Below are 60,948 nucleotides of genomic sequence, written 5' to 3'. Positions count from 1 at the left end.
CTGCAGACTGAACTCTACCATATTATGATCGCTGCTTCCTAAGGGTTCCCTTACTCTAAGATCTTTTATAAAGTCTGGTTCATTGCAAAGCACTAGGTCCAGAATAGCCTGCTCCCTTGTGGGCTCCCTGACAAGCTGTTCCAAAAAGCCATCCTGTAAGCATTCCATGAATTCCCTCTCTTTGGATCCACTGGCAACATTATTTACCCAGTCCACCTGCATATTGAAGTCTCCCATTATCACCGTGACTTTGCTTTTCTGACATGCCTTCTCTATTTCCCGGTACATGTTGCCTACCTACACCCCAGACAATACAGACCCTGAGCACTACCACTCCCCAATACGTTGACACTCCCTGCTGTACAACAGAGGCAAGAGCCAGTTGCCAGTGATTTAGCTGCTGCAGTTGCTTGCCCCTGAGAGGCTGTCCCACTCCCAACACTATCTGAAATGGTAAATTGCTTTGAGAGGGGGTTGGTCCAAGGGGGCTCCTGAACTGCCTGTTACTCATCTTCCTGCTCGTCATCCAATACTTTTCTGCCTGTGTAGCCACGGCCTGTGGTGCACTAAATGTGTTATCCATAAGGTCCTCAGCATCGCCGATGCTCTAAAGTGAGTCCATCCGTAACTCCAGCTGCAGCAGTTAACTATAAGTGCTCCAGATGTCCGACGTATTGCAGAAGAAGCCCTCCACAGGGCCGGGTTCCCCTGCCACCGTGAACCTTAGCAACTACAAATAATCAACGAGGAACTACTTTCACAACCTTACCCACTACTCACCAAATCAGATTTCTCAAGCTCACTCTCTATCCCTCCAAACCACAAAAGAAGGATTTTACACTCCATCTCCCTTGTGGTACTGCTCCCTTCCTCTCTGAATCTGGTTCCCAAGCAGCCAACACCACACCACGCCTTGTTTCACAGTGTCAGACTGGAGCTCCTCCCACTCCTGCATTCAGCCCCACCACTGCTTTTCGCCCCTGATTCACTCTGCTCTCCTCCTGCTGCCATGGCCGCTCCATCTGAGCTCACTTCGAGTCCTACTTTTCTGGTTTTTGTCGGTGGAACTGTAAGTGAGATTGAGGGTTGAACAGCTGAGTATTTTGAAGTGAAGAAAAGAAAATGTTCAGCTGTTTGCTATTGAGAACCTGCCTGGAAGACAATGCAACTTAATTCCTGATGTTACGACATGGAGTAAACCCCTCTGCTAACTTAAACCTGACACACAGAGAAGTTCACCTTGCAAGTAATCTGTTAAATTTCGAGAGGCAAAGAACTATCCCAGAATTCACTATTTAAAGTAAAAATTGACAATTTTATTCTTTAAGTCAAACAGAGAGCATTAGAACCACTATTTTCATTCCTTTCTTTTAAACTGATCTTTTACCTCCCACTCCACAATACTGGCCTGATTAAAAGAAACTCAACCAATATTTACAAAAAAAAACCCATGTTTCAAAGCCAGCCAAGCTTTGTCGATTCTCCTTTGTAGATTTTCCTCTGTACATTTTTCTCCAGGTTGGCTTCGATGTTCTGCTGCACAAATTTCTTATGGACAGGTACCTTCCAGAGAGCTATTTGGCTAGAAGCCTATACTTATTGGTTTGCTTGGCAGATCTCCACACAGCTGTCCGGTTTTATACCTCAAACATCAGATCATTTCATTGGTTTGAAGGCATCAAATGTCATCAAAACATTAAGTGCAAATTTGGTTGGATTTTGGTCTCTGGGGCATAATTTAAGCTGATTGGCTGAATTTGAATTTGTTTTTGTTCCATGGCAACACAGCTCTACTTATTTGTTTCAACCAAATGCTACATTTTTAAATTGTTCAGTACACACTGTGCTTCCAATCAGTCCTTCCTAGCTCCCTCTCTCTCTCTTAAAGGTATGGTACACCTCTACAACTTCATAACACTGATCTAAGAAACACCGTGGATGACCAGGCACCGAGTGTTGCTATACTAAGAGCTGACAGATGTTTGGATGTTGAGTTGCTCAATCAAAAGTGGACTGATACATAGAACATAGGATATTACAGTGTGGAACCAACCTGAAGCCCATCTAACCCACACTATTCCATTTTCATTCATATGTTTATTCAACGATCATTTAAATGCCCTTAAAGTTGGCGAGTCCACTACTGTTGCAGGCAGTGCATTCCAAGCCCCTACTACTCTGAGTAAAGAAACTACCTCTGACATCTGTTCTATATCTGTCACCCCTCAATTTAAAGCTATGTCCCCTCATGCTAGCCATCACCATCCAAGGAAAAAGGCTCTCACTGTCCACCCATCTAACCCTCTGATTATCTTACGTGTCTCAATTAAGTCACCTCTCAACCATCTTCTCTCTAACGAAAACAGCCTCAAGTTCCTCAGCCTTTCCTCATAACACCTTCCTTCCATACCAAGCAACATTCTAAAATCTCCTCTGAACCCTTTCTAAAGCTTCCACATCCTACCGATGATGCGGTGACCAGAATTGTACGCAATACTCCAAGTGTGGCCGCACCAGAATTTTGTACATCTGCAACATGACCTCATGGCTCCAAAACTCATTTCCTCTACCAATAAAAGCTAACACACAGTGTACCTTTATAACCCTATCAACCTGAGTGACAACTTTCAGGCATCTATGTGCATGGTCACCGAGATCTCTCTCTTAACCTACATTACCAAGAATCTTACCATTATCCAGTGCTCTGCATTCCTGTTACTCCTTCCAAAGTGAATCACCTCACATATTTCCACATTAAACATCATTTGCCACCTCTCAGCCCAGCTCTGCAGCTTATCTATGTCCTTCTGTAACCTACAACATCCTTTGGCACTATCCACAACTCTTCGTGTCATCCACAAATTTACTAACCCATCCTTCTATGCCCTCATCAGGTCATTTATAAAAATGACAAACAGCAGTGGCCCCAAAACAGATCCTTGCGGTACCCCACTAGTAACTGAACTCCAGAATAAATATTTTCCATCAACCACCACCCCCTGTCTTCTTTCAGCTAGCCAATTTCTTATCCAAAATGCTAAATCATCCTCAATCCCATGCTTCTGTATTGTGTGCAATAGCCTACTGTGGAGAGCCTTATCAAATGCCTTAGTAAATATATACCACATCAATAACTTTACCCTCATCCACCTGTTTGGTCACCTTATCAAAGAACTCAATAAGCTTTGTGAGGCACAACCTACCCTTCACAATAATGTGAACCATGTGATGTGAACCAGCCAACCACAGAGAACATTAGTTGAAAGGAAATAAGATAAAACCGGTTCTGACTGGATGTGGCAAATGCCTGAGTAATTTTGGAAGTTTTAGGACTGGCTTTTTAAAAGAACTCTGTCTGGGTTTCTAGCTGATCATCGAATTGTTGAATATTCTATGAAAAGAAGTAAATAAATATTTCTGGAAGTCCACCAAAACTGTTTGCCTTCACTGGTGACTGCAATGTTTGATATATTGTAATGTGCCTGTCAATAATTCATTCTCCAAGGATTGCAAGAAATCTTGGCATCCATCTTTTGAAAAAGTTTAATTGTACCAGCAAATTAAAATTCATTTATTTTCTTTTTAATTCATCCCTTAACTGTGTCTGTCTGTGTGTGAGAGTGGGGGATATGATTAAAGAAGATTGGGTTGAAATCTCAGATATTAATTAATTAAACCTTGTTTAACCCTGTCCTGCTAAAGTTACAGTATGAGTAAATCATTAATTTTTGTTTAAGTTACAAACTTGGTCTCCAAGATATGTTATTTGCACCAACTAGCTAGGAACAAGTGGATAATTTTCAGGGTCATTGATTATTTTATTTTCACTGCACTGCAAATCCAGTGTCAGTGAAGCTGATTTGGTTTGGCTTTCTATCCCTCTGTGGTATGACAATGAAGATTGGAGAGGAAATGGGAGGGGAGGCTGGTGATCCTCCATGTTGTAATGAAGTAGGGCAATAGACTCTGGATGTCTTTCCAGTATTAGCACAAACAGTTAGGATCAAATGGCTTTCTGCTGGATAAATCACTGATTCGACAGGAACAACATTGATTTCAGCAGTGGGAGGTATCAGTGTTATTATTGTTGGATTGTTAATCCACAGATCCAGCTAACATTCTGGGGACCTGGGTTCGAATCCCACCATGGCACATGGAGGAATTTGAATTCAATAAGTATCTGGAATTAAGAATCTAATGAGGACGATAAATCCATTATCGATAGTTGGAAAAACCCGTCTGATTCGCCAATGTCCTTTACAGAAGGAAACCGCTGTCCTTACCTGGCCTGACCTACCTGTGACTCCAGACCCACAGCAATGTGGTTGACTCCTAACCGCCATCTGGGCCATTAGGGATAGGCAATAAATGCTGCCTAGTCAGTGATGCACTCATCCTGTGAAAGAATGAAAAAAACGTGATGGGCTTGTTGATGTTGCTGAGTGCTGAAGTCAGCAAACTTAAATTTGGATTTCCCACTGCAAGTGAGATCGTCATCGACAACACTTGTTGCAGTCTCTGATTTGAACCTTTTCTGACAGAGCTAATGACCGATACCCAAAATACAACCCTGCCTCATTTTCTAAGCCCCATTCGCTGTCAGCGTCAGGAAATTTGTAGTCAGAGATGGAACAAAATGTGATGTTGGTGACATTGTTGCTCTGTGGCGGTCTTGTATCTCCTCAGCCTCTCTCACCCTTGACAAATATGTCTATACGCTCTGTGGTGATCAATGCAGTTATGCTCCCTATTGGTACCAGACCAAATTTTCTTCTCAACATTGGTGTTGGCTCGCATTAAAATTGTACGGAGAAACAAATTGGAGTTCTGAAAGGCAGAAGGGCATGTTCAGCTGCTAAGTGCCTGGTTGCTAAAGAAAAGCAGAGAATGATTTAAATTTTCATGCAGCGACGTTTAAGCAGACACCCAGTCGCTGCGGATTTGGCCCGATGATATTCTCACAACCAGTAAGCTTCACAGGGTCAGAAAGGACAGATCACATCTGGAGTGAGACAGAATGTGAGTGAACATACTCAAGTTCAAGGAATTTGAAGATGGTGTGGGAATTTGGTACAGAGGGAAGAGCTGACTTTTCCTTCCATTTTATGGATCATAGTTTGTAAGGTCTTTCACGGGATAAATTGAAGCCCAGAACTGGGGGGACCAATTACGAAATAAAGAATGACACCGCAAGAAAATCATTAGAATGTAACAGCTATCAGTTACTTTCAGATTGAAGGTAAAGAGGGAAAATATTTACAGGTTATGAACAAAAATACCAGTAGGAAATAAAAAAAGAACTAAGTAAATAAAGTGAAGGTGCAGGACCAGGCCATGTGTGTGATGTGGGAGCTGGTGGACCTTATTGTGGTTCATGGTGGCCATTCGAGACCAAGTGGTGGTTGCTTGAGGATCTTTCGCGCAGAGCCAGTGAATTGGAGCCTGATCTTTGAATACTGTGACACATCAGGAAGGGGACAGTTAGCTGGATACTGTGTTTCTAAAGGCAGTCTCACCCCTTAGAGTAATTACCTCGAATTTAGTCAGTGGTCAGGGACAGGAGGGAGTGACTATGAATGAGGCAGGTAGGAGGATGCAAGAGGTGGTGGTGAAAGAGCCTCAGTCCTTGAGCTTGCTAACAGGTTTGAGATTCTTGCTGCCTGTGTGGATGAGCATGTGGGCTGTGGGGCAGACGAACCATTGCACTATGGTACACGGAGTCATTCATGGATAGTATAGTCAGTGGACTATACACTGTACTCTGTAGCCAGAGTGGAGAGTCTCAAGGGCTGTTGTTGCATGCCAGGTTTAGGATATCTCATCTACGCTGCAGAGCAACTTGGAGTTGGTGGGGAAAGATCCGGTGGTTATGGTCTGCATAAAGTACCAATGATATAGGTATGAAGGGGCAAGAGGTTCTGCTGAGGGAATATGAGCAGCTAGGGTTAGAAAGCATAAACAACAAGGGTAATAACCTCTGGATTACGACATAAGCCACAAGCTCATTGGAACAGGGTTAATAATATTAAAGAGATTGATGTAGGAGAAACAGGTTCAAATTCATGGGACTTTGACATCAGTACTGGGGAAGGAAAGAGCTCTTTGAATGGGATCTGCTCCATCTGAATCAAGCTGAGACCAGAGACCTTGTGAATCATGAAAGTAAGGCTGTGGATAGGGCTTTCATAGAATCATCATAGAAACCCTACTGTGTGGAAACAGGCCATTTGGCCCAACAAGTCCACATTGACCCTCTGAAGAGTCACCCACCTAGACCTATTCCCCTGCCCTATACTCCACATTTACCCCTGACCTATCCTACGCATTTCTGAACACTATGAGCAATTTAGCATGGCCAATTCACCCTAACCTTGGATTATGGGAGGAAACCAAGGAAGACAAAACATACTGAGGGGGTAAGGCAAGGGAAGGCAGGGACAGCATAAGAGCAACAGAAAAAGCATATAAAGTGGTAAAGATTAGTGGGAAGCCTTTAAAAAAAACAGCAGAAGACAAAGTAAATGCAATAAGAGGAAGAAGATGAAATACGAGCCAAAGTAATATCAAGGAAAATGACAAGTATTTCTTTTAATTATATAAAAGGTTAGAGTGAGAGGCAGGAGGGGACATTGGACTGCCAGACGATGAGGCTGGAGAAAAAGGAACAAGGAACAAAGAGACGGCAGGGGAACAGAATAGGTGTTTTGCATCCAGAACTTCAAGACAGTCAAGGAGGCAGTGGTACATGTAGTTGTTATCTCTATGGGCAAAGTGATAGGGAATCTGAAAGGTCAGAAGGTGGATAAATCACCTAGACCAGAAGTACTACAGTCCTCGCTCTTGATACAGATTAGATTAGATTAGATTACTTACAGTGTGGAAACAGGCCCTTCGGCCCAACAAGTCCACACCGCCCCGCCGAAGCGCAACCCACCCATACCCCTACCTTTACCCCTTACCTAACACTACGGACAATTTAGGATGGCCAATTCACCTGGCCTGCACGTCTTTGGACTGTGGGAGGAAACTGGAGCACCCGGAGGAAACCCACGCAGACACGGGGAGAACGTGCAAACTCCACACAGTTAGTCGCCTGAGGCGGGGATTGAACCCGAATCTCTGGCGCTGTGAGGCAGCAGTGCTAACCACTGTGCCACCATGCCGCCCACAGAGAGGAGATTGTGGAGGCATTGGTTGTACTGGAAAATGACTGGTGTAATACCCCTGTTTAAGAAGGGAGGGAGGCAAAAGACATCAAATTATCAGCTATTTAGCCTGACATCAGTCTTTGGTAATATTTTAGAGTCCATTGTGAAGGATGAGATTGCAAACTACTTGTAGGTGCACATTAAAATAGGGGTCAGTCAGCACGGCTTCATCAAGTGCATTATCCTCCACACTAACCCAGTCCCAAGCCTCCTATTTGGCACTGCCCTCTTGACCTGTCCATCACCTTTCCCATTTATCTGCTCCACCCTCCTGCCTGACCTATCACCTTCCCCCTCACCTTCAAACCGCCCATAGCTGAACACTTCAACGCCCCCAACCCACTCCGCCAAGGACATGCAGGTTCTGGGCCTCCTCCACCGCCAAACCCTTACCACTAGAGGAAGAACGCCTCCCTTTCCGCCTTGGGACCCTGCAACCACACGGGATCAATGTGGATTTCACCAGTTCCCTCATTTCCCCTTCCAACTTGGCACTGCCTTTCTGACCTTTACATCACCTTTCCCATCTATCCGTTCCACCTCCTGCGACCTATCACCTTCTCCCTCACTTTCACCTACCTATCCCATTCTCAGCTACCTTACCCCCAAACCCCACCCCCCACCGTCCCATTTTTATCTCAGAACCTCAAGCCTCATTCCTGATGAAGGGCTGATGCTCGAAACGTCAATTCTCCTGCTCCTTGGATGCTGCCCGACCAGCACCATACTCTCGACTCTTTATCAAGTGCATACATGACAAAACCTGTTCAAATTCTTTCTGGAGGTAATGAGCAAGCAAAACAAAGGACAGCCAGGTTTATATGAATGATTTGGATTTCCAGAAAGACTTTGGCAAGGTATTGCACAGCAGTGAGCTAAATAAGATAAGAGCCTATGGTGTTAGGGATGAGGAAGTAGCGCAGATAGAGATTGGCTGATTAGCAGAAAGCAGAGCATTGGAATAAAGGGATCTTTTTCAGGATGGCAGCTGGTGACTCATGGAGTTCCACGATGGTCAGTTTTGGGACCACATGATTCACCTTCTATATTAACAATGTGAGCGAAGGAACTGCAGTCATTATTGATAATTTAACAAACGACACAAATATAGGTGGAGGGGCAGGCTGAGGAAGTGGAGAGGCTGAAAAAGGTATTAAGTAGGCTAGGACAATGGGCAAAGGAGTGGCAGTGGAATACAATGTAGGAAAATGTGAGGTTATGCACTTTGATAGAATGAATAGAGATTTAAACTGTTTTCGAAAAGGCGAAAGGCTTCAGATGTCTGAAACACAAAGGGACGTGGGAGTCCTGGTTCATGATTCTCTTAAGATTAAAATAATGACTTCATTGCTCAGACCTTTGAGTATAGGAGTTGAGAGACATCATATTGAGGTTGTATAGGACATTTGTAAGGCCTCTCTGGGGTATTGTTTGCAGTTCAGGTCACTGTTATAAGAAAGATATTATTAAACCAGAGAGAGTTCTGAAAAGATCTATCAGAAAGTTGTCAGGAGCAGAAGGTTTGAGTTGTAAAAATGAGACTTTTTTCACTGGAGTGTAGGATATTGAGGGGGACCTTATTGAAGCTGTAATTATAATGAGGGGCATAGATAAAGTGAAAAGCAAAGTATTTTCCCGAAAGTAGGAGAGGTCAAAACTAGGTTTAGGATATCTAGTCGGCGTGGACAAGTTGGACTGAAGGGTCTGTTTCCGTGCAGTATAACTCAATGACTCTGATTATCCTATGTTGTATTCTATCTGCCAATGATATGCCCTCTATCTTAGAGTATCTAAGTCCTTCTGCTGCCTTTCCGGAGGTAATGAGCAAGCAAAGGTCAGCCAGGTGGACATGATCGATTTGGATTTCCAGAAAGACTTTCTTAAAATGACCTGTCCCTCCACCTCTCTTTGTCTCACCTGCAAACCTAGCAACAATGCCCTTATTTTCTTTGTCTAGATCATCAATGTAGAATGGGAATGACTGTCACCCAACACTGACCCCTGAAGAGCTCTACGAATCACTGGCTGCCATTCTGAAAAGATCCCTTTATCTTTATGCTCTGCCTTCTGCCAGTCAACCATTCTTGTATCCACACCAATACTTTGCCCCTAACAACACTGGACTCTTACCTTACTTAGCAGCCTCCTGTGTGGTACCTTGTCAAAAGCCTTCTGGGAATGCAAATGGATCACGTCCACTGGCTACCCTCTATCTAATTTGTACCTTAAGGAATTCTAACAGATTTGTGAGATTTAGACCTCACCTTGATGAAGCTGTGCTGATCTGCCCTATTTTTCCATACACTTCCAAGCACTCTGTAATCCCATTAACAGTGGATTCTAAAATTTTACCAACAATCAAAGTCAAGCTAATTGCTCTATGAGTTTCCATCTTCTGCTTCCCTCCCTTCTTAAACAGGAGGCAGTTTCAAGTCCTCTGGGACCCTCCCTGATTGCAATGATTCCTGAAAGAATTACCATCAATGCCGCAACAATCTGCTCAGCTATCTCCTTCAGAACCGAGGGACGTAATTTATCCTGGTTGATGTGATTTATCCACCTTCTAACCTTTCAACATCCTCAGCACCTTCTCTTTAGTGATGGCCACTGCTCGCACTTCTGCCCCCATGATCCTCTGGTATGCTGCTGGTGTCATCCATTGTGAAGACTAATGTCAAGTACCTATTCAGTTCTTGTGCCATTTCTTTGATCCCCATTATGACTGCTCCAGCCTAATTTTCTAGCAATCCAATGTCCACTCTTCCCTTTCTCTTTTATATATCTAAAAAAGTTCTTGCAATTTTATTTTAATTTACCAGTTGGCTGACTCGTATTTTCATTTCATTCCCCCAACCCCCTGTTTTTTAGTTATCCTCAGTTGGTTTCTAAAGGCTCCCTAATATCTTCACCACATTGTACGCTTTGTCGATTGGTTTTATACTGTCCCTGTCTTCCTTTGTCAGCCTTGGATGCCTCATCCTCCCCTTACTATGTTTCTTCTTCCTTGGGATAACTTGCTACTGTGTCTCCTGATTTATCCCCAGAAACCTCTACCATTGGTGTTCCACAATTTCCCCGCTAGGCTCCCCTTCCAATTAATTCTGGCCAGCTTCTCCCTCATGTCTTTGTAATTATTGTTGCTATAGGGAGAGGTTGAACAGGTTAGGGCTGTTTTCCTGGGAGCATCGGAGGCTGAGGGGTGACCTTATAAGAGGTCTATAAAATCACGAGGGGCATGGATAGAGTAAATAGACAAAGTCTTTTCCTTGGACTGGGGGAGTCCAGAACTAGAGGACATAGGCTTAAGGTGAGAGTGGAAAGATACAAAAGCGACCTAACAGACAACTTTTTCACTCAAAGGGTGGTACGTGCATGGAATGAGCTGCCAGAGGACGTGGTGGAAGCTGGTACAATTGCAACATTTAAAAGGCATCTGGATGGGTATATGAATAGGAAGGGTTTGGAGGGATATGGGCGAGGTGCTGGCAGGTGGGACTAGGTTGGCTTGGAATATCTGGTCGGCATGGATGAGTTGGGCCGAAGGGTCTGTTTCCGTGCTGTACATCTCTATGACTCTATGATTCTATAATTGTAATACACACACATCTGGTTCCTGCTTTTCCATTCCAAACCACAGGATGAATTCTATTATGTTGTAGTCACCACCTCCTTTGCATCCCTTCACCTTGTACTCCCTAATCAATTCTGTCTCATTAAACATCACCAGCAACAGAATTGCCTGTTCCCTTGTAGGGTCTATCACAAGCTGCTCCAAAAAGCCATCTTGAAGACAATCCACAAATTCTTTTTGTTGCGATTCTCTGCCAATGTGATTTTCCCAGTCCATCTGCATATTAAATACCCCCGTGACTATTGTAATAGTGCCTTTCTTACACACCTTTTCTATCTTCTGATTTACATTCTGTCCTGCATCCTGACTCCTGACTCCTGCTTGTAGGCCTGTACATAACTCTCATTGAGGGATTTGTAGTTCCTCAACCGACTCACACATATTCTATGCTTCCCAACCTTTATTGTTTCTTGTGGTTGATTTATTTTCATGTATTACCAACAAGGCAACCCTGCCTCCTCTGTCCATCCTTTGGATAGGATAGGATGGGTACCCTTGGATATTTAGTTCCTAGCCTATATTCCCCTTCCAACCATTTTTGTGTTATTGATTCACAGGATGTGGACATCACTGGGTAGGCCTGCAGTCATTACCCTTTCCTCATTGACTATAGTTGAGAATCAGCCACATTCCATTGGTCATGTAGGCCAGGCCAGGTAAGGACAGCAGATTTCCTTCCCTAAAGACCATTAGTGAATCACGTGGGGTTTTCCTGCCAATTGACAATGGTTTCATGGTCATCATTAGATTTTTAATTCCAGATGTTTATTGAATTCAAATTTCACCATCTGCCATGATGGGAATCCAACCCGGGTCCCCTGACAAAACACAATAGGTACAGGAGTAGGCCATTCTGCCGTTCGAGCCTGCACCACCATTCAATATGATCATGGCTGATCATCCTTAATCAGTGTCCTGTTCCTGCCTTATTACCCTTGATTCCACTATCCTTGAGAGCTCTATCCAACTCTTTCTTCAATGAGTCCAGAGACTGGGCCTCCACTGCCCTCTGGGGCAGAGTATTCCACACAGCCACCACTCTCCAGGTGAAGAAGTTTCTCCTCATCTCTGTCCTAAATGGTCTACCCCGTATTTTTAAACTGTGTCCTCTGGTTCGACACTCACCCATCAGCGGAAACATGTTTCCTGCCTCCAGAGTGTCCAATCCTTTAATAATCTTATATGTCTCAATCAGATCCCCTCTCAGTCTCCTAAACTCAAGGGTATACAAGCCCAGTCGCTCCAGTCTTTCAATGTAAGGTAATCCCGCCATTCCAGGAATTGACTTCGTGAACATACACTGCACTCTCTCAATAGCCAGAGTGTCTTTCCTCAAATTTCGAGACCAGAACTGCACACAGTACTCCAGGTGTGGTCTCACCAGGGCCCTGTACAGCTGCAGAAGAACCTCTTTGTTTCTATACTCAATCCCTCTTGTTATGAAGGCCAGCATGCTATTAGCCTTCTTCACTACCTGCTGTACCTTCATGCTTACCTTCATTGACTGGTATACAAGAAGACCCAGATCTCTCTGTACTGCCCCTTTACCTAAATTGATTCCATTTAGGTAGTAATCTGCCTTCCTGTTCTTGCCACCAAAATGGTTAACCATACATTTATCCACATTAAACTACATCTGCCATGCATCTGACCACTCATCCAACTTGTCCAGGTTACCCTGTAATCTCCTAACATCCTCATCACATTTCACCCTGCCACCCAGCTTAGTATCATCTGCAAATTTGCTAATGTTATTGCTAATACCATCTTCTATATCATTAACACATCATTCATAGTCACGCAATAACACCACTAGGCTATTGTCTCCCCAGATCTCTGTGATATCTACAATGTTGTATCCACCAATTTCAATCTGCACTCCAAGACCTTTGTTGTGTATATTATGTACACTAAAGTAGAGCAGCCTCATCTTGCATCGACTATCCCCCGCTCCTCATAGTTGTCCCCTTATCTGCTATGCCTAAGGTTAGGTTTCTGTCCCTTTCCATCGTCACTGTTGTTGTGGAAACTTTAATAACCTCTCCTGAGCCCTCCTCTCTTTAATATTTCATTTGAGTTTCCATGCTGAAGGACCCCATTGCTTCGTTTAAAGCCCTATCCAACTTCTCAAGCTCATAAAAGAAAGCTTCTGTTTCAATAAGGTCTCCTCTCATTCCTCTCCAAATAACATGCCAAACCTCCTCAGCTTCTCCTGATTAGAAACAAAATCTCCATACCTGGGATTGTTAGCATGTGAAACCTTCAACGTGTCGCATGTTTACCAGTTTTCACGCTGTTCGAACTGGAAAGAGATTTCGACCATCAGAACTAGTTAGATCTCTTCAAATTACTTCAGCCATCCACGGAAGAAGATAGGAAAGAATCTGTTGGGCAAGAAATTAAAGAGTGTGGTAATGTTGTTAAGTTCTTTTACTCCTGAGGTTCTTACACACTTGATGCAACTGCAAAACACCAACTTCTTTGAACAAGCAAGCAAATCTATTAAAGAGAGTATAGGACAGACTTTCTGGAGGAGCCTTTAACACACACCTCTCAGAGATTATGGGGTTGTGGCAAAAGCTCTCCCTGAACAAAGGAAACAGTCTTTCCTTTATACAAAACTCTCAGCTTCACAGTTAGTACTGCCCACAAGACAACCCTCAGCCAACCCCTCATAGTCACATGCCACTCAAGATACAATGCAATGATCATCCCACCTCCAGAAACAATGTAATGTAAATCATCCCTTAATGGTCAAATCTGTTGCAAATGGCTTTAGTAACTATAGGGGAGTAGTCAAATTCCAACTGTAATGTTCTTATTACTAGTCTGTGCAGTAATTACTAGTCCGTGCAGTAAATAGAATTTCTAGGATCCTCCCACGTGGAAAAAAAGTACACCAGTAAATTTCTTAAATCCATCATCCTGAGTGACCACTCCATCCGCTCCAAGTCGAGTGGAAATGAGCCAGTTATCCAAAATCTCCTTGAAAAAAGTGCAACCTGAAAACAAAATTCAGTCTGTCGTTGCACACCACTCCACAGAGAAATCTGAATTCTTGGATAAGGGCAGTTAAATACATAACAAAACTGACGAGACTTCCATCCTCGCGGAGATGCTTCAGATGGAGGATCCCTGCGCAACTGAGTGCAGCAGTTGTAACTGCCGGCTAGGTGAACACAACATGCTTTGCTGCTTCTGCTCCCACTCCGCAGTCAAATGTAACAAAGGCTGTTGTGATGTTAGCTTGATCAGTGAACCTTAAATGATTGAAAGACAAGGTAAAGCTCATGTGGTTTAATGGCCGTAGGAATGCCACTGATGAAAAGCGTCCTGAGCTCCTCTTCATCGTTGTTAATTTCTTCACTTTTTGTACCCATGACTGGGGAAGCTGATTGAATTCGTTGGATCAGATTGTGTGGAGGTAGGCAGTGGTCTGAAGGCACGCTTTACCTGTGAAAGGAGAAAGTGAAGAGAAGATGTTAGCTGCTGAAAGTATCTCTGCATTTCCTCTCTCATTCCTTCCTTGCCAAGGTGGTAATCAGTATGAAGACAGTCACATATTTAACTACTAAACTGTGTCTGCCTATTTCAACATTCTCAGTCACCTTGAAGTCTGTTACTCTGTTCACTATTTTAAGACATTATCATGTTTTATATAATCCATAAACTTCTAAATTGAATTGTTCAGGCCTTACAGTCATTCATAAACAACTATCAATGGTCCTAAAGTCAAACCCTCGTGTACCTCATTCGGGTTATTCAAAAATTAGTTTCCTTTAACAAATTGATACTTGGCTAATGTGAAAGCTGTCAGGAAAAGTATTTCCAAAATCTGGAACAGCAAGAAAACAATAAAATGTTTCCTGTGCTCTTGCCATTTAAGATGCAGTTCCAGTTCAGATTTAAATCTCAAATATTCATGGGAAACAAATGCTGAATATTTTAAAATATGTTCTCCAAATGAAACTTCCCAAATGAAACAGTCGGAATTACAGTGGCAACTTTGGTAGAGATCAACATTTTTGAATTTGCAATATGAAGGGGGCCAATGAAGTCTTAACAATAATTAAGAGAATTTAAACAGCTCAGCCTCAAGTTCTAATATTCTCTAAAATCTTACAACACATTAAATTCAAAATGCACTCTTCTTTTTGCTAACATTCTGCATTAAAAACACAACAGCAAAGATATTATAATCCAATACTCTCGCCTGGCTAAAGCATGGCCACTGACCCAACTGTTCCATTTAAAACAGGCATTGTAGGAGTTCAAACAAATCAGGGCCTCAAGGCACTCCAACAATTTGTTTTAAGGTTGCAAGTATGCTTATTTTAAAAAGGACGTACTGTTGTACAATTTCAGTGTAAAAGCAAAACCTGCCCCATTACATAGTCCACAAAACACATTGAATTGAGGTCCTGATTCAAACAAGGCAGAACAGTTATTTAAAAGAATTTTCTAAACCACTATTTTAACAAACCAAAATATTTAAATATAAAACACTTGCAGCAGAGCACAATTTACATTGAAACCTACCCGCCCCCCCACCATCGACCCTTAGTTTCAGCATTTCTCGTTGTTTTGTTTTCATCCTCTCAATGAAATTACACTTATAAAAAGAGAAAGCCCTCACAGCAGACCATGTGGTGTGACAGTCCATGCCACTCCCTACCCCCAGAAGAAAGTCAGAACAGAGTCGAGTCCACAGCCCAGAAACTGAGATTCCCACAACAAAAACCCGAACCAAGCTTCCCTGGCAGTCAATGTACTTTACTGTCAGGATCCGAGCAGACTGGCTCCATGTTCTCCCCCTTTTTCCAGTGATGCCATGTTGTCCTAAAAGTACTTCTCAGGGAAGGTATGGCAGACAAAGGCAACAATTTTAAGAAGTACCAAATTCTAAACTTTTTCTTTACTCTGGAACCTCAAATCCCACCACTAGAGGACTCTAACCCCTTTTTAACTCTGGGACTCGAACCCAGATTTTAACCGTGGAACTATAACACTGATTCACCCCTGTGACTCTAACCCAGGTTCAACCCTGAGACTCTAACCCAGGTTTAACGGTGAGGACTCGAACCCAGATTCACCCCTTTTTATAACCCAGCTTCGTTGGTGTGCAGGTGTGTGAGATACCTCCCAGATTCCGTCACCACCAAGTCCCAGGAGACGAGGGGTTGTCTGAGTGGTAGGTTTAGAGAGAGGTCATGGTGAAGCTTACCTTGTGGGGCCCATCTGTCTCATGCAACCAAGACTCAGATGATCGCTTATTCAGTCCACCTGCAAGCTCCGTGTATGTTGGAACCCCTCTGCTGCCACCATCTATTAGCTTCTTTTACTCCTGAGGTTCTTGCACACTTGATGTAAGTGCAACACACCAACTTCTGTGATCAAGCAACCAAATCTATGAAACAGAATACAATACAGGCTTTCTCAATGAACCTTTAACATACACCTCGCAGACCTTACGGGGTTGTGGCAAAAGCTCCCCCTGAACAAAGGAAACAGTCTTTCTTTGATACAAAACTCTCAACATCACAGTTAGTACTGCCCACAAGACAACCCTCAGCCATCCCCTCATAGTCACATGTCCTTAAGGTGCAATGCAGTGACCACCCCATCTCCAGAAACCATGTTATGCAAATCAGCCCTTAACAGTCACATCTGTTACAAATAGTGTTTTTGTGGGAGTAGTCAAATTCCAACTGTAATGTTCTTATTGATTTCCGGATGAAAATGGCCATGTGAACCTCCCACATTCCACCTATAAGACAAAGACACACCACCTTACCCCCCCCCCCCCCCCACCCCACCCCACCAGGGCATTCAATTTCTTGCAGGTCAGCAGAGCAAATTAACTTTTTAATATCTCAATGTTTAAGGATTTGAAAGGGATATTATTGGGAAGAATAGTGGATCTATGTTTTTGCTGTTTGTTACGAGTTTTGAAACTTGTGTTCTTGTATTTAAAGACCATTGGCAGTGAACATGTTCGCTGGCTGACCACCATGGTAAGCAACTGAGAGAAAAAACTGAATTATGCTCGATTATGTCATGTTTCATTCTGGGATCTGACTTGTCCAGTATTGTTCTCAGCTGGGATCATAACAACATCAAGATCGGACAGAGTCACTCGAATCACCAGGACCCTGGTTGGATTCTCACTGAGAAACGGTGGGCGGCACGGTGCGGCATGGGCGGCACGGTGGCACAGTGGTTAGCACTGCTGCCTCACAGCGCCAGAGACCTGGGTTCAATTCCCACCTCTGGTGACTGACTGTGTGGAGTTTGTACATTCTCCTCGTGTCTGCGTGGGTTTCCTCCGGGTGCTCCAGTTTCCTCCCACACTCCAAAGATGTGCAGGTCAGGTGAATTGGCCATGCTAAATTGCCCGTAGTGTTAGGTAAGGGGTGATGTAGGGGTATGGGTGGGTTGCGCTTCGGCGGGTGCGGTGTGGACTTGTTGCGCCGAAGGGCCTGTTTCCACACTGTAAGTAATCTAATCTAATCTAAAAAAAACCAAAAAGGTTTGTCCATTCTGTTTTGGGGAAACAATTTTAGGTATTGGTGTGTCTGGAAAAGCACATGAAGAACTGTGTTCAGGTGTGGGTGCCCCAACTCGGAAAGGATGGACTCTCACATCTCTCCTTCCCTCCAATCCCTCCACTACCAACACCACCAAAACCCACTCCCAGGTCCATGCCAACTCTGCAGAGCACTCAGCATTTACCTCTTCTATCCCCAAAGCCCTACAAGTTTATTTCCCTTGAGTGTTGCTTTAAATAATGTTTTTAATCTCTGATCGTCTGTGCTGTCACCAGCCTCTAGCCAAGAAAATTCTTGTGATTACCACTCTCTGTTCAAACAAAAAAAGATTTCCATTCCATTTCCCTTGTATCACTTGCCGATAATCTTGACTGTGTCCCTTTATCTTTGTGCCATCACAAAATGGAAATAGGTTTCTCTTTGCCTAAGTTAGGGCTGGAACCAGAATTTTGAGTTTGTGAGCACTGAGACAGTAATGGGCGCAGTGGAGATCCACATGAGGATGAACATCTGTGAGGCCCCTTACAATCCCCGTCTTTGGAATAGTGGCCTAACTATCTGCCCTTCAGGATCTGATTGCTGTCCTGTAAACCCAGTGGAAAATGAAATCTCTGCACTGTCAACAACTCTCTCCTCTACTCATAGCTCTCCTTCTCCTTATAGAGTCATACAGCATGGAAACAGACCCACCCATGCTGACCAGGTTTCCCAAACTCAGCTAGGCCTGTGTTTGCTCCATCTCTCTCGAAACCTTTTCTATTCATGTATCTGTCCAAATGTCTTTTAAATGGAAGTGCATCTACCACGTCTCCTTCCTTTCCCTTGTTATTTTTGTGTTTTTGTTCTTTTCACGAAGTCCAAGGTCCCTGAGGGGCCAATTGGCCTCCTCCTGCTCCCAATTAAATTCTTAAATTTTCTGATGGAAAATTGAGTTGCCCTTCTCCATCTCCCAATGAGGTTCATTGGAAGGAGGACAGGATGGAGTGGTCAGAGTGACAGTGGAGCAGAGAATTCAATTGATAAGTGACTGGCCGTTCTTTCCATATATGCACCACCCTCTTATCCCTTTTCAATCTTTCCCCTCTCACCTTAAACCTATGCCCTCTAGTTTTGTACTTCCCTACCCAAGGGAAAAGCCCCTTGCTATTCACTCTACCTGTGCCTCTCATTTTAATATGCCCTATAAAGTCACCCCTCAATCTATTGTGCTTCAGGGAAAAAAGGCCCAGCCTATCCAGCCTCTCCCCTTAACTCCAACCCTCCAGTCCAGGCAACATCCTTGTAAATCTTCTGTAACCTTTTCAATTTAATAATATGATTCCTATAGCAAGGTGACCCCACCCTACCCAAATAAACAGCTCTCCTCCTCACCTCATCCCTATCTGAACTGTCCCTATCTGAGCCCCACAACTGAATTCTCACAGCTCTTGTCCTCCTCCACCCCATCCTAACTCTCACAGCTCTCCTTAAACCTTATCATTACCCTGACTCTCATAGCACTCCTCCCCCGAATCCCACCCAATCTTTCGCCCTACTCCAACCTCTTCCAGTTCTCTCCTTTCTGTCATACCCTCCCACTGCTCTCCTTCCTTTCCCTTGTTATTTTTGTGTTTTTGTTCTTTTCACGAAGTCCAAGGTCCCTGAGGGGCCAATTGGCCTCCTCCTGCTCCCAATGAAATGCTTAAATTTTCTGATGGAAAATTGAGTTGCCCTTCCCCATCTCCCAATGAGGTTCATTGGAAGGAGGACAGGACGGAGTGGTCAGAGTGACAGTGGAGCAGAGAATTCAATTGATAAGTGACTGGAAGCTCGGGGTCCAGCCCCCAAACAGAACGGGCAGATCCGTAATCTGTCTTTGGACCTACAAATCTCAAGCCGACCACATAGTGGGCAGTGCATCTTGAATAACCAAATAGCCAGGACAGCAATGAAATCACTGCTTCTGACCATCTCACAATGCCCTGGGCAAAACCTAAAGGATGATTCATTATTTGGAGAGTAAAGGTTACAAACAAATTAAACTAACTGTCAGAATATTAATTAGAAGTCAGTGAAGGGGCTTTTTAACATCACAAAGAGACAAAGTAGGAGTGGGGTGGCCGCTCGGCCCTTTCAGCCTCTTCTACCATTCAATCCAATTATACTGGTCATCCAGATTTCACTGCGATGGAGCTAATCTCCTTCCTCAGTGTTGTACTAATGTCCTCTACCTCACTGGCTTTTTATTTATGTCTTCCTTCTGCAAATTGCATACCCCTGGATATTCAGTTCCCATTTCCTGACCACGCTGCAGCTGTATTCTTAACTAAATAATTTCTGTTTATATTGACTTGTATCACTAGTTCATTCATTTATTGTGAACACTTCATGCATAAAGACACAAGTCTTTAAGGCTCATCTTTTTAACATTCTTTAACACCACTGGTAATAAGCCCCAAATGTCAGAGTGAACAAAATTCAGTCCTCAATGTGGTGAACAGAAAAATCCAACACTCTCAGTTGCTTGCAAACTTGCTGGTATCCCAGCAGCTTGGATGGGGTGGCTTATATCTGCTCTCAAGTGGAGAAGGTGAGAATTCTCTCCACAGTGGTGAACTCAGTGGTGGGAGTCTTGGAGGTGATAGTTTTCTCATATATAAGCTGAGAGGTTGTCTTTCTCAGTGTTGAGGATTGTAGAATTGAGAAATTCTGTCAATATTCACATTGAATTGCAGATCTTAAAGGCATTTTTCTTTGCTCCTCAGTACACGCTGCTTCTTTCTCTCCTCCTTGGTCTATGGGCCAAATACTTGATTTTTAAAATATTTCAAGTGCCCATCCATGTCTACTTTAAAGGTTGCCCTCCCAACGCAGTGCATTCCAATTCTCACCACCCTATGGGTGAAAACCAGTTGATTTCTCAAATCTACTTGAGGCCTCCTGCCCATCACCTTAAAATTATGTCCCCTTATTATTGACAATGCAGCTAAAGGGACAGCTCCTTTTTATCCAACCTGCCTATTGTCCTCATAATCATGTAGAATTGTATCAGGTGCCCCCTCAGCCTTCTTTCCTCCAAAGAAACGAAGATGCATGCCCAGCGTCTCTCCTTAGCTAATATGCGCCATTCCAGGCAACATCTTGGTGAATCTCCACTGCAACCTCTCCATTGTAATCACATCCTTCCCGGAGTGAGACAACCAGAACTGCAGACAATGCTCCAGTTGTGGCCAAATCAAAGGTTTGTTCAACTACCGGCTCTTATAACCGTTATGCTATGATTCAAACAGGGCAGTATCTCCTATGCCTTTACTATCTACTCCACTGACCTGTTCTGCCACACTCCAGGTCCTTTGGACAAGCACCCCAAGATACCTCTGTATCTCTGAGCATTTACTGAATACTCTATTCCCTTGTTACTTCTTCCCAAATGTATCACCTTTCAAGGTTAATTTGCATCTGCCACTGATGTGCCCTTCTAACCGACCCATCTATAGACTCCTGTAACCCAAGTCCTGCTTCCCACACTAATAACTATCAGCCAAACTTTGTGTCATCTACCAACTTGCTTCTCACGCTTTCCACATTCTCATCTGTTTCATTTATATATAAATATATATCCTGAAGAATAAGGGACCAAACCTTTTGGCACGGCACTGGACTGTGCCTCCAGTCACACAATCGGCCTCCTATTACCACCCTCTGATTCCTACCACTCAACTGACTTTGGATCCAACTTATTCTTATTACCCTAGACCCCATGTACTTTCACCTTCTTTATCAGTATCCCATGTGGGACCTTGTCAGAGGCTTTGTTGACATCTGCATAAAATACATCAGCTTCACTGCTCTCATCTGTACACCACAGAGTCGTGTGTGTTCTCAGTGTAGTTTCCAGGGATCCCCTCCAAGAGGATGTTAGTGAACCCACAAATGTCCAGATTCATTCTGCTCCATTTCACAAACTCCCTTTGTGTTTTTTCTGGTTCTCTATCAGTTGCTTTGTCTTGTTTTAAATTAACTTTACAAGGTTTTGGAAATGGTGGATTTGCAGGCGGGAAGTTCAAATGATACATAGTGTCAAGACCTGATAGAGGCACCATATCCTTCAGGAGCAGAATATCATGGGCCTTTGAACATGGAAGGACAAAGCACTGTACACAACGGCGAGAAACCATTCACATGTTCTGTGTGTGCACGAGGGTTCAGCCAGTCATCTGGCTTGTCGAAACATAAATGCAGCCATACTGGGGAGAAACCGTGGAAATGCGGTGACTGCGGGAAAGGATTCATTTCCCCATCGAAACTGGAAACTCATCGGCGCAGACACACCGGCGAGAGGCCATTCACCTGCTCCATTTGTGGGAGGGGATTCACGCAGTCAGCGAACTTACTGACCCACCGGCAAGTTCACACTGGGGAGAGGCCATTCACTTGTTCCGAGTGTGGGAAGGGATTCGCTGATTCATCCAGCTTCCTGAGGCATCGGCAGGTTCACAGTGGGGAGAGGCCATTCAACTGTTCAGAGTGTGGCAAGAGATTCATTCAGTCATCCGACCTGCTGAGACACCAGCGAGTTCACACTGGGGAGAGACCTTTCAAATGCCCAGACTGCACAAAGTGCTTTAAAAGTTCCAGGGAACTGACATGTCATCTACGTGTTCACACTGAGGAGAGACCTTTTAAATGTCCCGACTGTGAGAAGTGCTTTAAAGGCTCCAGGGAACTGATGCTCCATCAACGCATTCATACCGATGAGAGACCATTCAGGTGCTCTCACTGTGGGACTGGGTTCAAGCGGTCATCGCACCTCACTGAACATCAGCGAGTTCATACTGGAGAGAGGCCATTCACCTGCCTTGCACGTGGGAAGGGATTCACTCAGTCATCCAACCTGCTGACACACCAGCGAGTTCACAGGTGCTGACAGTGATCGAATGTTTCTGTTTGTCACATCCAGGTCTGAAACATCTTCATTTGAGTGTCTTTTTTTCAAAAAAACAACTTCAGCACAGTGATAGATTTTAATATTCTGGATAAGACTAAATCAATCACCTTGGTGTTAAATCCAGTGTGGAAACTTCTGAATATCTCTAGCACACAAGTTAGTTGCATTTGAAGGCTCTCTCGCTGTCGTCTGCTCCATCTTCACACCTAACACCAAGTGGGAGGAGTTCATGGAGCTTCCTTATCACTGAGACTAAGACATCTGATTACCCGCCACTCCTGCTTCCCTCCATTCCCCCAGCTCACTGGGCTAAGCTGTCTCCTTATCTAAATCATAGAATTAAATCTTCCTCCACTTGTGCCTGCTCAATGTGTTCGTGAGACCCACCCCCTACTCCATTCACCTTATTCCAACTAAATGGGGAGGGGGTGGTGGGTGGTCTCAGTAATTTTCCAGTCACAATGATGATTTCAATCTTTACCCACAGACATTCCTTTCTCCATCCTCATCAGAATTTGGCTTTGATTCGATGAGATCTCAGTGGGATTATTGATTTGTGTATCCTGTTTGCAAATCCTTTCCCAATCCCCTGTAGAAAGGGGTTAACAAGATTCATCACTGTCAGTACAGGATGGAAATTCAGAAAGGACTATTCTTGTTTTTAAGGTGCATCCTTTTTCCTTTTATTCTCTGAAATTTATAAATCCCTGACCCACACACAGCCCCTCTCTCTCTCTCCTTGTTACAGATTCAGTGCCTTCTCTTGCATATTCATTTCTCCTCTCAAGATGCTCTCTTTTCCTCTCATTATTTTTTAAAATTCATTATTTATTTGTGGGACTCGGGCGTCACTGGCTGGCCAGCATTGATAGCCCATCGCTATTTGCCCTTGAGAAGGTGGTGCTGAGTTACCTTCTTGAATCGCTGCAGTCCACTTGCTGTGGGTCGACCCACAATGCCGGTAGGGAGGGAATTCCAGGATTTCGATCCAAAGACAGTGAAGGAACCGAAGTATATTTCCAAGTCAGGGTGGCGAATGGCTTGGAGGGGAACTTGCAGGTGGTGGTGTTCCCAAGTACCTGCTGCCCTTGTCCTTCTAGGTGGAAGTGGTCGTGGGTTTGGAAGGTGTTGTCTAAGGATCTTTGGTGAATTTCTGAATTTAATGTACAATCCCACTCCTTTGCTGTAATTCATCAAATAATGCAGTTCACTGTAACACATCGCCTTTAATACTCTTTTGCAGTAATTTTTAATGTTTGGAAAGAACCAAGTTTCTCTGATTGTGGAGAATAGCAAGTCCAGTGGCCAGTTCAGAGCTCTCTTTCTAAGTCTGTTCGAACAAGCTGTCTCTCTGGGTTACATTCATACGGGCTCACTTGCTCAGTGAGTGATCAGAACTGACTGAACTATAAAAATAACAGGTGAGCAAAGGCACACCTATAAAAATAATTTATAATTACGCCGAGTTTCTAACACTGTATAATATCCCAAGGAGTTTGACAGGCTCATAAGGACATAGTCGTTCAGGTGAAGGAAAGCTGGACATGAGAGGTTATAAGGATCTTTCAAAGGGTGGAAAGTGAAGTTGAAAGGTTTCGAGAGAAAACTTAGGGACCAGAAAGCTCAAGGCATAGCCACCAATAGTGGATTATTTCAAATCGGGAATAAAGGGTCATGGTGCTGTTTATAGGTGGGCCTGATAGCTCATTCTCAAGGCTCACATCTGAACACTGGGACATAGTTTGACCATCTCTGCTCTCAGAAAACAATATTGTTTTGTAATATCGTCTCATATTTTAGTGAGAGGCCGTTTGAGTCCTCCAGTCTAGGTGATGGGAGTCGTCTTTAGCAAAGTTAATATCCACCGAATTTCAGAGTTTGAAGAGAGCTGTGCCTTTGCTCTCCTGTTGTTTGTGAGTTATGACAGTACATTAAACATTTTGTAATGTCCAAGGGATTTCAGAAGCTGCTGCAAGACTAGCAATTGGCTTATCATCACCATCTCTTTGCCACATTTAATTCCAGATCAATCTCACCAACCACAAATTTCCCCTGCAAAATGCAGATATCATTACAACACAATAGCTTGTTCAGCCAATGACAGTTGTTGCTGGGAATTGTCCCACAAAGTGCCTATGTGCAATGTTGTATTTAAAAAACCCACCATAAACCAAACCACTGGAGCTCCCATGAATCTTGCAAGACAACTTCTGGCAGTTGATACCTCCCTCAGAACAATGGATGCCGGCAAAATTCTAAACACGTTCAGAATCACGTCTCTTTCTGCTTCTGTCCTTGTCTGACCTCCAGCTTTCTTTGGCGTCCAGCTCCCAGGTCAATGAGCCGCTTGATGCAAACACATGCAGATCATTGATCCAATCTTGGGAAGCAGGAGCAGAAAATACAAAAAAAACCCAAGAAATTGATAAGCGATGGGTTTTGCAGGTGCTGGGTAAATAGGTATCAGGATTTTCCTGATTTACCCAGCTACTCGTCCCAACCAGGCAGATTAGTGGCAGATAGAATTCAACTCTGTAAAGTCTGAGGTGAATACGTTCTTGAAGATGTGTGAGTACTAAGTACATGATAGAACACTGTGAATCTCAGTGAGACAGAGAAGCTGTATCCACAGATCCTTGAAGGTGGTAGGGCATATTAATAGGAGCCCTAAGAAGCCCTTCTTCAGGAATGATGCCCGAAACGTTGATTCTCCTGCTCCTTGGATGCTGCCTGACCTGCTGCGCTTTTCCAGCAACACATTTTTCAGCTCTGATCTCCAGCATTTGCAGTCCTCACTTTCTCCCACTTAGACTATCAGAGCAGTGAGGTTATTTTGGAGCAAAGAAACTTTAGTTAGTCCACAGCTGGAGCAGTGTCTGCAGTTCCAGTGACCTCCGGATTGTAAAGACGGGGTTGCTCTGGAATGGGTGTCGAGGAAGTTCACCAGGATGCTGCCAGGTACACAGCAGTTTCAGTATGAAAAGAGGCAAGATAGGTTTGGGTCATTTTCTTTCAAACAGAGAAGGTGGAGTGGGGAAATGGTTGAGGTGCAGAAGGTTATGAGGGGCCCAGACAGGGGCGATTGACCGAGAGGAAATAGGAATAGGCAATGTGACACTTTCAGCCTGCTCCACCATTCAATATGATCTTGGTTGATCATCCAACTTGGATGCTGCCTGAACTGCTGTGCTCTTCCAGCACCACTAATCCAGAATCTGGTTTCCAGCATCTGCAGTCATTGTTTTTACCTCGTTGGTCCAACCCAGTCGCCTGTCCCCCCCTCTTTCCCATATACTGACATCTCTTTCATAATAAGGACAATATCTGTCTCCTTCTTGAAAGCATTCAGTGCTTTGATTCAGTGCTAAATGCGGCAGAGAATCCCACAGGTCCACTACTCTCTGGGTGCAGAAATTTCTCCTCATCCCAGTCTTAACTGTTATCCTTTAACTATAACCCACATATACCCCACAAAAACATTTTTGCAACTGTTTTAGTGTAATGCAACAACTCAAGGTGCCTTTTAGACCAAGATGTGACAGTGAGCAATGTTTTAGATTAGAGAGAAAGAGAGGAATGCTGGGAGGGAATTCCATCGCTCGGGACCTCAGCAACAGAAAACATGGTCATCAGTGGAGGCGAAATTTGATTGGGAATCCACAAGATACCGCAATGTGAGCAGTGCCGAGTTATCAGATGTCAATGGGATTGAGGACCTTACAGAGACGGTGGGGGGGCGGGTAGGCCATGGAGGAATTGTAAGTAAATGGGCAAATTTTACAATAAAGATATTACTTGAGTGGGTGAGAATGTAGGTCGGTGAGGACAGAGGTGATCAGGAACGCAACTTCCTGGGTGTTAAGGCCTGTCCGCAGTCTTGACTGACCTCATGTTTATACAGACTAGAGCATCCACTGATATCCCAGCACTGACTTTCTGGTGATTCCACAATATCCTGTACTTCCAGCTTCAACTACTTTCTGTGGCCGTGAATTGCTCTGTCTAGATGAAGACATTTCTCATCACAGTGAGTGGATTTTGAGTGAAGCCTGCCTCTATTCGATTTGAAGAAAACAACTGCAGATCAATGTTGATCCTTTCGAAGGTGCTATTCCCAGAATTATACTTAGTTTCCCAAGTAAACAACCCAGGGCTTTGTACAGCTGGAGAAAGCTGTTCCCTTTTCTGCAACAGCCCCTGCACTACACCAGTCCCTGTTTGCTGCAACTGAGCTCAGTACCTTTCCCCACTCCTCTCTCTCTCTCTCTCTCTCTCTCTGTTTCTTTCTCTGTCTCTGATTGGAGCAATGGCCTGAACAATGGAGTGCCTGCAGTGGATTGGGGCTCTCAGCCACTGGAACATGGCAGAGAGTTGCTGAGTTTGATCAGGACTGTGATGGGAGGCTGATGGTTCATCAGCTACTAAAAAAGTCCATCTTCATATGCAACAAGTTCTGGACAATACCCAGGCATGGCCTGGCAAGAGGCAAGTCGCATTCACACCACACTAATGCCAGGCAACGACCATCTGGAGTAAGAGAAAATATAACCACCGTCCCCTTAACATTCAATGGTGTTCCCTTCACTGAATCACCCCACAATTAACATCCTTGGGGTTACCATAGACCAGAAACTCAACTCAACTGATCACATAAACACTGTGGCTGCATGGGAAGTCAGAAACTAGGGATCCTGCAGCAAATAACTCACCTCCTGACTCCCCAAAGCCTGTCCACAAACCAGGAGTGGAATGAAATGCCCCCCGTTTGCCTGGATGGGTGCAGCTCCAACAACACTCAAGAAGCTTGACACCATCCAGGACAAAGCAACCTACAGTCACTGACACCACGTCCTCCAGCATCCTCTCTCCCCCATCCATGCTCAGCAGCAGCAGTGTGTACAATGTACAAGATGCACTGCAGAAATTCACCACCGATCCGTTGACAGCACCTTCCGAACTCATGGCCCCTTCCATCTAAAAGGACAAGGGCAGCAGATACATTGGAACACCACCTCCTGCAAGGTCTCCTCCAAGCCACCCACCATCATGACATCACTGTCACTGGGGCAAAACCATGGAATTCCATCCTTCAGGGCATTTTGGGGTCAACCCACAGTTTTTGGACCCCAGCGGTTCATGAAACCAGCTCCTTACCACCTTCTCAAGGGCAACTAGGGATGAGCAATAAAAATACTGGCCAGCTTACGATGTCCAGGCCTCACAAGTGAAAATAACCCCCTTGGAGATGAGTGTGGGGAGTATAAATTGATGGGTGATAAATATTAGTCTCAGAGGCATACAGCCGACTGACTTCAAGGTTACAGCGAGAAGGCAAACTGGAATGCCTCTCCACAAGCTACTGACTTTCAGTGGTCAGAGTGAGGTATTCAGTGTGAGGTCTACTCCAGGACACTGTAACTCTCCACCTCTGCATTCCTCTGGTCATGGCACCTACTCTAGTTGAATCTTTCTCCTGCTGCTCTGCTTCCTTCAATCCATGAAACCTGTTCAGCTCATTCAATATGATCTGAGCTGATTATCCAAATCAATAGTCTGGACCTGCTTTCTCCCCGTACCTATAGATAGCTTTACCCATATCATGTTTATCACAGTCCTTCTTGAAAACTTTCAAGTCTTGGCCTCAACCACTTTCTGTGGCTGCAGAATTGCTCTCTCAGTGAAGAAATTTCTCCTCATCATGTTTAGTGGCTGTTGAGTGAGACCTGTCTCTCTTTCATTGACAGAAAGCAAAGAATCGCAGATGGTGGAAATCGGAAAAAAAGACAGAAATTGCAGGAGAAACCCAGTGGGGAGAAAGCAGAGTTCTGAAGCATGGTAAACTCTGGACCAGTAATCTGGTTTGTCTCCACAGAGGCTGCCAGGCTTGCTGAGTTTCTCCAGCAATCTCTGTTTCTGTTATTATTTCATCGGATGTGAACGTGACACATGTTTGCAGCTCTGGCTTCATTAATTCTAACCTGGAATTAAAAATTACTGCAGTGAATCAAGGAATTAGAATAGCAAGTTCCTGGGGACCAATAGCACTGAGTCCACATTGAAGTGGATCCATTACTCACTGTGTATTCCCAGCATTTTCTGCAGGTATGTTACAACAAGGTCTGTGTGGTCAGTTCCCACACTAACGCTGCTCCCTTCATCCTCCAATTCTCCAATCAATTTAGAATGAGCACATTTAATGCTCCAGATTCTCTGAAGCCAGATATAATCCCAAGCAGAGATTGGATTTGCACACAGGGACCCTGCTTAAGGAGGTCCCTGGAAAACTGAAGATTCCTCTGTGTCGTTCCTCTACACCTACAACCCTGCAAAAGTCTCCACTTAAATTTGAGATTGGGAGGGTGCTGATGAAATTAGGCACTAACTCAGGAAAAGCTAGACTGGTCAATGTGCCTAGGTATGGAAGTGATGAATTTTTAGGGTATGGCTGGGTCGGTGGGAAGTATCATCACACATCTCCAATGACATGTCCACCAGAGACTTGCTCCCTCGGACCCTGACATACTGTTACCTGGGACTCAAGTTCCATTTCTCTCCCCCTTCCCCTGCCGTTGGCCTGAATCCCTTTCAGCCCCTTCACAACCAAAGATTCCCTTTCCCACTAGGATCTGCACCAACCTTCTTCTGCCAGTGGACCCAAACCCACTGCACCCCTTACCCACCTGACTCCACTTCACCACCCGGGGTACCGTTACCCTTATGCAAACCTGCTTGGACAGTCTCACCCTCACCACCCAGGACACAGTCCTCCCTTCCCATATCATTGGACCCGACCATGTCGCCCGGTCCTTCACCCATACCCACTCTTCCTGACTCCATAGGACACAATTTTTTCCCAACCACTTAGACATAACCTAAAAATCTCATCACTTACAAACCCCTCTTTCCAGCTTAATTGCTGACATGCTATCCACATGGCACCCTAGCCCCTTCCCATTTCGCAACCTATCCACCTGGAACCCTGTTCACCTGGTATTCTACCCTCCCAGGACCCGAACATCACATTTACCACACGTCCTTATCGGTTAACTGCAGTTATCAGAGTAGCTCTCTGAGCATTTCAATCCCAGTCCAGGGGAACTGACCTCGATGAAACAAGGGCCCGGTATGCCTACTCCTGACAATTCCCTCGTAGCTTTGTGATTATGGATCGGTGCTTTTACAGGCACTGCCTCAGTTCAGTTCCCAGTCAGGGAATCAAGATTTCTTTCCGTGAGAATGGACACGAATCCCAGACAATGAACACAGTACAGAGAGCATCTTTGCCAGAATCAATGAAATTTCACATCAGAGATGGGAAGCATCACACAGGGCAGGGGAGAAATTTGAAGGGAGGGAGGGAGGAACCATCGGGCAACAAAAGTCCTGCTGGACTCAAAGCATTAAGATTGCAAAGCGATGTACACGAATGGTTCTGGGTCTGAGAAGCTGCATCTGTCAGAATGGATTGAAGGAGCTCTGAATGGAGTCTGCTGTCAAAAATGCAGAACTCTCTCCTTTCATCATAAAAGACAAGGCCATGGGGGAACGTAAATGAAATTGCACCTTTTCAGGACATTTGGCCCTTTGTGTTTCAAATTGATAGGAATGAGGAATTGAGTTTCACGACAAACAGAATGACAGAAACAGTTACCTTATTCTTTTAAAATCTCTTCCTTTCCTTTAAACAGGGATCGGAAAATGGGGGAGAACTAATCCAAAGTGGCTCAAATCGAAAACACTGCAGCTGCTGAAAATCTGACATTCAACCACAAAGAAATGGAAGCTTCAGCCACTTCAGCAGTTCCTGTGGAGATGGACTTTAACCATAACTGGGAGACTTTAAATATTTATTCATTTACGATTTGCAGGAGAAGGGAAAAGAAGGCATAAGGAATCAAAAAGGGACTTCCCAGTTGCACTCAAATCCACATTAAAAACCAATGGGCTCCCAGGCGAAACACAACAGGTCATCAGACAGACAGTGGTCCCAGCACTTTACTGAAGGCGTGAATTGAACAGCCTGAACATGTCAGAGAGAAAGGCCATAGAGGGAGAAAAGAAAGACAGGAACATTGTAATCCTGCTGGCAGACAAAGGGCACATGAGCATGATATTGAACAAGCCAGACTATCTTGACAAAGCACAAGCACTACTTGCAGATACAACTACATCCTGACAGGTGGAGAGGGACCCCACACCGCAGTTAGAAAACAAAATCAGCTGCACTTTGCAGAAACAAGAACAGACAGGAGGAATCACCAAGACTGGAGGTGCACATGAGGGTACAGTGAAAGGCAGCACTGGTGATGAATATGACAAGCATAGAAGGGAATGGCTTACGAGGGGATTTCACCTTTCCAAACAGAAATTGGGGTAGTCACAGTGTTAAGGGTTTAGGGGCACAGATTTTTTTGAAATGTACCTAGGGGAGTTCCAAGTACCAACATGCAAAAGGTCCGACAAGGGATTGTGCAGTGCTGAGTCTGGTTCTGGGGAAAGAAGCCAGACAAATGTTTGATATGGCAGTTGGCGAACACTTTCGTGATAGCGACCATAATGCGGTATGATACACATTTGTTCTGGACAAGGCAAAAGATGGCTTGCAAAAAAACAGCTTTGGATTTGTGGAAGGCAGATTTTATTAAAGCAAGATCTGGCCAAAATAGACTGGGATCAGCTCCTTGTGGGGGTGGGGATCATTCAAAAAGAAGAAGGGGAGAGTATAGTTCCCACATGTACCCTTAAGAGGGAAATGTAGGAGCAATAAGGTCAGAGAACACTGGATGTCGAGGACAATTCAGGACTGAATAAGGAAAAAGAGAAAGGATTTTAGCAAGATTAAAGGGAGCAATTCAAATGTGTCTTAGAGGAATACAGAATGTATCAGGGAGATCTTCAGAAAACAATTTGAAGAGCAAAAAAGGGGCACGAGAAAGGACTTGCAAACAGTTTTAGGGAGAAACCTAAGATATTTTACAGATACATTAAAGGGAAGAGGTTAACTATGGAAAGAACAGGGTCCATTAGGGACCAAGGAGCAACCTGTGTGAGAAGCCACAGCGTATTGGAAGGGTGTTGGATGAATACTTCTGTTTGGTTTTCAGCTTGGAAAACGGGAACATAGGGACTGACTTCAGGAAAAGGGGCTGCGAGGAACTTGCACAGCTGGGAAATGGGGAGGTACTGGAAGCTCCGTCAGGCTTGAAAACACAAATCCCCTCCCCGGATGAATTCCAAAGCGTGGTGGTTAGCTTAATCTTATTGGTGGTGGCCATTATCTGGCATTTGTGTGCATTTGAACATGGACTGCTTCAGGAGTCACAAATGGTGCTGAACATTGTGCAATCATTGGCAAACATCCCCACACCTGACCTTATGAAGGAGGGAATGTCATTGATGAAGCAGCTGAAGATGGTTTGGCCTAGGACATTACCCTGAGGGACTTAGAACATAGAACATAGAACATAGAAGAATACAGCGCAGTACAGGCCCTTCAGCCCTCGATGTTGCGCCGATCAAAGCCCACCTACCCTACACTAACCCACTATCCTCCATATACCTATCCAATGCCCACTTAAATACCCCGAAAGAGGGAGAGTCCACTACTGCTACTGGCAGGGCATTCCATGAACTTACGACTCGCTGAGTGAAGAACCTACCCCTAACATCAGTCCTATATCTACCCCCCCTTAATTTAAAGCTATGCCCCCTTGTAATAGCTGACTCCATACGTGGAAAAAGGTTCTCACTGTCAACCCTATCTAACCCCCTAATCATCTTGTACACCTCTATCAAATCACCCCTAAACCTTCTTTTCTCCAATGAAAACAACCCCAAGTGCCTCAGCCTTTCCTCATAGGATTTTCCTACCATACCAGGCAACATCCTGGTAAACTTCCTCTGCACCCGTTCCAGTGCCTCCACATCCTTCCTATAGTATGGCGACCAAAACTGCACACAATATTCCAGATGCGGCCGCACCAGAGTCTTATACAACTGCAGCATGACCTCACGACTCCGGAACTCAATTCCTCTACCAATAAAAGCCAGTACGCCATATGCCTTCTTCACTGCACTATTTACCTGGGTGGCAACTTTCAGAGATCTGTGTACATGGACACCAAGATCCCTCTGCTCTTCCACACTACCAAGTAGTCTACCATTAGCCCAGTAATCCATCTTTTTATTACTCTTACCAAAGTGAATCACTTCACACTTAGCTACATTGAACTCCATTTGCCACCTTTCTGCCCAGCTCTGCAGCTTCTCTATATCCCGCTGTAACCTGCCACATCCTTCCTCACTGTCTACAACTCCTCCGACTTTCGTATCATCCGCAAACTTGCTCACCCAACCTTCTAACCCTTCCTCCAGGTCATTTATAAAAATGACAAACAGCAATGGTCCCAAAACAGATCCTTGCGGAACACCGCTAGTGACGGCACTCCAAGATGAACCTTTGCCATCAACTACTACCCTCTGTCTTCTTCCAGAGAGCCAATTCCTAATCCAAACCTCCAACTCACCCTCAATGCCATATCTCTGTATTTTCTGCAGTAGCCTACCATGGGGGACCTTATCAAACGCCTTACTAAAATCCATATATACCACATCTACCGCTTTCCCCTCATCTACCTCCTTAGTCACCTTCTCAAAGAATTCAATAAGGTTTGTGAGGCACGACCTGCCCTTCACAAAACCATGCTGACTATCCTTGATCACATCATTCTTATCCAGATGTGCATAAATCCTATCCCTTACAATTCTCTCTAAGACTTTGCCCACAACAGAAGTGAGACTCACTGGCCTATAGTTACTAGGATTATCCCTACTCCCCTTCTTGAACAAGGGAACCACGTTTGCTAGCCTCCAGTCCTCTGGCACTACTCCTGTCGACAAAGAGGACACAAAAATCAAGGCCAATGGCTCTGCAATCTCCTCCCTTGCTTCCCAGAGAATCCTAGGATAAATGCCATCAGGCCCAGGGGACTTATCTATTTTCACCCTTGCCAGAATTTCCAACACCTCTTCTCTACATATCTCAAAGCCATCCATTCTACTTATTCGTGCCTCAGTATTCATATCGACAACAATGTCCTGTTCCTGAGTGAATACTGACGAAAAGTATTCATTCAGTGTCTCCCCAATCTCTTCAGCCTCCACACGCAACTTCCCATTACTATCCTTGATTGGACCTATTCCTTCCCTAGTCATTCTTTTATTCCTAACATACCTATAGAAAGCCTTAGGGTTTTCCCTAATCCTACCAACTAAGGACCTTTCATGTCCCCTCCTTGCTGCTCTTAGCTCTCTCTTCAGGTCCTTCCGGGCTACCTCATAACTCTCAATCGCCCCTATTGAACCTTCACGCCTCATCTTTACAAAGGCCGCCCTCTTCCATTTAACAAGGGATTCCAATTCCTTATTAAACCACGGCTCCCTCACACGACCCTTTCCTCCCTGCCTGATAGGTACGTAGTTATCAAGGACACTCAATAGTTGCTCCTTGAACAAGTTCCACATATCAATTACGCTCTTGCCTTGGAGTCTACTTTTCCAATCCACACATCCTAAGTCATGCCTCAACGCATCATAATTTCCCTGCCCCCAGCTATAACTCTTGCCCTGTAGTACACACTTATCCCTCTCCATCACTAGAGTAAAAATCACCGAATTGTGGTCACTGTCCCCAAAGTGCTCACCCAAAGTGCTCACTTCTGCAGAGATGTCCTGGAGCTGAGGTACCTGGCCTCCAACAACCACAACCATCCTTCTATGTGCCAGATATGACTCCAACCAGTGGAGAGTTTGTCCCCAATACCCATTGATTCCAGTTTTACTAGGGCACTTTGATGCCATACTCAGCCAACTGAAGCCTTGATGTCAAGGGCTGTCACTCTCACCTCATCTCTGGAATTCAGCCCTTTTGCCCATATTTGAACCAAGGCTTTAATGAGGTCAGGAACTGAGAGGTCCTTGAGCACTGTTGATGCCACCTTCCATCACTTTACTGTTGATTGAGAGTAGCGGTAATTGGCCGGGTCGGATTCATCCTGTTTTTCTGTACAGGACATACCTGGGCAAGTTTCCACCTTGTTGGGTAGATAGCAGTGTTGTAACTTTACCGGAATAGCTTGGCCAGGGAAGCAGCAAGTTCTGGAATACAAGTCTTCAGCACTAGTGCCGGAATGTTCTCCGGGCCCGTTGCCTTTGCAGTATCCAATATCTCCAACTGATATGGAATGAATCGAATTGGCTGAAGTCTGAAATCTGTGATACTGAGGAGCACTGGAGGAGACCGAGATGTCTAAACCACTTGGCATTTCTAGCTGAAGATTTCATAGAAAGCTTCAGCCTTATCACTTGCACTCATGTGCTGGGCTCTTTCATCATTGAGGATGGGTAAATTTGTGGAGCATCCTCCTCCAGTGAGTTGTTCAATTGTTCACTATCACTCACGACTGGATGTGGCAGGAATGCAAGGCTTGGATCTGATCCATGAGTTGTGGGATTGATTAGCCCTATCTATTACTTACTGCTTATGCTGTTTGACATGGAAATAATCTTGTTTGGTGGCTTCACAGGTGGGCACCTCATCTTCAGGTATGCCTGCTGCTGCTCACTCTCCATTGATAAGTGTGAGGTGATGTACTTTGGAAGAAGAAACAAGCTGAGGGAGTATTTAATGAATGGCAGGTGACTGGAAGGCTTTGAGGAACAGACAGACCTTGGGATAATTACTGATACATCCTTGAAGTCAGTAGAGCACATTAATACAATAGTTAAGAAGGCAAATGGGACACTTGCTTTCATCAGTCATGGCATATAGTATAAGGGCGAGGAAGTAACGCTGAAGTTGAACAGAGTGTTAGTTAGGCCACAGCTGGAGTACTGTGAGCAGTTCTGGTCACCTCACTCCAGGAAGGACGTGATAGCACTAGAGGGGGTACAGAGGAGGTTCACCATGATGTTGCCTGGGATGGGGACATTGATTCTGAGTAATCCAAGATGGAGGACGGGACGAATTTCTGGCTGTTCGAGCTGCTCCTTTTTTTGAGGTATTTTAGGTGTTGGAGGTGATTCCCTCGATTTCCAGGAGCAGCAATTACTGTTTTATATGCTGTTGCAGTGTTTCAGAACTTTGGAAAAAAAAAGTTAAAACAATAGCAGTTTAAAAGGGAGGAGAGCAGACAAAGGAAGCACATGGTGAGAACAGTGCAGGAGATAGAGAGAGAGAACCTGCACAGTTACCGCCTTTGCTGTTTGAATTTGTGTATCGCTGGACATCAGAGTGCATCTGGGAAAATTAACGAACAGTGAAATTCACAACTAATCTTGGAGGAACTGTTGGGCGAAGTTCACAGCACAGAATCAGATAAGTTAATTGTTGTTTAAAGTCTGTCCAAGAGAAAGGCTGCAGTAGTGAGTATAGTGGATTCTTTCTTGATTATATGTTCTTGGAGATAAGTCTCTTGATTAAACTTAAAATATAAGCCACAGCTATTAATTTAACCTGGGGCAGTGTTTGTAGAGGAATAAGACGGTGTTATTTTCTGGGTCTGTAGATTGTGAAGGAGCAAAAATGGCATTTGCAGTGATATGTACTTCTTGTCAGATGTGGGAGTTTAAAGAGAGTTTAAGGGTTACTACAGATTATATCTGCCATAAATGCTGTTGGATGCGAATCTTATCAGATCGAGTGGATCGGTTGGAGAGACAGATAGAAGCGATGAGGAATTTGCAACAGCAACAGTATGTGATGGATGGCAGTTATAGGAAGCGGGGAAAGTCTCAGATACAATCACATAGATAGATTAACTCCAGGAAGGGTAGGAGAGGTCGGCACCTAGGGCAGGAGTCTTTTGTGGATATACCCATTTCAAACAGGTATGCTGTTTTGGAAAATGTAGGGGGTGATGGATTCTCAGGGGAACGCAGCATGAACAGCCAAGTTTCTGGTATTGAGACTGGCTCTAATGCAATGAGGGGTACGTCTGCTTCCAAGAGAGCAATTTTGTTATGGGATTCTGTAGTCAGAGGTACAGACAGATGTTTCTGTGGCCAGCAGAGAAAAAGCAGAATGGTGTGTTATTTCCCTGGTGCCAGGATCAAGGATGTCTCAGAGAGGGTGCAGAATGTTCTCACGGGGGAGAGGGGCCAGCAGGAGGTCATTGTCCACATTGGAACCAACGACATTGGAAGGGAAAAGGTTGATACTCTGAAGGGAGATTACAGAGAGTTAGGCAGAAATCTAAAAAGGAGGTCCTCAAGGGTAGTAATATCTGGATTACTCCCAGTGCTACGAGCTAGTGAGGGCAGGAATAGGAGGATAGAGCAGATGAATGCATGGCAGAGGAGCTGGTGTACGGGAGAAGGAGTCACATTTTTGGATCATTGGAAATTCTTTTGGGGTAGAAGAGACCTGTACAAGAAGGACAGATTGCACCTAAATTGGAAGGGGACTAATATACTGGCAGGGAGATTTGCTAGAGCTGCTTGGGAGGATTTAAACTAGTAAGGTGGGGAGGTGGGACCCAGGGAGATAGTGAGGAAAGAGATCGACCTGAGACGGGTACAGCTGAGAACAGAAGTGAGTCAAACAGTCAGGGCAGGCAGGAACAAGGTAGGACTAATAAATTAAACTGCATTTATTTCAATGCAAGGGGCCTAACAGGGAAGGCAGATGAACTCAGGGCATGGTTAGGAACATCGGACTGGGATATCATAGCAATTATGGAAACATGGCTCAGGGATGGGCAGGACTGGCAGCTTAATGTTCCAGGATACAAATGCTAAAGGGAGGCAACAGTGGAGGGGGAGTGGCATTTTTGATAAGGGATAGCATTACAGCTGTGCTGAGGGAGGATATTCCTGGAAATACATCCAGGGAAGTTATTTGGGTGGAACTGATAAATAAGAAAGGGATGATCACCTTATTGGGATTGTATTATAGACCCCCTAATATTCAGAGGGAAATTGAGAAACAAACTTGTAAGGAGATTTCAGCTATCTGTAAGAAAAACAGGGTGGTAATGGTCGGGGATTTTAACTTTACACACATCGACTGGGACTGCCATAGTGTTAAAGGTTTAGATGGAGAGGAATTTCTTAAATGTGAACAAGACAATTTTCTGATTCAGTATGTGGAAGTACCTACTAGAGAAGGTGCAAAACTCGACCTATTCTTGGGAAATAAGGCAGGGCAGGTGTCTGAGGTGTCAGTGGGGGAGCACTTTGGGGCCAGCGACCATGATTCTATTTGTTTTAAAATAGTGATGGAAAAGGATAGACCAGATCTAAAAGTTGAAGTTCTAATTGGAGAAAGGCCAATTTTGACGGTATTAGGCAAGAACTTACGAAAGCTGTTTGGAGGCAGATGTCTCAAACTTGATTGAGTTTTTTGAAGAAATAACAAAGAAGATTGATGAGAGCAGAGCAGTAGATGTGATCTATATGGACTTCAGTAAGGTGTTCAACAAGCTTCCCCATGGGAGACTGATTAGCAAGGTTAGATCTCATGGAATACAGGGAGAACTAACTTCAAGCCAGTTCTTTATCCAAATGGCTAGAAGACAGAGGGTGGTGGTGGAGGGTTGTTTTTCAGACTGGAGGCCTGTGACCAGTGGAGTGCCACAAGGATCGATTCTGGGCCCTCTACCTTTTGTAATTTATGTAAATGATTTGGATGAGAGCATAAGAGGTATAGTTAGTAAGTTTGCAGATGACACCAAAATTGGAGGTGTAGTGGACAGCGAAGAGGGTTACCTCAGATTACAACAGGATCTGGACCAGATGGGCTAATGGGCTGAGAAGTGACAGATGGAGTTTAATTCGGATAAATGCGAGGTGCTGCATTTTGGGAAAGCAAATCTTAGCAGGACTTATACACTTAATGGTAAGGGCAGGGGGTGTTGCTGAACAAAGAGACCTTGGAGTGCAGGTTCATAGCTCCTTGAAAGTGGAGTTGCAGGTAGATAGGATAGTGAAGGTGGCGTTTGATTGCTTTCCTTTATTGTTCAGAGTATTGAGTACAGGAGTTGGGAGGTCATGTTGCAGCTGTACAGGACATTGGTTAAGCCGCTGTTGGAATATTGCATACACTTCTGGTCTCCTTCCTGTTGAAAAGATGTTGTGAAACTTGAAAGGATTCAGAAAAGGATGTTGCCAGGGTCGGAGGCTGAGGGGAGATCTTATAGAGGTTTACAAAATTATGAGGGGCATGGGACAGGATAAATAGACAAAGTCTTTTCCCTGGTGTCGGGAAGTCCAGAACTAGAGGGCATAGGTTTAGTGTGAGAAGGAAAAGATATAAAAGAGACCTAAGGGGCAACTTTTTCATGCACAGGGTGGTACGTGTATGGAATGAGCTGCCAGAGGATGTGGAAGAGGCTGGTACAATTGCAACTTTTAAGAGGCATTTGGATGGGTATATGAATAGGAAGGGTTTGGAGGGATATGGGCCGGGTGCTGGCAGGTGGGACTAGATTGGGTTGAGATATCAGGTCAGCATGGATGGGTTGGACCGAAGGGTCTGTTTCCGTGCTGTATGTCTCTATGACTCTAAGACTTTATAAGAAGAGACTTGATAGGCTTGGATTGTTTTATGGAGAGCAGAGAAGACTTTGGTGGGGGCGGGGTGGGGAGGTGGGGTGGTTGAACATGATTGAGGTGTACACTTATGAGGAGCATAGACAGAATGAATAGAGAGTAGGTGTTCCCCTTGGTTGTGCGGTCAAATGAAGGGTCAGTTGAGAGGGGTTAAGGGGCAGGAGATTTAAGAAAAACCATCTTCACTCAGAGGTTCGTGGGTATCTGGAATGCTTTGCCTGGGAAGACATTGGAGGCCAGATATGATAGAACCTTTTAAAAATATGGTAAATCTTTTCTTCACCCTGTCAAGTTTAACAACACTCTTCCTGTAGAAGGGTGACCAGGATTGTATGCAGTATGCACAAAGTGGCCTCACCAATCGCATCCCAACTCCTACACTCAGTGTTTGAATGAATGAAGGCAAACATGCCAAATGCCATCTTCACCACCCTGTGACTCCACTTTCAAGAAACTGTGCACCTTCACATCTCGGCCTCTCTGTTCAACAATGCTCCCCAGGGCTCTATCATTCACTGTGTAAGTCCTACCCTGACTTACCTTACCAAAATGCAACACCTCACATATATCTAAATTAAACTCCATCTGGCACTCCTCAGCCCATCTGATCACTGTCCCATTGTACTCTGAGATAATCTTATTCACTGTCCACAACACCACATATTTTGGTGTCATCTGCAAACTTACAAACCATATTCATTTGTACAAATGCCAAAAAGCAGTGGACTCAGCATCGATCCCTGTGGAATATCACTGGTCAGAGGCCTCCAAAAAAAACAACCCTCTAACACCACCCTCTGTCTTCTACCTTCCAGCCAATTTTGCATCTAGCTCCTCCTGGACATCATGAAATCAAACCTAACTAACCAGTCTACTCTGTGGAACCTTGTTGAACACTTTGCTGAAGTCCGTATAGACAATTTCTACTGCCCTGCCTTCATTAACCCCCTTTGTCAACTCTTCAAAAAGTCAATTAAGTTGGTAAGACACGATTTCCCATGTTGACTATCCCGAATCAGCCCTTGCCTTTCCATATGCAGGTCAATTCTGTCCCTCAGAGTCCTCCCAACAATTCTCCCACTACTGACATAAGGCTCACCAGTCTGTGGATCCCCGGCTTTTCCTTACAGCCTTTCTTAAACCATGGCACCACATTAGCCAACCTCCAGTCTTCCGTCACTTCAACCGTGGCTGTTGACGATGCACATATCTCAGTAAGGAACCCAGCAACCTCCTCCCATTACTAGCTTCCTTTGCTTCTCCTTCTCTTCAATTCAAAGCACAATTCCAGAATCGAAGCAGAGCTGCCTGAAATGTGCACGGAATCTGTTGGCAGTGAGGGGTGGGGCAGCGAGTTAATATGAGAGAGAACATGAAAAAAATTGAATAAATTTATTAAGGCCAGTCACGAGACAGAAAAAACCAATAAGACATAACAGATGGAATAAGCAAAGTGTGAACTCTCTTCTGTTTGTTTTAATAAATGAGGTCAGTTATTTCCAGAATTTGCAAATGAGTTTAAATGGGTATTTCACTGCATTCTTTAATTCTTTCCTGAATTTACTTTGTGTTGCTGCGTAAATGCATGTGTTGGTGCAACAACTAAAAAGTTGCAACATGTATCCACTTTCCTGCAGAATGAATCGTGGATCAGTAATATTGGAAGCTTCAAAATAACTGCCCTTTGTAAATCGTACATAAAACATGTTTATGACGTAGGCCATCCATAAAGCAACAAAGCTGCCTGATATAGACAATAGTAAGATCATGGATTTCTTCCGGTTCTCCATCTCTGGGTCCCTCTGAATCGCTCCGTTGCAGTTGGGTTGGAGTCTCTTGCGTGCTTTACTAGCCACTAGAACATGTCTGATAGTCAGCGTATTGAGCAAAAGGATCAGAATAAAAGGGACACAAGGGGTTAGAATACGATCCATCCAATCAAATGCTGCCCAGCCAGGTGATGCATAAAATGACGACTTGATGCTGCAAAACCACGGCACATTGTCTATTACATAGACTGGTTCATATATGAAGTAAGTGGGGATGTGTTTCATGCAGCTCAGAGAACAAACTGTTGCTATCACCACAACTGCTGTTTTCTCCGTGCAATATTTAACTTTCAGCTTCTGGCAGCAAATGGCCACACATCGATCGAAGGTGAAAGCGACCGTTAACCAAACAGAGCTGTCTCTGGCTGCATAATTGAGAGCAGCGCTGGCACGGCAGCCTGGAGTGGTTGTTAGAAAGCTAACTGGGAAATAAATGCCACGAATCCAATGCAAAATCACTGCAATGATGACCACAAGCAGGTCTGTCACTGCCATGGACAGCAGGTACCGAGTGATACAGCTGGATAAACCACACCTTCTTCTGGACAGGATCACAATCGCTATAAGGTTAGCTGCAGGAACATAAATGCACAAATCCAAATGCAAGGTTCGCAGATAATATATTTCTGAGGCAGTACTGACTTAGACGAGGGAGGGTATAATGAACAGATACTTAATTCAGTATCTTAAAATAATGATGAATTAAGTAAAATCTTGTGAAATGACTCTATTCCTGTATAAGAAACCTGGAACAATTGTTCCTTTAAGTGGGACTAGAATAATAAATACTTCTCTGATACTTTTCAGATTCGGTTTCATTTATTCTTATTCAAGGAAGTCAGCTGAATAAATAAAAGTTAGTCAAAGGGGATAAATATGCTCTGATGCCGATTCAGCAGACAGGCACAGTTTCTGTGAAAATGCAACATTGCTGAGCCAGCATTAACCCTGAGGCCTCATTTGAAAAGGAAATTTGAAGTTGACCCCTAATACACTGCGAAGTGGGATTTAGTACCATCCCTCCAGACCTTCCCCTCACTGAGGATGAACGATCAGTCCTCAGCAAAGGACTCACCTTCATCCGCCTCCATCCATGCATCAATGAATTTAATACAAGCCGTGACGTCGAACACTTCTTCCTCCGAGCTTACTTTCACAATCAGGACTCCCACCCACCTTCCAAGGACCCCTTCGCCCACCTCCAACACACTGCATCCACCTGGACACCTTGCACTGGCCTATTACCTGCCCTCGACCTCTTCATTTCCAACTGCCGCCAGGACATTAACCGCCTCAACCTGTCATCCCCCCTCCCCCACTCCAACCTCTCACCCTCACAACGTGCAGCCCTCCAATCCCTCTGCTCCAATCCCACCCTCACCATCAAACCAGCAGATAAATGGGGCACAGTGGCAGTCTGGCACACTGACCTCTACACCACTGAAGCCAAAACGCCAACTCAAGGACACTTCTTCCTACCGCCCCCTCGAACATGACCCCACCCCCATCACCAAACCATCACCTCCCAGACTATACAGAACCTCATCACCTCAGGAGATCTCCCACCCACACCTTCCAACCTCATAGTCCGGGAAACCTGCACTGCCCGGTTCTACCTCCTTCCCAAGATCCACAAGCCTGACCACCCTGGCCGACCCCTTGTCTCAGCATGCTCCTGCCCCACTGAACTCATCTCTACCTACCTTGACACTGTCCTATCCCCCCTAGTCCAGGAACTCCCCACATATGTTCGAGGCACCACCCACGCCCTCCACCTCCTTCAAGACTTCCGTTTCCCCGGCCCCCACCTCATCTTCACCATGGATATCCAATCCCTCTACACCTCCATCCGCCATGACCAGGGCCTCCAAGCCCTCCGTTTTTTCCTCTCCTGATGTCCCCAACAGTACCCTTCCACCGACACTCTCATTCGTTTGGCCGAACTGGTCCTCACCCTTAACAATTTCTCCTTTGAATCCTCCCACTTCCTCCAGACCAAAGGTGTAGCCATGGGCACACGTATGGGCCCCAGCTATGCCTGTCTCTTTGTTGGCTATGTAGCGCAGTTGATCTTCCGTAATTACACTGGCACCACTCCCCACCTCTTCCTCCGCTACATTGATGACTGCATTGGTGCCACCTCATGCTTCCACGAGGAGGTTGAGCAATTCATCAACTTCACCAACACATTCCACCCTGACCTTAAATTTACCTGGACCATCTCTGACACCTCCCTCCCCTTCCTGGGCCTCTCCATCTCTACAGACTTGACACTGACATTTTTTACAAACCCACCGACTCCCACAGCTACCTGGATTATGCCTCTTCCCATCCTACCTCTTGCAAAAATGCCATCCCATATTCCCAATTTCTCCGCCTCCGCCGTATCTGCTCCCAGGAGGACCAGTTCCACCACAGAACACACCAGATGGCCTCCTTCTTTAGAGACTGCAATTTCCCTTCCTACGTGGTTAAAGATGCCCTCCAACGCATCTCATCCACATCCCGCACCTCTGCCCTCAGACCCCACCCCTCCAACCGTAACAAGGACAGAACGCCCCTGGTGCTCACCTTCCACCCTACCAACCTTCGCATAAACCAAATCATCCACCGACATTTCCGCCACCTCCAAAAAGACCCCACCACCAGGGATATATTTCCCTCCCCACCCCTTTCCGCCTTCCGCAAAGACCGTTCCCTCAGTGACTACCTGGTCAGGTCCACGCCCCCCTACAACCCAGCCTCCCATCCTGGCACTTTCCCCTACCACTGCAGGAACTGCAAAACCTGCACCCATACCTCCTCCCTCACCTCCATCCAAGGCCCTAAAAGGAGCCTTCCACATCCATCAAAGTTTTACCTGCACATCCACAAATATCATTTATTGTATCCGTTGCTCCCGATGCGGTCTCCTCTACACTGGGGAGACTGGATGCCTCCTAGCAGAGCGCTTTAGGGAACATCTCTGGGACACCCGCACCAATCAACCACACCGCCCTGTGGCCCAACATTTCAACTCCCCCTCCCACTCTGCCGAGGACATGGAGTTCCTGGGCCTCCTTCACCGCCACTCCCTCACCACCAGACACCTGGAGGAAGAACGCCTCATCTTCCGCCTCGGAACACTTCAACCCCAGGGCATCAATGTGGACTTCACCAGTTTCCACATTTCCCCTTCCCCCACCACACCCTAGTTCCAAACTTCCAGCTCAGCACTGTCACCATAACTTGCCCTACCTGCCTATCTTCTTTTCCACCTATCCACTCCACCCTCCTCCCTGACCTATCACCTTCATCTCCTCCCCCAATTACCCATTGTACTCTCTGCTACTTTCTCCCCACCCCCACCCTCCTCTAACTGATCTCTCCACACTTCAGGCTCTCTGCCTTTATTCCCGATGAAGGGCTTTTGCCCAAAACGCAATTTTACTGCTCCTTGGATGCTGTCTGAACTGCTGTGCTCTTCCAGCACCACTAATCCAGAATCTGGTTTCCAGCATCTGCAGTCATTGTTTTTATCTTTGGAAAGGATATACACCAACACATGGAAAGATAGGGAATAGCAAACTGGAATAACAAGATGCTTGTCACTTATGGTATGTGTAATTTGAGAACTGTCCACATGATTTAAAATGTATAAATATCTGATGAAATCTCTTTCACTTAGAGTGTTAGCTTGGAATCTTTTATGGTGTAGACTCAACGTTAGCTCAATAACTGATTGTTAACCTATACTTCGATGGTACTGAGATTGTTTAGCAAAATAATCTACCCCAACAATGGCATCAGAAATTTATTCTGAAATAAGAGGAAGCATCCATTCAAAAACCAACCTGGTCAGTTCTGCTCAGGGTCTTATATGTTTCGATTGAGTCACCTCTGACTTTCCAAACTCCAGAAGGTACAGGCCTAACCTCACAAGCCTTTCTTCATAAAGAAATCCATTCATTTCAGGCATTAGTTTAGTAAACAGTCTCTGTACGTCTTCCAAAGCATTAGCCTTCATCCATAAGTACTATATAAAGTACATTAGATCCAGCCTAACCGATGCCCTGTATAACTGAAGAGTAACGTTCTTACTCTTGCATTCAACTCCCCTCACAATAAAACATAACATTCTATTAACTGTCTTGAGTACTCAATGTACCTGTATACAAACATTCTGTGATTCACTCACAAGGATACTCACATCTCTCCGCATCTCAAAGTTCTGAAAACTCTCACCATTTTAATACTATGCTTATTTTTTATTCTTCCTGACGACATTGACAATTTCATCCCTTCTCGTACTCCATTTGCCAGATCACTAATAACTCACTTGACCGATCTATATTCCATTGTAGGCTGCTCACTTTCCTACCTATCTTTCTGTTATCAGCAAATTTAGCTCCTTCATCTTTGGAGTGCAGCCACAGATCAGCCACTTCATTGAATAGCAGAACAGGCTTCAGGGGCTGAATGGCCTTTTCCTGCTCCTATGTACATACATCCAAATCATTTATACAAGTAGGAAAGATTTGAGCCCCAACACTGACCCCTGTGACACACAGCGCATGACATCGTAACAACCAACAAAAGTGTCTGTTTAATCCAACTCTCTCCTTCCTGTTTCGCAACCACACTCCTGTCTATGCCAACCTGTGGCCCTCTGCACATAAACTTTTATTTTTCAGAAGGATATTTGATGTGGCACCTTATAATATGCCATTTGGAAATTGAAGTACAATGCATCCAGGGATTCCCCTTCATTTATTGCATAATCTACTTTCCAAAAGAACTCTGATAGAGCCACAAAGTAGGGAGGATTGACTTATAGAATCCCGACAGTGTGGAAACAGGGCATTCGGCCCAAGTCACATTGATCCTCCGAAGAGTAATGCACAGAGACCCATTTCCCTACCCTAGAACTCTACATTTATCCCTGACTAATGCACCTAACCGACATATCCATGAATACTATGGGCAAGTTAGCATGGCCAATTCACCTTACCATTCAGTCATCCTCATCAGTTTGGTTTCACAGTTGCATCTGCCTATGAGGGTAATAGGAATAGGAATGCTGAGTCCAAAGTTGTTGGTTACTGTGCTCAAACATCACAATGAGGATAACCTTGATTATTTTCTTTGGCATTATCAATGTGTGAAACAGCACCAGATAAGGTTTTGATGAGGCTATTCATAAGAGGTTAGTTCACAAAATTAAAGCATCTGGAATAGGGAGGAATACAGATCGAGAATCAGATGACAGACAAAAAACAGGAAGTTGGAATAGAAGGGACTTTTCCGAACTGGTAGTCAGTCAGTAGTGGCTTACTGCAAAAGTTAAATTAATGATATATGTAAGTGATTTGGAAAGGAAACCAGACTCAACACATCCAAGTTTGCTGGTGACCCAAAATTGTGCGGGACTGTGAACTTTCAGGTAGGTGCAAGGAGGTTTCAAGGTGATTCAGGCAATTTGAGTGATTAGACAAACAGATGGGAAAGGCGAAAGTGAGGACTGCAGGTGCTGGAAATCAGAGTCCAGAGTGTGGTGCTGGAAAAGCACAGCAGGTCAGGCAGCATCTGAGGAGCTGGAGAATCAATGTTTCGGGCAAAAGCCCTTCACCAGAAACACTGTCCCAGCGTTGGCTCAATAAACAATTGTTGACCTGTACCTCCAAGGTCACGAGATTTTTTTCGTAAAATAATCTATCACTATACCTTTCATAGAACAGCATGACTTTGAGCAATAGCTTGTGCAATGCATACTTCCCTTTGTTAGATGCTCAACATCTGAAGCGGTGACTTGGACAGTTGAAAACAGTGCACTTAAATATTTTACCTGCAAAGATATAACCTTAAAAAGACTTGCACATTTGATGCCTTCCTGCAATACTTTATTGAGAGCAATGTTAGTGTGCAGAGAACCGAATAACGATAATGACATACCTGGAGCAGCGATGGCTGCAAAGACTGGGTAGTAAATGGCAAAGATGGGACCAGTTAATGGAGCATGCATCTCAGACAGAAATGGTGGAACAGGGACACCGCTTGTGCTGCATGAAATTTCCAAATGACCCCATGTTTATATCCAAAGTCAACTTTAATGAAGCAATCCCGTTACATCACCATTCATAATTGTTCCAGTTCACCAGACACACACATTAAAGGCAGTCACTTTCAGGCTTATTAATTATCGTCGGTTGAGGAGAGGTGTACATCAATTGACAAGAGCATTCTCCAAATTCAGAACATGATATTGTACCAGTCATCTCTTGTACCTTAATAGAAGTTGTACTGTTGAGTGTTGAAACTGAACTCAAATAATCTCGAGAATCAGAGGTTTAAGTTCCCCATTGATGTTCTGTAAGCGTATCTAATTATGTGTTCAATGGGGAATCGATATCACACTCACAATATTACTGTAGTGCTGGCAGGAATATTTGGTCTCATTCTCCAAGACATTATTTTCACAGTGGGGGAAATGGTCAGAATTCAGTTTGTTTTAATTGAATAAAGGTGCACTCGCGATGGTTGCAAAATTATGGATTCTCATGGAAAAAAAACTGACCTAGTTTGCAAATCTTGCATCGTCTATTCTACCTGTGTCCCACCCACAGAGCATTGTTACTGATTTTGACCATCCTGTGAAATCTCATAGCCTGTCACACAGTTGTACCAAACCACTTCAGAAAGTTAAATCAAATTAAACCGTAAGAGCTGTCTTGAATAGACAGAGGAACAAAACATTACAAAAGTACATCATGTCCAGTTGAACTGGAAAAACCCTCTGCCTTATAAACTGTGTATGAGTACCAAGATTGTGATAGATGTCCTGCAGACTACCAAGGACTACCAGACGCATATATTGCACAGAATTCTCCAACATCTTCCTGCGTATAACTTATCAGATTTTGGAAAGGACAGCACTAGGATTCACGAACTGGATGGCCCAAAATCTCATGGTATCAGATCGGCATAACCACTGATGATTTCTGATAAATCAGTGCTCTTTAATGTTCATCTGTCAGTTACAAAACATGTAGAGGGTAGCAACAACATAAAATGTACCCAAAGTGGAAAATCGCAGTGTCAATCAGCAAGACTGACTTGGCCAACATGAATGGAAATGGTCGTGATCTGAAGTGCATGTCTACCAAATGGGACCTGCACTCGAAGTTGACATAAAAACTGACAAACATGGAATGAGAGGAGGCCACTTGGCCTTTTGAGCCCACTCTGCCAAATCAATAAGGCTGACCTGAATTCAACCTCAACTTTACCTTCCTGAATTTCTAGGAACCTTTCATCTCCTTGGGAATCAAGAATCTATTTACCTTTGCCTCAAACTTTGAAAACTCTTCATCTACTGCCTTTTGAGAAAGGGACTTCCAATGTCTCACAAACCTCTGATAAAAACAAAGTGTTTCTCTGTCAAAAATGGACGATACTTTAGTTATAAGCTCTAACCTCTAGTTCGATATTCTGAAATAAGAGGAAGCATTCATTCACCATCCATCTCAAGATCTTATATCTTTCGATTAAGTCACCTCTGACTTCCCAAACTCTGGAGGATATAGGACTCGCCTTACAAGACTTTCTTCATCATGAAATCTGCTCATTCCAGGCATTAGTTTAGTAAGCATTCGCTGAACTGCTTTCAACATCTTAACTTCTTTCCGTACGTATGGTGACCAGTACTGTACAAGGTACGGCAGATTCAATCTCCCCTGTATAACTGAAGCATAACCTTCCTACTCTTACATTCAACTCTCCTCACAATAAAACAGAACATTATATTAACTGTCCCGCGTACTCACTGTGCCTGCAAACAAATTTTCTGAGATTGGCTCGGGGACTCCCAAACCTCTCTGCATTTCAAAGTTCTGCAACTTCTCATATTGTGGTAACATGCTTTTTTTTCAACTGTTCCTGACAAAGTGGGGAATTTCACGCTTTCCAGTAATCCTTTGATAACTTACATCACCTGTCTATATTCCTTTGTATGCTCTTCACTTTCCAACCTATTTTTCTGTGATCATCTAGCTCCCACACCCTCGGAGTTAGGTCACAGGTCAGGCATTTCATTTAATGACAGAACTGGTTAGAGAGGCTGAATGGCCTCGTCCTGTTCTTACATTCTTGAGACCATTCATCTAAATCATTTATTTGGGAAGAGTTGAGACCTGACACTAACGCTCCATGACACACCATTTGGGGCATCCTGCCAGCCTGACAAACAGGACCTGTTTATTCCTATGCTCATTCCTGTTTCTAAGCCATTCCTCTATCCATGTCACTATGTTGCCCACAACATATAAGCTTTAATTTTCAGCAATAAATCGTTGACGTGGCTCCTCATCAAATGCCTGCTGCAAATCGAAGGACAATGCATCCACTGATTCCCCTTTGTCAGGTGCACAGGGCACTTCTTGAAAGAACTCCAACAGAGGCATAATGTGGGCAAGATTGACTTACAGTCACCTTCACCCATTTATCTTCATTATTACATATGCTCTTGGATGTGTAATAGGAATGCTGAGCGCAGAATTGCTGGGTATCATTTCTATGAGGATAGACACTGAGGATAGCCTTCATCATTTTGAATGGTAGCATCTCTGGGTGAAACAAGGCAAGATTCAGAATAAAGCCATTAAAACAAAGTATTTCTGATGTGCCTTTCATTCATATGGAGTTTGTAACTTCAGGAGGAACTGTGGGTATGAATGGAGGTCCCCCTCACATCATATACGTTGGAGCAGGCATGTGTTTCTATCATAGTGTGCTGCCCATTTGAAAGCAGTTGTGAGAAGACCAATGTATTCCATGCCTTCATTCAAATATTCAGTGGCAAATGACATGAACCTAAAATTCTTTCGGCCTGCAATGTGACCTGAGTGTCACAACTGTGTAAACTGCCATAAGGGATGGAAGTTCTTTCACCACTTACAATCTAAGACTTGTTGCTGATTGATTACTGTTTGTATGTCTGCCCCACAACCGAGAAATACTGTGCTGGCTATGTCTACTTGAAGGCGAAAGATTAGTACAGGTCCAGAACACAGAGCCATGTTGCCTGTACATTCTGGATCTCTGGGCAGTCTCAGCAGATATTGCTGACCTTGCCTTTCGGCAGTCTGTCTAGCTGGCTGGCTGCATAGGCAACACCTGGAATTGAGCTCCTCTGGCATACAATCACTCACAGAATTGAGCCTCGCTGTTTTCAAAGCTGGAAGAGACAGTTGTTATATAACACTCCACTTGTGGCTATTTAGGATTTTCTCAGCCAATACAATAGAACTCCTGGTGAAGTCATTTGCTGTTTCCATGCTTAACTGGGCATCAGCCGACTTTAAGGCAGATTGAGTCTGTCCAGTTAGTAACTCCATGAGGAATCATACATGTTTGATCACTGTGGTGGCAAGAAGTAGATGATATATGCATTAAAATACTCCGGCCTCGAAAATTCACGAGTGTTCTTGCTGTCAATTTATGTGCGATGAACTCTGCATTTTGAAATATCTTTATATAGCTTAGGATCCAAACATAAAATGCAAATTTGCACTGACTCTCATGAAAAGGATAAATGAAAACACAAATGAAATGCCCAACATCCAAATGTGGTTCAAATTCAGGTCAGTGTGTATTATAAAATAAAATAAGTTGGAGGTTTTAAATGTTTTCGGAGGCACAAAGATGCAGAAATCTCCACAGCCTGATAAAATCAATCCCAAGCTGCTATGGGAGGAAAAGAAGGAGGTTTTTGGCATCCTGGTGGAGATATTTAATACTTTGCCGGCCACAGGTGAAGTACCAGATGACTGGAGGATAGTGAATATGGTTTCTTTGTTCAAGAAGTGTAACAGGAATAGGCCAGGTAATTATAGACTAGTTAGTCTGACTTCAGTGGTCAGGAATTATTTGGAAAAAAAAAGTCTGTGGGTCAGGATTACTCAACATTTGGAAAAGTAGGAATTGATGATTTGTTAAAGGGAAACCTTGTCTGACGAATTTAATTGAGCATTTGGAAGATTGATTAAATACATTGATTAAGGTAGTGAAGTTGACATGGTATGCATGGACGTCAGTAAACCCTGTGTGAGGGTCCCACAATGAAGACTGGTCCAAAAGCTAAGCCATGGGATCCAAGGCAATTTGACAAACTGGATCCAAAATTGACTTGTAAATACGAGGTGAAAGATAATAGTGGAAGTCTGCTTTTGTCATTGGATGCCTGTGACCAGGGACAGACCACAGGGCTTGTTACTGGGACCCTTGCTGTTTGTTATATAAGTTAATGACTTGGATGCGTTTGTAGAGTATGCAGTTGGTAAGTTAGCAGATGGCATAATAATTGGAGAAGTGGTTGATCATGAGGAGGGTAGTCTCAACCTACAGTGTGATAGAGTCATGCAGCATAGAAACGGACCCTTCAATCCACCAGGTTTGTGCTAACCAACAGAAACCAAACTACACTAATCTGATTGACCTGCATTTGGAACACAGCCCACTTTGTCCTGGCATTGTAAGCACACATCCAGGTGATTTTAAATGTCGTAAGAGAATCTGGCTCCTCCATCCTCTCAGGCAGTACGTTCCATATTTCAACCATTCTCTGGGTGAAAAAAAAGATCTCCTCAAACACTACTCACTCATCAGCTCAAAGTTATGCCCTGTGGTCTTCGACGTGTCTGACATGAGAAGAGACCCTCCCGATCTTGTCTGTCTATACATCTCATAGTTTTGTATACTTCGATAAGTTTCGCCCCCTCAACCTCCTCTACTGCCCCAGAAAACAAACCCAGCCGATCCAGAGTCTCCTCATCACTGAAAGGTTTTGTCCCAGGCAACATCCTGGTGAAAGTCCTCTGCATCCTCTCTAGTGCAATCACGTCTTTCTGATTGTGTGACAACCAGAACTGCACACTGTTATGCAGACCGAACCTCTCAAAATATATTCCGAAGGTAGTCTAGCTTTGCCTTATTTTAAAGGCAAGTGAAAGGTGTTGAATTCCAGTTGCCATTCTACTGTTTAACTCCCAGCTTTGAAGCAAAACACACTTTATTCATCCACTATAGTTAAAAAGAAAGAAGAAATTGGAATAAAAACTCGATCGGAAAAACAACTCGATTGGAAAAACTGAACAGAATAGTAGATTATTTTACTCATACACAGTAACTGTTCCAATATTGTGACACTCCATCAACACAACCTTGACAAAAGGCACGTTCAGTAAGACAAATTTGAGAAATTTGACAACGGTCATTTGAGTGGGAGCAGCGGCCGAGGAAAAACGAACCCGGGAGACTACAGCTAAGGTAAGACAGTTTGTTTCAAAATTACTTACCTGTAGCGGGCAGCGGAAGTGAGGTTGGAGCGCATAGCTGGGCGGGAAGGTAAGTGATTAGTATTTGAGTGGGTGTGTTCTAGACCCCAGGTCCTACTTCCGTAGGGCCTCCCTCCCACCCTCTTCCTCTAACCTAACTTTAAAGTCCACAGGTTATTGACTCAGTGTTCTTGTTTTTGGAGACAGTGTACAGTCATGGCAGCGCAGGCGGTGGAATGTTCCTCCTGCAGGATGTTTGAGGTAGGGGTGACCACCGATACTCCTGCCGACTTCGTGTGCAGGAAATGCAGTCAGATCCTGATCCTCACCGAACGAGTTAGGGAACTGGAACTGGAGCTGGATGAGCTGAGGATTATTCGAGAGGCTGAGAGGGTGATCGATAGAAGCTACAGGGACATAGTTACGCCAGAGAACAGAGGTAGCTGGGTAACAGTTAGAGGTGGGAAGGGGAAGAAACAGGCAGTGCAGGGTTCCCCTGTGGTCGTTCCCCTAAAAAATAAGTATGCAGCTTTGGAAACTGTTGGGGGGGACAGCCTTGCAGGTGTAAGCTGCAGTGAAGGGGTCTGTGGCTCTGAGATTCAGAAGGGAAAGGGGGAGAAGAGGAGAGCGCTAGTTATAGGGGACTCTCTAGTTAGAGGGACGGGCAGGTGGTTCTGTGGACATGGGCGAGACTCTCGGATGGTTTGTTGCCTCCCAGGTGCTAGGGTCCGAGACGTCTCGGACCGTGTCTTCAGAATCCTTAAGGGGGAGGGTGTGCAGCCAGAAGTCGTGGTACACATTGGCACCAACGACATAGGTAGGAAGAGGGGTGGGGAGGTCATTCAAGAGCTCAAGGAGTTAGGCTGGAAGCTAAAAGCTAGGACAGACAGAGTCGTCATCTCTGGGTTGTTGCCGGTGCCACGTGACAGAGAGGCAAAGAATAGGGAGAGAGTGCAGTTGAACACGTGGCTGCAAGGATGGTGTAGGAGGGAGGGCTTCAGATATTTGGACAATTGGACTGCATTCTGGGGAAGGTGGGACCTGTATAAACAGGACGGGTTGCACCTGAACCAGAAGGGCACCAATATCCTGGGGGGTAGGCTTGCTAGCACTCTTCGGGGGGGTTTAAACTAATTTGGCAGGGGGATGGGATCCGGACTTGTAGTCCAGCAAGTAAGCTAGCTGTGTGTCAGGATGTTCAAGACTGTAGGGAGGCTGTGGAGAAGGTAGCACTGACAGGGACTACTTGCGGACACAGAGATGGGCTCAAGTGCGTATACTTCAATGCAAGGAGTATCAGAAATAAGGTGGGTGAACTTAAGGCGTGGATCGGTACCTGGGACTACGATGTTGTGGCCATCACGGAAACATGGATAGATGAGGGACAGGAATGGCTGTTGGAGGTTCCTGGTTACAGATGTTTCAGTAAGATTAGGGAGGGTGGTAAAAAAGGAGGGGGGGTGGCATTGCTAATTAGAAATGGTATAACGGCTGCAGAAAGGAAGTTTGAGGGGGATCTGCCTCTGGAGGGAGTATGGGCTGAAGTCAGAAATAGGAAAGGTGCAGTCACCTTGTTGGGTGTTTATTATAGGCCCCCCAATAGCAGCAGAGATGTGGAGAAACAGATTGGGAAACAGATTTTGGAAAGGTGCAGAAGCCACAGGGTCGTAGTCATGGGCGACTTCAACTTCCCAAATATTGATTGGAAGCTCTTTAGATCAAGTAGATTGGATGGGGCGGTGTTTGTGCAGTGTGTCCAGGAAGCTTTTCTAACGCAGTATGTAGATTGTCCAACCAGAGGGGAGGCCATATTGGATTTGGTACTCGGTAATGAACCAGGACAAGTGGTGGGCTTGTTAGTGGGTGAACATTTTGGTGATGGCGACCACAATTCTGTGACTTTCACCTTGGTTATGGAGAGAGATAGGTGCGCACAACAAGGAAGTTTTTACAATTGGGGGAAGGGAAATTACGATGCTGTAAGACAGGATTTGAGGAGCATACGTTGGGAGCATAGGCTGTCAGGGAAGGATGTGGTGGAAATGCGGGACTTTTTCAAGGAGCAGATACGACGTGTCCTTGATATGTATGTACCGATCAGGCAGGAAAGAAATGGTCGTGTGAGGGAGCCTTGGTTGACGAGGGAGGTTGAATGTCTAGTAAACAGGAAGAAGGAGGCTTACATAAGGTTGAGGAAACAAGGTTCAGACAGAGCAGTGGAGGGATACAGGATAGCCAGAAGGGACCTGAAGAAAGGGATTAGGAGAGCTAAGAGAGGGCATGAAAAATCCCTGGCGGATAGGATCAAGGATAACCCCAAGGCATTCTATGCGTATGTGAGAAACCTGAGAATGACGAGAACGAGGGTAGGTCCGATCAAGGACAGTGGTGGGAGACTGTGTATTGAGTCGGAAGAGATAGGAGAGGTCTTGAACAAGTACTTCTCTTCAGTATTTACGAACGAGAGGGACCGTATTGTTGAAGAGGAGAGTGTGAAACGGACTGATAAGCTACAAGAGATACCTGTTAGGAAGGAAGATGTGTTGGACATTTTGAACAACTTGAGGATAGACAAATCCCCCGGGCCTGACGGGATATATCCTAGGATTATGTGGGAAGCAAGAGAGGAAATTGCAGTACCGTTGGCAATGATCTTCTCGTCTTCACTGGCAACTGGGGTGGTACCAGGGGACTGGAGAGTAGCGAATGTTGTGCCCCGTTCAAAAAAGGGAATAGGGATAACCCCGGGAATTACAGGCCAGTTAGTCTTACTTCTGTGGTAGGCAAAGTAATGGAAAGGGTACTGAGGGATAGGATTTACGAGTATCTGGAAAGACACTGCTTGATTAGGGACAGCCAGCACGGATTTGTGAAGGGTAGGTCTTGCCTTACAAGTCTTATTGAATTCTTCGAGGAGGTGACCAAGCATGTGGATGAGGGTAGAGCAGTGGATGTAGTGTACATGGATTTTAGTAAGACATTTGATAAGGTTCCCCATGGTAGGCTTATGCGGAAAGTCAGGAGGCATGGGATAGAGGGAAATTTGGCCAATTGGATAGAAAACTGGCTAACCGGTCGAAGTCAGAGAGTGGTGGTAGATGGTAAATATTCAGCATGGAGTCCAGTTACAAGTGGAGTTCCGCAGGGATCAGTTCTGGGTCCTCTGCTGTTTGTAATTTTTATTAATGACTTAGAGGAGGGAGTCGAAGGGTGGGTCAGTAAATTTGCAGATGATACAAAGATAGGTGGAGTTGTGGACAATGAGGAGGGCTGTTGTCGGCTGCAGAGGGACTTAGATATGATGCAGAGCTGGGCTGAGGAGTGGCAGATGGAGTTCAACCCTGCCAAGTGTGAGGTTGTCCATTTTGGAAGAACAAATAAGAATGCGGAATACAGGGTTAATGGTAGGGTTCTTGGTCAGGTGGAGGAACAGAGGGATCTTGGGGTCTATGTACATAGATCTTTGAAGGTTGCCACTCAGGTGGATAGAGTTTGTAAGAAGGCCTATGGAGTATTATCGTTCATTAGCAGAGGGATTGAATTCAAGAGTCGTGAGATGATGTTGCAGCTGTACAGGACTTTGGTTAGGCCACATTTGGAGTACTGTGTGCAGTTCTGGTCGCCTCACTTTAGGAAAGATGTGGAAGCTTTGGAGAGGGTGCAGAGAAGATTTACCAGGATGTTGCCTGGAATGGAGAGTAGGTCGTACGAGGATAGGTTGAGAGTTCTCGGCCTTTTCTCGTTGGAATGGCGAAGGATGAGGGGTGACTTGATAGAGGTTTATAAGATGATCAGAGGAATAGATAGAGTAGACAGTCAGAAACTTTTTCCCCGGGTACAACAGAGTGTTACAAGGGGACATAAATTTAAGGTGAAGGGTGGAAGGTATAGGGGAGATGTCAGGGGTGGGTTCTTTACCCAGAGAGTGGTGGGGGCATGGAATGCGCTGCCCGAGGGAGTGGTAGAGTCAGATTCATTGGCGACCTTTAAGCAGCATTTGGATAGGTACATGGATGGGTGCTTAATCTAGGATAGAAGTTCGGCACAACATCGTGGGCCGAAGGGCCTGTTCTGTGCTGTATTGTTCTAAAAAAAAAATTGAGCTCACAGGCAATTCTCCTGTCCTGGAGGAAAAACAGCAAGGGAAAACTCTAAGAGAGAGGGCGTAGCGGGCAGAGACATACAGCAGTATCCAAATCTTGCTGAGACCCCAGCAACAACTGCTGAAAACAGAAACTAAACTCCTGGCTCTGTGGGAACTTGTACCAACCCCACTCAGCTTGCTCATAATGTTCCAACTTGAAAAAAAATCCCCAAGGTCTCACCAACTGCTATTCGACAGGAGCTGTGAAGTATAAATGTTATTATATTTGAAGTACTCATCCAGATATTTTTTAAAGATCATAAGGAGTTTGGCTTTCACTACCTTCCCAGGCAATGCATTTCAGATTCTCAATATCCACTGAGTGAAGAAGTTTTTTTTTCCAAATCCTCTGAATCTGCTGCCCCTTGCCCTAAAACTATGCCTCTCATGATTGACCTGTTAACCAATTGCAATAGCTGCTCTCTATTCACCCTGTCCATATCCCTCATAATCTTATATATAGCACAACACACACACACACACACACACACACACACACACACACACGGGCATGTGCACACAAACACTGATACACACACATACATTCATGCATCTTCCATCCTTTCATCCTCTGGACAACTGACCCCCCCCTTCAGTTATCTTGCCATTTTGATTTGTAAGTATTGTACACCATGTGAAGTAGAGTTAACTCGGGTTAGCAAATAAGAAGATGAAGTGAGCCACATCCTCTGATTCAGGTGGTGTGAAGATGCAGCGATAAAGAGATTTTTGAAATTAGACAGAGATAGATTTCTGAGAATGCATAACTTCATAGTCATTCACAAATTTCATAGTAACAGAAGCAGGAGTAGGCCATTTGGCCCGTCGAGTCTGCTTCACCATTCATTCAGATCATGGCTGATCTATCCATTCTCTCAGCTCCTCCTACCTGTATTATCCCCATAACCCTTCATTCCCCCTACCATGCAAAAACCCATCCAACTGGGTTTAGAATATAAATAATGAAGCTGCCTCTACTGCTTCCTGGGGCAGACAATTCCATTGATTCACTACTCCCTGGGAAAAGCAGTTCCTCTTCATCTCTGTCCTAATCTTGAGGCCATGTTCCCTGTTGTAGTCTCGCCCACCTGCGGAACCTCCTCTGCACCGCCTCCAAAGGCACTATCCTTCTTCAAGTAAAGAGACAGAACTGCGCACAATACTCCAGGTGCGGCCTCACCAACAGCTTGTACAATCGCAGCAGGACCTCCGTGCTCTTAAATCCAATTCCTCTAGCAATGAAAGCTAATATTCTGTTTGCCTTCCTGATTACCTGTTGTACCTGCAAATCAACCTTTAGTGATTCATGGATCATCACTCCTCAGCCCCTCTGTACAACAGCATGCTGCAGTCTTTCACCATTTACTTCCAAAGCGGATAACCTCACATGTACCAATGTTGTGCTCCACCTGCCAGACCCTTGCCCGCTCAGACTGTATCTAAATCTAGACCCTCCACATCTCCTGCACACTTTGCCTTTCCACTCAATTTAGTGTCATCAGCAACTTGGATACATTGCACTCAGTCTCCTCTTCCAAATCATTTATGTATATCAGGAACAGTTGTGGGCCCAACACCGATCCCTGTGACACCTCGCTCACCACTTATTTACAACCAGAGAAACATCTATTTATCCCAACTCTCTGTTTTCTATTGGTTTACCAGTCCTCTATCCATACGTGTACATTCTCTGCAAGTCCTTGCATTCTTATCTGATGGATGAGTCTTTCATGCTGCACTTTATTGAATGCCTTCTGGAAATCCAAGTATACAACATGCACCTGTTCCCCTCTATCTACTGCATTTGTTACATCCCCAAAGAACTCCAGTAAGTCTGTCAAACACGACCTTCCCTTCCTGAATCCATGCTGCATCTGCCTGATGGAACCCTTTCCATCGAGAAGTCTCACTGTTTCTTCTTTAACAATAGTCTCCAGCATTTTCCCGATGACAGATATTAAGCTATTTGGCCTATAGTTACCTGCCTTTTGCCTAACCATTTTTTAAACAGCGGCGTGACATTCACTGCCTTCCAGTCCACCAGGTCCTGCCCAGAATCCATCGAGTTTTGGTAAATTGCCACTAACATATCAACAATAACTTTCTCCATTTCTTTCAGCACCCTGGGATGCATTCATCAGGACCAGGGGACTTATCTACCTTTAGACCCTCAAGTTTGTTCAGCACTACCTGTTTAGTGAAAACTATTGAGTTGAGGTTCTCACCATCCATCGTATCCTTAACATCATTCTTTAGTATGTTAGGCATATCTTCCACTGTGAAGACTGACACAAAACAGTTATTCCAGGCCTCCGCCATTTCAGTACTACCCAATATTAATTCCCCTTTCTCATCCTGCAATGGATCTATATCCCTTTTCTGTTTTATATACGTGGTTTTATATTCTATGCTAGTCTGCATTCATACTCCATCTTTCCTGTATTTTTGGCTTGCTTCATGATTCTTTGTTGTTTTTTAAAGTTTTCCTAATCCTCCTGTTTCCCACTACTTTGTAAGCCTGTACTTTGATTTGGATGCCTTCCTTTATTTCTTTGGTTATCCCAGGCTGGCTCTTCCCACTCTTGCTTTCCCTGTTTTTGACCGGAATACACTTTCCTTGAGCACTGTGAAAAATCTCTTTGAAAGTCCTCCACTGTTCCTCAATGATTCCACCATATAACTTGTGTTCCCAGTCTCATTGAGCCAACTCCTTCCTCATCCCATTACAGTCTCCATTGTTTAAGCATAACATCCTGATTTTAGATGATACTATTTCACCATCCATTTGTATCTGAAATTCGATCATACCGTGATCACTCTTTCTGAGATGATCCTTAACTTCAAGAGCATTAATTGGACCTGTCTCATTACACAGGACCAGATCGAAGATTGAATGCTGTCTTGTACGTTCAGAGGTGCGTCAATAGAGTTTTCTGTAAGATATCGCTGCACGTGCCTTTACACAGTCACGAACATCCATTCTAAAATGGCAAGGTTAACGTAGAATTTAAATGCATCTTTACATATTTTTTCAGAAACTCAACTGAATAAATCAATCTTGATACAAGGTATTGGTTCTACAATTGTTAGCAGAAACAAACAGAAATACTATTTTCTGCAGAAACTGACATAAATCAGTGATGGAACTGAAAATGTGTTCCTGGAAAAGCGCAGCAGGTCAGGCAGCATCCAAAGAGCAGGAGAATCGACGTTTCAGCCGTGAGCCCTTCTTCAGGAATGAGGAAAGTGTGTCCAGCTGCACCCGATGTGGCCTCCTCTATATTGGGGAGACAAGCCGCCTACTGGCGGAATGTTTCAGAGAACACCTCTGGGACACCCGCACCAACCAACCCAACCACCCCGTGGCTCAACACTTCAACTCCCCCTTCCACTCCATCAAGGACATGCAGGTCCTTGGCCTCCTCCATCGCCACACCATGGCAATATGAGGCCTGGAGGAAGAGCGCCTCATCTTCCGCCTAGGAACCCTTCAACCACAAGGGATGAACTCAGATTTCTCCAGTTACCTCATTTCCCCTCCCCCCACCTTGTCTCAGTCAAATCCCTCCAACTCAGCACCACCTTCCTAACCTGCAATCTTCTTCCTGACCTCTCTGCCCCACCCCCACTCCGGCCTATCACCCTCACCTTGACCTCCTTCCACCTATCACATTTCCAACGCCCCTCCCCCAAATCCCTCCTCCCTACCTTTTATCTTTGCCTGCTGGACACACTTTCCTCATTCCTGAAGAAGAGCTCATGCCCAAAACGTCGATTCTCCTGCTCCTTGGATGCTGCCTGACCTGCTGCGCTTTTCCAGCAACACATTTTCAGCTCTGATCTCCAGCATCTGCAGTCCTCACTTTCTCCTTGAAGAAATCAGTGATGGTCAAAGCACTTGCATCACAAATATAAATGTAAAATGTGAAGTACAACGTTTAAACACTGAATAAGCTAATGCTATTAAAATGACAGTGAACAAGATGGTGTCTGACATGACTGGATTCTCAACTGTCGAGAGTGGGGTGCTGGAAAAGCAGAGTAGGTCAGGCAGCATCCGAGGGAATGAAAGGCTTATGCCTGAAACGTTAATTCTCCTGCTCCTCGGATGCTGCCTGACTGCCTGTGCTTTTCCTGCACCACACTCTCAACTCTGATCTCCAGCATCTGCAGTCCTCATTTTCTCCACGCTGAATTCTCAATTGCCCATTAATAATCCAAAATTTGGCCTGAAAACAAATATATTGTATTTTCTGAGTCAGGCACAATGACTGTAGAGAAAATAAAATGCAAACAACCATTGCAATACATGATACATTTCAATTGTTGTTCTTTCATGCGTTTCAAAGACTATGGCAGAATCACAGTGTATATTTCTGGAATTAATTATGGAGCTCTATTTTGAGAATTACTCACAGGACTAAATTAAGATTCAGAGACAGAAATCTGAACAAACAGGTGCAGAAAAGCTGTGACACAAGCCATTCAAATACTCACTTGACCTGAAAAAGGGGGATAAATGTTAAAACAGAGATTTGTGCCAAGGGGAATTGATTTCATGGTTTTCATAAACAATTTCAGATCTTTTTCAAAGGGTTTCTCTGAGCAAGCACAATTCTCTTCATCTCACTCCTAGCTCTCTTACGGACAGTCTTGAAACTGTGACCCCCGCCCCCCCCCCCCCCCAGTTACTGATACAGTAACTAGTGGAAATAGAATATCCTTCTTTACCTTTATTGTTCAT

At 44.6% G+C, this 60,948-nt stretch overlaps 2 protein-coding genes across 2 annotated transcripts; one reads left to right on the top strand and one right to left on the bottom strand.

Moving 5' to 3' along the window:
* The first annotated feature begins 21,453 nt into the window (after positions 1–21,453).
* LOC140456894 (uncharacterized) lies at positions 21,454–22,293 on the top strand. Its single transcript, XM_072550803.1, has one exon. It carries the CDS (start codon positions 21,505–21,507, stop codon positions 22,291–22,293), a length of 789 nt encoding a protein of 262 aa, XP_072406904.1. The 5' UTR covers positions 21,454–21,504.
* An 18,122-nt stretch (positions 22,294–40,415) lies between these two features.
* On the bottom strand, positions 40,416–46,752 carry LOC140456893 (probable G-protein coupled receptor 139). The gene is made up of 2 exons (XM_072550802.1): positions 46,683–46,752; positions 40,416–41,323 (listed from the first exon to the last, which is right to left on the bottom strand). The coding sequence occupies exons 1-2, from the start codon at positions 46,750–46,752 to the stop codon at positions 40,416–40,418; spliced, it is 978 nt and encodes a 325-aa protein (XP_072406903.1).
* Between the last annotated feature and the right edge of the window lie 14,196 nt (positions 46,753–60,948).

Source organism: Chiloscyllium punctatum, chromosome 31, assembly GCF_047496795.1.
Source record: "Chiloscyllium punctatum isolate Juve2018m chromosome 31, sChiPun1.3, whole genome shotgun sequence".
NCBI lineage: Eukaryota > Metazoa > Chordata > Chondrichthyes > Orectolobiformes > Hemiscylliidae > Chiloscyllium > Chiloscyllium punctatum.
The sequence above is the reverse complement of the archived record's forward strand: the minus strand, read 5'-3'. Positions and strand labels throughout refer to the sequence as shown.

Coding starts and splice junctions, on each gene's coding strand:
- LOC140456894 (XM_072550803.1), top strand. CDS start 21,505: ATGGAAGGACAAAGCACTGTACACAACGGCGAGAAACCATTCACATGT.
- LOC140456893 (XM_072550802.1), bottom strand. CDS start 46,752: ATGCATGCTCCATTAACTGGTCCCATCTTTGCCATTTACTACCCAGTC. Junction 41,324..46,682: donor TGCAGCCATCGCTGCTCCAG/GTATGTCATTAT, acceptor ATGTTCCTGCAG/CTAACCTTATAGCGATTGTG.